Source organism: Echeneis naucrates, chromosome 12 (genome assembly GCF_900963305.1).
Source record: "Echeneis naucrates chromosome 12, fEcheNa1.1, whole genome shotgun sequence".
NCBI lineage: Eukaryota > Metazoa > Chordata > Actinopteri > Carangiformes > Echeneidae > Echeneis > Echeneis naucrates.
Window position 1 is genome coordinate 6,835,158 of NC_042522.1, and position 71,419 is coordinate 6,906,576.

A 71,419-nucleotide genomic window follows, 5' to 3' on the forward strand; every position below is an offset into this window, starting at 1 on the left:
GAATATAACCTGACAGACTTGAAGCTTTCTGTTGTATTGCTGCATTAATTGCATTTTATTTTATCTGAACTAGGATGACAGCTAGTGGCAAACTGCTGAGACAGCGTCAAAGTGACTGGGGTTTACAGTCTTACTGGTAAAGGTAAATGGATGGACGTCCTGCCATCTGCTGGACAGATACACAAAGTACAAAAAGAAATCAGAAAACTGTTTGGAACGCAAAAACAGTATCATTCTGGGATATGATTAAAATGTGCGTGTCATCAAAGGAGAGATGACACATATCTTTAAAAGGATCTATTTTGGTGTTAAAATGAAACAAAAGGTAGGAGAAAAAATTTATATGGCAAAATAAAGTGCAGTCAGAAAATTGAGCTGAATCTAAATAGCGATTAGATATCATATCAGTTATCATATACAATTTATAGAGTTATCATTTAAGAAACTAACATTTTTTTGTGCATTAGTTTGATATTTTAGGACATCTAGGAGTTTTTTTGCATGTTTTTGTGAATATTTATGGCAAGTTTGCCAAATATTGCTGTACACTTATTTTACTCAATTATTTTATTTCGTCAGATAGACTGCATCAGATATGAAAAGCTTCCCTCCTAACTTTTGAAGTGTCTTATTCTTTTTGTAAGATTAACCTGATCATGTGTGTGTCCAAATGAAATGAAAAGGAAAAGATAAAATGGAGTGAAAACAGCAAAGAAATAATAGTTATGTTGGTAGATATTTATTTAACAATCTTCAATTCTACATACAAACATATTAAACAACATATGATCATCAGTCATCCATATCAAATATTTGTCACTGTGATCAGTCCATGTGTTGAGCTTTGTCCTGCGTGCTGTTGTGTGTCTCTGTGCTGCTGCCTTCTGCGTGTGAACACACACTCTGCTGTGTTTCCTCCTCCAGGCTCCTCCTGATAGTCAGCTCTCTCTCAGCCTCCTCAGCACATGGAGCTCTGGCTGCCTGGATGTGGAGCTTCCCGTCTGGAGCCAGGCAGCAGGTGACGGCTTCAGGGTTCAGGCCCTCGGGCAGATCAAACTCCCGTCTGAACTCCTGCAGTCTGTAAGAGTAGGAGCCTTTCCCGTCCTCCTCCTTCTTTTCTGTCTTCCCGCTGACTCTCAGCTTCCTGCCCACCTGCCTGACAGACAGCTCGTCTGGAGAAAAGCCTTGAGTGTCCAGGATCAGGCCAAAGTGCTGTCCCTCTTTGTCCAGCTGGTAGGAGAGCGGCTGCAGAGCTGCTCTGCTTTGTAAAGGCTTGTTCTCCTCCGGGATGTTGTGTTGAAGTTTGTCCATCAGCTCCTGTAGGTCTCTGTACAGTAGATGCTGCTGGCAGACCAGAGGTCTGACCTCTGGCCACAGACTGCGTACAGGCCAGGAGATGTCCATGAAGGGACTGAGGCCAGAGGGGAGTCTATGAGAGCACAGCATCTTCAGTGTGTTCAGCGGAGAGTCCTCTAGTGGGAGATGAAACACTGTTCTCTTGTGTGTTGCTGGTGTAGTTTGTGTCTGAGCAGTGGGACTGTGTCAGCTTTTATATTGTACCTGGAGGAAGTCCAGAGTTTTCAGGAACTTTCCTGCTGTTTCCAGAGCTCTCCACTGGAGGGAGCTGTTACTCAGCTCTGCTGACGTTACTGGATCCTTCCTGTTTGTTCAGGAAGTTTCTTTTATGACTAAATATCCTGTAAACATTGAGTTGCTCAGCTGTAACGGTGATTTTCATAAGGTGACTTTTCATTTTCATGGTCCTTTTTCAAAAATTAATTGTTATTTTAAATGAATGTCCTCATAATTATATTTGTAGGTAGAGAAATAAACTCATAACTATCAGACAGAGATTACACAGAGATGAAACATAAATGAACTCTTAAATGGAGATGCTTCAAAACACTTCCAGTGTTTAAGAACGACTTCTGTTCATGTTGTAGTTTATTCTCAGTCTCATCTGCTCCTCATCATCCTTGCTGTATAAGAAGGAAGGAGACAGCTTGTTCAAATACAGCCAGTGAAGATGTGTGTCTGCTCAGAGAAAATATAATGCTACATTTTCATCACTACATATTTTCCTGTCTGTGGCCCAGAAATGGATAAGCGGTTGAAGATGAATGAATGACTGAATATTTATCCATGTTAAATTATGCTACTTTCTGGATGATTGCAGATAAACCGTTCAGGTAAATGTATAACTCCTTTACTTTTACATACAGCAGAGTTAACATGGACCTTCCTCGAAGCATCCAAGCAGAATAATATCTGTCACTGGTTAAACTGATTTAAAGTTCACAGTCATAAAATAAATATTAAATGAATTATTATGATTATTATTTTTTTTTTACTTGAAGTGAAACATTTCCATTTAAATCTTTTATGTAATGGCTTTATTTCTTTTTGATTTTCAGTGTTGTTGTTTTGTTTTTGTTTTTGTTTTTTTCACATATGTTTTACAATGTTTTGTTGGATACCTTAATACGACTTTAAGGGTTTTGAGTGCTTTTTGTCGATATTTTACAAATAACTTTGCAGTATTTTACTGAACTGTTTTTCGCTGAAGTTATTTATTTTTGGTCCATGTTGTTGTGATTCTTTTGGCAAATATTACTAATATGTTGAGTTATTTAACTGAGATTTCACAAGTGTTTTATAAATTCTAGATAGATATGTAAAATATATATTTTGAATATTTGACTCATTGAAAGTTTCCCTCCCATCTGGTTCGTATATTTTTTGTGAGATTAACCTGATAATGTCTGTGTCCAAATGAAATGAAAAGGAAAAGATAAAATGGAGTGAAAACAGCAAAGAAATAATAGTTACGTTGGTAGATATTTATTTAACAATCTTCAATTCTACATACAAACATATAAACAACACATGATCATCAGTCATCCATATCAAATATTTGTCACTGTGATCAGTCCATGTGTTGAGCTTTGTCCTGCGTGCTGTTGTGCGTCTCTGTGCTGCTGCCTTCTGCGTGTGAACACACACTCTGCTGTGTTTCCTCCTCCAGGCTCCTCCTGATAGTCAGCTCTCTCTCAGCCTCCTCAGCACATGGAGCTCTGGCTGCCTGGATGTGGAGCTTCCCGTCTGGAGCCAGGCAGCAGGTGACGGCTTCAGGGTTCAGGCCCTCGGGCAGATCAAACTCCCGTCTGAACTCCTGCAGTCTGTAAGAGTAGGAGCCTTTCCCGTCCTCCTCCTTCTTCTCTGTCTTCCCGCTGACTCTCAGCTTCCTGCCCACCTGCCTGACAGACAGCTCGTCTGGAGAAAAGCCTTGAGTGTCCAGGATCAGGCCAAAGTGCTGTCCCTCTTTGTCCAGCTGGTAGGAGAGCGGCTGCAGAGCTGCTCTGCTTTGTAAAGGCTTGTTCTCCTCCGGGATGTTGTGTTGAAGTTTGTCCATCAGCTCCTGTAGGTCTCTGTACAGTAGATGCTGCTGGCAGACCAGAGGTCTGACCTCTGGCCACAGACTGCGTACAGGCCAGGAGACGTCCATGAAGGGACTGAGGCCAGAGGGGAGTCTATGAGAGCACAGCATCTTCAGTGTGTTCAGCGGAGAGTCCTCTAGTGGGAGATGAAACACTGTTCTCTTGTGTGTTGCTGGTGTAGTTTGTGTCTGAGCAGTGGGACTGTGTCAGCTTTTATATTGTACCTGGAGGAAGTCCAGAGTTTTCAGGAACTTTCCTGCTGTTTCCAGAGCTCTCCACTGGAGGGAGCTGTTACTCAGCTCTGCTGACGTTACTGGATCCTTCTGTTTGTTCAGGAAGTTTCTTTTATGACTAAATATCCTGTAAAGACTTGAGTTGCTCAGCTGTAACGGTGATTTTCATAAGGTGACTTTTCATTTTCATGGTCCTTTTTCAAAAATTAATTGTTATTTTAAATGAATGTCCTCATAATTATATTTGTAGGTAGAGAAATAAACTAATAACTATCAGACAGAGATTACACAGAGATGAAACATAAATGAACTCTTAAATGGAGATGCTTCAAAACACTTCCAGTGTTTAAGAACGACTTCTGTTCATGTTGTAGTTTATTCTCAGTCTCATCTGCTCCTCATCATCCTTGCTGTATAAGAAGGAAGGAGACAGCTTGTTCAAATACAGCCAGTGAAGATGTGTGTCTGCTCAGAGAAAATATAATGCTACATTTTCATCACTACATATTTTCCTGTCTGTGGCCCAGAAATGGATAAGCGGTTGAAGATGAATGAATGACTGAATATTTATCCATGTTAAATTATGCTACTTTCTGGATGATTGCAGATAAACCGTTCAGGTAAATGTATAACTCCTTTACTTTTACATACAGCAGAGTTAACATGGACCTTCCTCGAAGCATCCAAGCAGAATAATATCTGTCACTGGTTAAACTGATTTAAAGTTCACAGTCATAAAATAAATATTAAATGAATTATTATGATTATTATTTTTTTTTTACTTGAAGTGAAACATTTCCATTTAAATCTTTTATGTAATGGCTTTATTTCTTTTTGATTTTCAATGTTGTTGTTTTGTTTTTGTTTTTGTTTTTTTCACATATGTTTTACAATGTTTTGTTGGATACCTTAATACGACTTTAAGGGTTTTGAGTGCTTTTTGTCGATATTTTACAAATAACTTTGCAGTATTTTACTGAACTGTTTTTCGCTGAAGTTATTTATTTTTGGTCCATGTTGTTGTGATTCTTTTGGCAAATATTACTAATATGTTGAGTTATTTAACTGAGATTTCACAAGTGTTTTATAAATTCTTGATAGATATGTAAAATATATATTTTGAATATTTGACTCATTGAAAGTTTCCCTCCCATCTGGTTCGTATATTTTTTGTGAGATTAACCTGATAATGTCTGTGTCCAAATGAAATGAAAAGGAAAAGATAAAATGGAGTGAAAACAGCAAAGAAATAATAGTTACGTTGGTAGATATTTATTTAACAATCTTCAATTCTACATACAAACATATAAACAACACATGATCATCAGTCATCCATATCAAATATTTGTCACTGTGATCAGTCCATGTGTTGAGCTTTGTCCTGCGTGCTGTTGTGCGTCTCTGTGCTGCTGCCTTCTGCGTGTGAACACACACTCTGCTGTGTTTCCTCCTCCAGGCTCCTCCTGATAGTCAGCTCTCTCTCAGCCTCCTCAGCACATGGAGCTCTGGCTGCCTGGATGTGGAGCTTCCCGTCTGGAGCCAGGCAGCAGGTGACGGCTTCAGGGTTCAGGCCCTCGGGCAGATCAAACTCCCGTCTGAACTCCTGCAGTCTGTAAAAGTAGGAGCCTTTCCCGTCCTCCTCCTTCTTCTCTGTCTTCCCGCTGACTCTCAGCTTCCTGCCCACCTGCCTGACAGACAGCTCGTCTGGAGAAAAGCCTTGAGTGTCCAGGATCAGGCCAAAGTGCTGTCCCTCTTTGTCCAGCTGGTAGGAGAGCGGCTGCAGAGCTGCTCTGCTTTGTAAAGGCTTGTTCTCCTCCGGGATGTTGTGTTGAAGTTTGTCCATCAGCTCCTGTAGGTCTCTGTACAGTAGATGCTGCTGGCAGACCAGAGGTCTGACCTCTGGCCACAGACTGCGTACAGGCCAGGAGACGTCCATGAAGGGACTGAGGCCAGAGGGGAGTCTATGAGAGCACAGCATCTTCAGTGTGTTCAGCGGAGAGTCCTCTAGTGGGAGATGAAACACTGTTCTCTTGTGTGTTGCTGGTGTAGTTTGTGTCTGAGCAGTGGGACTGTGTCAGCTTTTATATTGTACCTGGAGGAAGTCCAGAGTTTTCAGGAACTTTCCTGCTGTTTCCAGAGCTCTCCACTGGAGGGAGCTGTTACTCAGCTCTGCTGACGTTACTGGATCATTCTTTTGTTTTCAGGAATCATCCTGCAATTACAGAACTTCGACAGTAGATGTCACTCTAACTCATATCATTATGTTAGAGCATCATTTAATCTAAAATCCAAAAATCATGCTCACTTACCTCAGACGGCACAAAGTGAAATACTATCAGAAAAATTAACTAAATGAAAACACTCATTGTAGCCTCTACCAGTAGAAGCAATAGTAAAGTGTGTAATGGTCAAATTAAAACTGTTTAAAGAAGCATTGTCATATAATTTGTGAGTAAATTCAATTATAGCAACGTTAAAATTTTAATCCACCTCTTCCCCCAACTCTCCACTCCACCTCATTAGTGCTGAGCAGCTCACTAATCTTCCTGCTGCTATCCTCAAATCTAGCTTCTCTTCTTCTACAGCCACATTACTCTGAAGCCACTGTCTGCCTATTAGTACCAAAATCAATGGAGACCAGAGAAAATGATACTGAAATACAATTAAGAGACAAGCCCCTTTCACTGAAATATCAATATCATATTTTATCTGTTTTAGAATAGTTCACATTGGAAACAAGTGATCCTCAATGTTGTAGCTGTCCTTCCTTTTCTGTGACAACTCCTTCATTCTTCCTGTTGGATGTTCATTTCCCATCTCCTTCCTCTTCCTCTTCCTCCTCTGTTGTCATATAACCTTGTCTGACTGTATGTAGATGCAAATATACAAACTTTATTATGTTTACTAAATAGATACAACAATTGTCACTTTGCTTCCAAACACATATAAGTTGAATTTCATTGCCCAGCATAAATGGCTAAAACTCAGTATGTCACGATCCATATCTGTTGAAAAACCTAAATGGAAATTAGTTCCCTTCTACTGTTGAACTGACTGAAAGGAAACTATCAAACACATACACAACTATGTTTTGTTCAATAACTCAGCTCACCAAAGAAGTGACCTCATAAACCTTCCAAATATCCGACTATAAATACACTGAGTAAATATTCACTTACATTTAATCACTCAGCTGAGCTTTGCAAGGCTAGTGATTTATGAGCTGCCTAATGCTTCACCTCCACAAATCCCTTTCTGAGGAGATATTTGTGGTTGGTGGATCATCCTATTTTATATGTTCTTGCGACCAAAATCAAATTAAAGATACACACATTTGATAAATAAACAATGGTGTTTCAACAAAACTATGTTTTTAAAGACATTTATTTAAATTGTTGTAAATAACACTTCTTTTATACATTCTTGTTAGATATGATAATTATATATTTTGAATATTTAACTCATGGAAAGTTTCCCTCCTGACTTTTGGAGTGCCTTATTCTTTTTTGTAAGATTAACATGATCATGTGTGTGTCCAAATGAAATGAAAAGAAAAAGATAAAATGGATTGAAAACAGCAAAGAAATAATAGTTACGTTGGTAGATATTTATTTAACAATCTTCAATTCTACATACAAACATATAAACAACATATGATCATCAATCTTCCATATCAAATAGTTGTCACTGTGATCAGTCCATGTGTTGAGCTTTGTCCTGCGTGCTGTTGTGCGTCTCTGTGCTGCTGCCTTCTGCGTGTGAACACACACTCTGCTGTGTTTCCTCCTCCAGGCTCCTCCTGATAGTCAGCTCTCTCTCAGCCTCCTCAGCACATGGAGCTCTGGCTGCCTGGATGTGGAGCTTCCCGTCTGGAGCCAGGCAGCAGGTGACGGCTTCAGGGTTCAGGCCCTCGGGCAGATCAAACTCCCGTCTGAACTCCTGCAGTCTGTAAGAGTAGGAGCCTTTCCCGTCCTCCTCCTTCTTCTCTGTCTTCCCGCTGACTCTCAGCTTCCTGCCCACCTGCCTGACAGACAGCTCGTCTGGATAAAAGCCTTGAGTGTCCAGGATCAGGCCAAAGTGCTGTCCCTCTTTGTCCAGCTGGTAGGAGAGCGGCTGCAGAACTGCTCTGCTTTGTAAAGGCTTGTTCTCCTCCGGGATGTTGTGTTGAAGTTTGTCCATCAGCTCCTGTAGGTCTCTGTACAGTAGATGCTGCTGGCAGACCAGAGGTCTGACCTCTGGCCACAGACTGCGTACAGGCCAGGAGACGTCCATGAAGGGACTGAGGCCAGAGGGGAGTATATGAGAGCACAGCATCTTCAGTGTGTTCAGCGGAGAGTCCTCTAGTGGGAGATGAAACGCTGTTCTCTTGTGTGTTGCTGGTGTAGTTTGTGTCTGAGCAGTGGGACTGTGTCAGCTTTTATATTGTACCTGGAGGAAGTCCAGAGTTTTCAGGAACTTTCCTGCTGTTTCCAGAGCTCTCCACTGGAGGGAGCTGTTACTCAGCTCTGCTGACGTTACTGGATCCTTCTGTTTGTTCAGGAAGTTTCTTTTATGACTAAATATCCTTTTCAAAAGGTGACTTTTAATTTTCATGGTCCTTTTTCAAAAATGAATTGTTGTTAATTAATTGTTAATTTAAATGAATGTCTTCATAATTATATTTGTAGGTAGAGAAATAAACTCATAACTATCAGACAGAGATTATACAGAGATGAAACGTACATATGTATGTTACAATCCATATCTGTTAAAAAACCCACTTGGGAATTATTTCCCATCTACTGTTGAACTGACTGAAAGGAAACTATCAAACACATACACAACTATGTTTTGTTCAATACCTCAGCTCACCAAAGAAGTGACCTCATAAACCTTCCAAATATCAGACTATAAATCCACTGAGTAAATATTCACTTACATTTAATCACTCAGCTGAGCTTTGCAAGGCTAGTGATTTATGAGCTGCCTAATGCTTCACCTCCACAAATCCCTTTCTGAGGAGATATTTGTGGTTGGTGGATCATCCTATTTTATATGTTCTTGCGACCAAAATCAAATTAAAGATACACACATTTGATAAATAAACAATGGTGTTTCAACGAAACTATGTTTTTAAAGACATTTATTTACCTTTGTATAGAACTCCTCGAGGACATCAACAAATAACATTGTTTCTAATAATAACTCACCACTTCAAATTGGAAAACAGAATCATCCAATGAATAATAAACTGCATAACATGCCCTGATTCCTTCCTATTGACTTTTCATATCAATTGGGATTTTTGTCTTCAGTGACCATTAGTGACGACAGTTAGTAATATCTGAACTTCTTTCTTGTAATCAGAATCTGTAAAGGGAAAATATTCATTGATTTGATTTCGATGTAAAACTCAGACCTGTATCTTGCAGGATTAGGATTCAGTTGTGCGAGGAGAATCTGTCCAGACAGACATGCTATACCTCCAAAACGATCAAAAATGTCGTAGATATTTCTAGGATTACAATTTTAGTTTACGTCAGACATTGCTATACTTTATTACCAAATTTACTGAGCATGAAAATAATGAATTTTTTTGAGGATCAATTATATTTTCAAAGTGGATGTGGGGCATTTTTAATTGTCTCTCATAAATTTCTCAAAAGTAACTTAAATATTCTCTACAAACATTATGAAGCAATAGGAAAGGTTTAATATTTATCCTTTCTTTATATGTTAATAAAACATAAAACTTCAAATACATACCAGTATCAAATAAACTGAGAAATTGTCCAATGCCCTAAAAATAAAAGTACCCTTTGAGGTAGATCGGGGCTCCCCCTCAGTTTTGCGTGACCCTTTGGAGGAAAGTTTTTTTTTTTTTTTACATTACATGTAACCCTCATAGGGTACATGACACAGTCACTGTGTATGTCTGTCAGTTGAGTAGCATGGCATCCTGCACTGAATCCTATTTGGCAGGCAAATGAGCCTCAGCATTGCTTGTATAGATTCTGAAGTTGCTTCCATAGCGTCAGCATCTCCTTGGGACTCCGTCTATGAACCAGCAGAACTGATCTGTAAGCACAAGGATTACCCCTGTCTGACTCTGGGAGATCAAATGTTAAAAAACCTGGGTGATGGCTTGGTGATAGCCCGAGTCTATGCAGACACATTCCTAGATACACATCGTCTATTGGGAAAAGGCGCACCCACTCCGACACCTCTCTCAGTCGTAATGCGAGTGAGCCAGAATAAACGACCCCGCCTCCCCCTGCATATGATGGATAAACACCTTTATAGAAACGTTCTGGTATGTAGTATTTCGCCGACGGTTCACGGTTTGGCATTGCGTTAGTGATTACATCCCCAACAAACAAATTCATGCCTGTTTCATTTGTTTGGGCTCTCCAGAGGTTGTGCTCCTCCAACTGCTTGTTCAAATAATCCAAAAGGGCATCGGTTCGTACGAAAACATCGTCATCGCCTTTGAACACAAACATGGCAGTAGGGCAGTACTGCTGGAGCCAGTGCCAGAACAGCAGGTCCTTTAGAGTAAGGTTAAAGAACGTGTCTCTAAAATCCCACTGCAGGATATCCCCATATTTCTGGTTCTCAAGGTCCAGAAGGTTATTTAGATCTGGATGAGGACCTGTGCTAGAGTCCTGCCTTCCAAGTAGAAACACAGTGTGCACTAATCCGCCTCTCTTATTTAATTCCCCCTTCACCAGGCCGCTGCGTCCCCATGTTTCACGGATGGCCTGCCTGTTTTCGAAATTCCCCACTTGAGATTTTATAGCCATAAGGAGCATGGGTGTTTCCAGATCAAAGTTACTGCTGTTTCTCCTACATATCCCAGGCTGGTTGATCAGGAGTGGATATGCCCTGCAGTGCATTGACCTGATAAATGATCTCATTTGTTCAGGCAAGTTATTTAAATCTTGCATATGAGGGACTGAACACGTTCGTGATATGCAGTCAGAAAGGCATTCAACCTCGACCTCTGATACAAACTTTGCTGTTGACTTCCTCATTGGCTTAGTTGTGTTTCCCTGCAGTATTGGATTTTGCTGACGATCCCAAGCATGCTGCAACTGGTTCCACAGCGCGCTGTCCTCCAGACGCAGGTTCCAGAAAGGGCGAAGTGGGTGAGAGGCCAGAGTAGAAGAGTTAGAAGAAATCCCTGGGGCAATATAGTGGTTAGATATTTTTGGAGGTGCGTAGGAGATGGTGACAAATATTGTCACCATGATATAAATTAGGAGGTGGCCAGTCATCATGCATGGCAACAAGCACATGCACAACAGTCTCCTGTTGCATTTGCAGCATTTGCCCATTTCCTGTGGTGTACGAACCAGACATGCACCTGCACACAGATAAAAAATAACACACAAGAAGATATGATAAAAAGAAAAAAAAACTAAGCAATGGAACCCCACCCACCCATACTAGAGAAAACATTTAGATAATCTCCTTCCTTGTGGAATTCAGATGACAGTGACATGGATCTACCTTTTTCTCTATTGTAAACACTGCAGTCATCCCTCTGGAGTTTCTGTTTCCCTGGTGATGGTCCAGTGAGGGTTATTATCTGTTCTTGTCTACACGCTTAAAACATCACCCTGCATCTACCTGCTGCTTGGCACACAACCTCTGTAGACACTCTGTGGAACATGCAATATGCAGATTAACTCTCTCTGCCTTCCCTCAAACTGGCAAACACTGTCACATTCATTTGTTGATTTTTTTTTCTTTTTCATTTTTACTTAAAATGTTGAAATTGTTTAGTTGCAGTGTATGGACATTGTAACTCATAATAACGTAATAGATGGAAAGAGTCCAACAAGCCTCTATAGGCCATGTGGGTCATTTTATACACAGTCTACTGATATTCTTTCTAACTGCAGTCAACTTTTAAACACTTATAAATTTAAACTAAACTAATTTAGGACACGAATTGGAAGAAAAGTAAAAAATGACTCACAAATGAGTGAACTCTCGTTGATTAATCCGACTGAGAAATAAGACACACTGGCTTGTGGTGTCCACCTTTTGTTTTCGTTTTTTCATCCGGCTTGGCTACAGTCTAGATACAAAGTGACTGTTCCGTAGCTCTTCATCTGTTTCCATAATAATGACCAACAACCAGGAGTATCATTTCGCTGAGGAGCGGACGATTTCACATTAACATCTGCAGCTGAGCAACAGGTCTCAGGTGAGGCACACCTCTCACACAGCGCATGCGCGCGGGATCCTGGAAGGGATGGGGAGATGATGTGGGAAAGAGTCACAGGATGGACTCCTGCGAAATGATTTCTCTGAGGGAGGAGAGGCGTCTTGTTTGCATACAGGTGCTGCAGGTGCATGTCTGTGTATTTGCATGATATGGCCTGATCCAGGCTTTAAAGTGTTGGTTCATTTCTTGCAGTTATGAAAATCCGTGCAAATCCTATAAAAGTTAATTTGTTAACCTGATACTCTGATATCTCAAAGACCCGTACAATACACAATTTTGCTCTGATCTGCATTATTTGGATTCGGTATGCTTTAAATAACGTATTTGAAATTGTCTCATTCCATTCCATTTCCTAAACAATAACCAATACTTAATACTTCACCAAGCAGTGACCTTTGAGTAACCTATATTATTTAGGCTACTAAATTAAATAAAACAATGTTATTTTTAACGATATAATTTAAAATTATCTATGGTTTGTTACTAAGAGCTATATTTTTGCATTTATTATTCCCTTTCCCTGATAAATGAAATATATATAGTCTATCGTGTATATGTTAAATCATTGGAAACATTGTAAAAAAAAAAAACAAAAAAGCAAAAACAAGGACTGTGTCGAAAAAAGTTTTTGCTTTTACTATTGTCTTGATCATTATTCTATTCTATTTCATTGATCAGCTACTGTATTATGCAATTCTGAAAGGACAATCAAGGTACCCGCTGATAAACATCACCGACATACCTTGGTACGTAACAACATATGACGGGCACGACCTCTGGCCAATAGGAGAGCCGTCTGGCAACAGGTTATCGGCCGAATCCGGCATTTTAGCCAATAGGTGGAGAGAAAGGGGGCGGGGTGTCGGGGCGTCGCGTTGCCGTTTATGTTTTGCTCTGCATGTTTGGTTGAGCTTTGAATGAGGGGCCATCATCATCCCGGCGGCTCGGATGTGGAAAATACAGTTTAAAGTCTCTCCGGGTGCATTTATAATGAACAGGCAAGCTTTCCTGACAGGTATCCGAGTGGCCCTCCGGCGTCCTTTCACCTCCTCCTTCCGTAAGTGTGTCCTCAACATTACAGCCGATTCTGATATGCCAGCGTGAAAACATGCAACAGACCCATTTATTTGTCTGTGACACAAAGTAGCAAGCTTGCTAGCGGATTTTTATTTATTTATTTATTTAATATTTTTGGAGGCGAGAGAGCGAGAGAGGGGAGAGGATAGGATAGGATAGGAGAGGAGAGGAGAGGAGGAGGAGGAGGAGGAGGAGGTGGGGGGGACTATCAGTCATTTCGAGACAAAAGAAGCCTGAATATTTTCACTGTGCCTGTTTATCACAGCAAATGACATCCAGCGGTGAAACCAAGTCGCTTTTTGTGTGTCTTGTCAAAGTGTCCGTCCGCCGGCTGTGCGGTCTGAGCCGCAGTTGGTAGCGTTAGCTTATTCTTGAAACCGTGCGTTTGTTATGTGAACGCTTTCGGGAAAAGAAACTAACCCAAACAAGCCAGCTTCTCACAAAAAGAGACAAGACGCTTTAGACGTGACAAGGTTGCTTTTTTAAAACAGATAAATAAAAAATCATTTTGTTATTTTAATTATAAATTTTTTTTTGTCCACAAGGCCCCAGATAGCCGCGGTCAGCGTTTCGTTGAGATATGTGTTGTGGTCGTATCAGAGCGTTTTTGTGCTTTTTTTTTTTTTTTTTTTTTTCGTTACAATAAGACTTTTTGTTGACTTTGAAAGGCTCCCACATACCCCCCCCCCCAACTCCTCCTCCTGCTTCAGCAGCAACCCAGCAGCTTTGAGTAGTTTGTCCTTAATGTAAAGGGAACAACCACAACTCTGAGTTTATATTTTTCTTTATTCTTGTCTAAATACAAAAACAAAAGATCCAATTCGATGTACAGTATTTGACCCAGACATTGCCCCCCCCCCATTCTCAGACTGTGGGCTTCTCTCCAAAGTTATGAGATTTGTTTGGTGGGTGATGGGTGCAATGCACCGAGTATGTTTGGATGCTAAGACAACATCAAGGGAACTGCAGGGAGGAAGACTGTCGTTAATTATTTTCAGGAATGGTCTCACTCCCTCTGAAAGGCCTGATGCACTTGCACTAATAGTAAGCAGTCCAAGGGTTAAGCCCGTGAAATGAATTCTCAGAAGGAGCTTGGACTTTCAGGTGAACATACTGAGGACAGTTATCCCTTCCTCCCTGGCAGCCGCGTTGAAAAACCTGCATCACTGACCGAGTCTGTCTGCATTCATTTATGTCTCAGTGATCAATAATCTGCACCACAAAGAAGTTTGACTTTTGAGAGTACTTGTCTCAGGGAGGAAGATTAGTTTTCTAATTTGACTTAATATTCCAGAGTACTCTACTCGAATGTCCAAGTCTTTCTCTCAATTTGCTTTGTCTGAGTGTGTGTGTGTGTGTGTGTGTTCCCTAATTAGGCTGGGAAATGGATCCTGACAATAAGATCCAAGCGAAATTATAGCATCAGGTTTCACGTGCGAGTCGGAGCTCAATCAGCACTAACTGCTTCTGTTAAATTCTGCGTTTTGTTATTGCCAACATAAAATTAAAAATGATGAATAGATCACCTGTTGGAATGATTGATAGTCTAAAGCAATGATCTGTGAAAGTTAGAATATTTGCTGTTGGTCTGAAAGGGGCAGCATGTGTCCTCTGGTAAGGCTTTAAGCTCCCAACCAGGGTTTAACACAGTTTGACACTGCTCAGCTTTTCTAGAGGTTGAATAGTGATTTCAATAATAGAATAGGTTCACTATAGGATTAGTTCAGGATTAGTATTGATATTGACATAGATTTACCACCTTAGACATGAATTCCTCTCTTCTCAGTAAGGATTGTTGAACATGGCTGTGCATATTAACTTTTCGTCAAAGAATGTTTTAATAGTTGGTCAAATAAAGAAGGAAATCATCTAACCCTGACTGTTAAACTTGAGTAAAATTAAAAATGATTCAAATGCGCAAGGTTTGGAATTCATTTCTAGAGTGATAATGTTTATATGTGATTTGTGCAGAGCTGCAGCTGAACAGTATTTTTGAGGTTAAGTACCTTAAGTGACCTGAGACCCAAGAGGTATTTTTAGTGGAATGCTATTTGCCAATTTACTTTTGTGTCACATGATTGCATCTAGTAAAAACACTGTTTTGTAAGAATATATCCTTTTTTAAACATCTCTAAGCTTTTCAAACGTGCACAGCAAACTAGATTTATGGTCATTCAGCACTAGCATTTGTAACATTTCAGTACATTACCATGTTATACAAAATGTAAGCCGCTATTTCACAGTATCTTTGAGGTGAGTGAAGCAATCTACACCCACCAAAAATAAGCCCTTTGTGTTACAGAATCTGAAGTTGGTGTTTGCAAGCAGTTTTGCAAGATAACAAACCCACTTTTGCAAAGAGAAGAGCTTAATTTTTTAAGTACAGTTGAACTGCACATAAAGCACGCATGCATAATTGTAGTGACTCCAGCAACTACTCAATGTAAAATAAAATAATTGAATTATTACGAACTTTGCATGGGGTTTGTAGTTCATTGACTGCTACCTTGGGTGACTTTGAGTAAGGTACATGGTGGGAGCGTTATAAGCAGGGGGTTATGATAAATATCGTGCTCATGGCTTTGGACAAATAAACAGATCATGAATCTGGATGCGTGGGTGCAATTGGCCTCTCCATTACAGAAATCAATGGTACTCTTATGTTCTCTCTCTCACATGTTAACTTCTCTTTCCCTCATTTCTTAGGTTTCTTTGGATGTGCTTCTCTCTCCTCCCTATGTTTTGTGCTTTCCATCTGATATTTCTCAACACTTCAAACTTCTGGAAAGAGATCTATGCCTTAGTTCTAATTTGAAATCACTCAGAAATACATACATACATCCTTTATATACATATTTTGCTATTTTTAATCTCTGTTTGGAATTGAGTCTACATTCTAACACCTATATCACCCTCTTCCCTTGTCCCTTTTTATCACCACATTAGATTAAGAGTGGCATCAAAACACATTTAGGCTCACACACACATACACACATAGGCCACCATGTCCTCCATCCTTCCCTTCACTCCCCCAGTTGTGAAACGCCTCCTGGGATGGAAAAAGACACCAGCAGGTAGTGGGGGAGCAGGTGGAGGAATAGGAGGAGTAGGAGAGCAGAATGGAGGAGGACAGGAGGAAAAATGGTGTGAAAAAGCTGTGAAGAGCCTGGTGAAGAAACTGAAGAAGACGGGGCAGCTGGATGAGCTGGAGAAAGCCATCAGCACACAGAACAGCAACACAAAGTGTGTCACCATCCCAAGGTGAGATGAGGACACATCCACGCAACCCTCTCTTCTGTGTTTGTCTGGCTTTGGGCTGTACCACATATACACACTTGCCACTGTCACAGGTGTAGTAACAAATGTGTGAATTTAAGTAACACACCCACATGTAAACTTTCTAAAAGCAGTTTTATCATTATGCTTGGCTCAGATCAATAGATATGCTTTCACACACTTTCAGTTATTGCTTCCTAGTAACACTACAGTTAGAGCAGTTATTGGAAATACAAAAATAAAAAAAGTCTATCTATTCTAGCTCTCTGTCCCACCAACAGCCTAAAACCCAATTTTAAAACAGTTTAAAACTGGCGAAGGGATAAAGAATCTGAAAAATTGGGCAACATTTTTGCTTAGTAAATATCTTGATTTATTTAATGTTATGAACTATTCTGTTAATTTTTCTGTACCTATAGCACACAAAGTGTTGCGTATATTTATACAGCCGCAATTCATATATAATGGTATACCACAATACCAGCAATTGAGAGTAACACAACAAGGTGTGTCAACACATGAAAGTAAGAATGACGGCGACAGGCGCCCACAGGTTTGAAGTAAGATGGGTCTCTTTTGTGCAACATTGGGTCCACTTCCCCATTCTGTTGTGCCATAGGTTAACAGGGCTGCAGAAGTGAAACCTGATTGGAGGAAACAGATGTCCAATGCATGATGTTAACCAAACTTGTCTTGTGTTCACTATATGCAGAACATACATGCATTCACACTGTGTGCAGCACTGCTGACAATTCAGTTTTCTGAACAGTCAATGGAAGTGTGACATGTTCTATACCATTGTCTTTTGTAGCTACAAATATGTTCAGCATTTCCTTTGATTAGATTAGATAGAAGGTTAACAGAACTTGTCAGAAAGTACCAATAATATTAAGTTCAGTGTAATTACATTTGATCACTTTAGCGCTTGTAATAGACTGCAACACTGAGCGTACAAATTTAGCATTACAGTAGAGGTGCACCAATTCTCTGCAGCATCAGTGTCTGTGCCTCTCCGCAAATAACAATAACTTAGATACTGTGATTAAAAGAGCTTAATATCTACTGTTTACAGTCTTTGTCTTACTAATGTCATATATTTGTTTGACACAATTGTGCAGTTCCTTACAACAGAATGAGTGACTAATTCAGTGTTTGGATTGTTACTCACCATCGGCCACTCCATAAAAGGAAAACTGTGTTTTCACAGGAAAAAAGTGACCTCACAAACTTGAAAATCCACTTTTAAATCTTACTTAACTTTTGTGCTCCCAAAACTGCTACTTTTTGATATACTTGGCCTGGGTGTTTCATGTTTCTGTCAGTATAGGTTACTCCTGTGTCACATGTAAAGTTACATGAGCCAAGCTACCAGACCAGGCGAAACCTTATCATGACAAAAGCGGCAAAGACAAGGGAAGCCCATGAAGAGCATGTGATTAACATCAATCAATCACAGGGGATCAGCAGAACAGGCAGAACAGTAGGCTGCCCTGTAAAGATTTTATGAGCATCCCCTCTCCAATTTTCTATCTAATCTCCCCTTTCTGCTCTTTCTTTAGCGCTCTCTCTTTATCGCCTAGTCACTTTTAACTATAACTGATCACTAATGGAATTTGTCCTCTCAAAGAGAAAAGTCCCTCATATTCACATCAACCGCAAATCGGCTGCATTTGGTGCCTTCTTCAAAGCCACTTCAACCAAAATAGCTTGGTGTCTTGAACCCTGATCTGCATGTAAAGATGCTATCCCTCATCACTCTGCCATCGTTTTGCTCTGGCTAATTTTTGACAGAGGGGAACAAACAAACAATTTCTCATTATACCTGGAATTATAGTGCTTGCTGAGTAAATGTGGTATGCATCAGCTTTGTGACACAGCAAGAAGCTGTTGGGGTGACACGAAAAATAAACATGGCAGAGGCAGGTTTAGCAGAAGAGGTGTTAATGCGCTGCACATGTTTACTTTTCTTTAATCATGGTACAGTTGATCTCACATGACTATTAATAACAGACGATCACGTCCCTGGTTGATGGAAACTTTCTCAGAAATGCACTCTGCACTGAGGTCATACAGATTTAATCGCATTGCAGTCTTAATTCACGCTGTGTAGCTCTACAGTCTTTATCGACATGTTCCATAATATTTAAGTTATAGAATTGAACTGGTGAGTGGATTGAGGCTGGCTCACATCCTTAGAGTGCTTCAACAGAGGAGCTGGTTGCTCCCAATACATGCAAGTGTTGTGTGAATACAGTGTTGGAAAGCTGTATAAGTAAAATGTGTAGTGAGTATGTGATTGTGATTATGAGCTCTACCTGCTCAGATTGATAAAGACATATCAGGAAGTTGAAAAGGGTGGAAAGTTAGTATAAAAGTAACAAAAGAAAAAGGCAGAACTCAAACCATCTTAGATAAAAAAGACTGATGCCAGGTCTCTCTCTAACCCTACCCTAACCATTCATTCTGAGGGATGTAGAATAGTGTGATGTGATGGTGTTTCTTGTTTGACATTTGCTTGAATAGCGCTGCTGTCCTGAGACAAAAGTTTTTTTTTGTTTTTTGTTTTTATTTTTTTTTTTAACAAACCTCAGGATTTCAGAATTTTGACAAAACGTGATGTTTACTTGTAATACATGGATTCCATAGATCATCAAACAAAAAACAACGTTCATTACCTGTTCTGTGTTAATAACTTGACAATGACTGGGATTTAAATATCCGTATATTATATATAATATTTAGATATCCGTGTTGCTTTTTTTTTTTTTTTTGCAAAAAGCCCCCCAACTCCAAGGACTGGTGGTAGTTTATCGTAAATAGGCCATGTGGCATGAAGTTTTTGGTCTAGATATATTACAAGACATTACTCAGTAGTTTTTGGTAAATATCGTGCCAGCCGTTTTGGTCTATATCTTGTTTCCCTTCAAATACAGAGCAAGGTTGATGAAAACTGATAAATTGCTTTCTCTCATAGTTGTTGGGTTGTGGAGGATGTCAAAATGGTGTCTGATTGTGAGGAGATAGCAGGTGGAGGTCTTTGTCGATTTCTGCCCGGGCAGAGGTAGGAAGTGTGACAGTGGAAGACTGCAACAGCTCATCTGTATCTAGAGATAATATGCAAAGGGTGACTTCAAAGGCAGTTTGAACACTGTACTTTACAGTTTACAGCTCCAGCATAATAATAGCCAACTGATATTTTGCAAATAATCCAGTTTACCTGATGTAATTTACATTTCAAGCTTCATAGCTTTCATCCAGAGTGATTTACAAGTAACAGCATAAATATAGGAGTTTCTTCTCAGGGAGAGCTTTTGACCAACAGACACTGTTGTGATTGTTCTAGTGACCTTTTAAGTGAGGAGGGGAAGGCATTAGCTGTGTAGGATTCTTGGAGCTTGTATTTGTTGAATTCTTCAAGTAAAATGATGATAATACTTGAGACGGCAGGTTTTGTACATGCAGGTCTGGCAATAACTTCACTTTTATCAGACAGCAGACGTGCTTCATCTTAAGCAGAGGCAATATAAATACCAAGAGCTTCAGAGATCAGTTAGCAACAGCCAGGATGTGTGATTTCCACAATCGTATACACACATTTGTTTAGTACCTGTTTTTTCTGTTGTCATGTCTTGACATCTCTCTTTTTTTTTTTTTCCTCATTCACATAATGTTGTTTAGATACAAATATTGTGTGACCCTGCGTGACTTGTTGCCTCACATTACACCTCTCCTCATGGTTTAGCTATAATGTGCAGAAATTTGAATCATATTTATGTGTAGTTCAAATATGGGCAGTCAGGTAGTGCTGTCTGGAGCTCTTTGAACCTCCAAGCCTCTAAAACTAGCAAAAGGCTTTGTGGTATTCTTCATATCGCTCTCCAGTGTGAGTAAGATCACATGTGTGCTGGAAAGTGGAAATCAAAGTTGATTTCATCCTGGTATCATCTTTCATCTAAAAGTTTAAAAGGCAATTTAATCCTGTCTAGCTCTCAGCATCACCTGATTGCACCCCATCACTGTCAGATTTGCAGTTGTCATATGATCACCTAACATCCAGTTGGAGTCTCTTATTGAGGAAAGGTAGAGGGCCTTCCTAAGGCCTCTCATCAATAAGAGACCAGCTATAAATATTTGTGATTTCATCCTACTAATTTGAAATAAGACATCTCGTGTTTACCATCTATTTGCTTTTATTTTTATTCTTTTTTGCACTTGTCCTGTGTCTGTTTGTGTACATGTGTATGCATATCTTTTGTCCGTGTGTGTGTGTGTGTGTGTGTCTGTCTGTAGCAATTGCTCAGATCTATGGGGTCTAGGCTCAGGCCACACGATAGAGCAGTGGGACTCTGCAGGCATGTACGGATACCATGACCACAGCAGGTGAATATACTCACATTTACACAAATACACAATGACTCACAAGCCATCGTACCTTAGCTTCACAAAGGAAGAGAAAAGATTGTGTTTTTGTGTAATTAGTTTTGGCTCACTCAGGTCATGCAGTGGTTCTTTTCAACTTTGCCGAATGAATCAAGGTTTAGCCATAAAACACCATCAGCGTTCTGCACCTTACTGGGTGGCAAGTTTGCTATTTACTTCTATTTGTTTTTATTTGGATATTCCCTGCCTGTTACATTTCCCAAACTGTGTACTAAAGGAAGCAAAATCATCTCTGGGTGGTCTTACAAGCTTACTATCTGCAGTCAAGAGCCAGGGGAGACCACTAAGCTCTATGCCATCCTCTCTCCATAACCTCTTAGGTCACTAGATGGGCGTCTTCAGGTGTCCCATCGTAAGGGCCTGCCCCACGTCATTTACTGCCGCCTGTGGCGATGGCCTGACCTTCACAGCCACCATGAGCTAAGGGCCATTGACACCTGCCAGTACGCTTTCAACCTCAAGAAAGATGAAGTGTGTGTCAATCCTTACCATTACCAGAGAGTGGAGACACCAGGTAATTTCCTTTGTGTATTAAATTTACTCTTGAGTACTGCTGGCCTGTGATCTTCAAAGTGCCATCTGACAAATTATGTGGATTTTGGCAAGTTTTGCAAGTTTTATTACCCGCTTCATTCAGTAAGTTCTATAGAAAATTGTCATCTTTCCTGTATTTTCCTGCATGTGTGAGAACCACTTCTGCACACTTTTGTTTAAAAAAAAAAACCAAAACAAAACAAAACTTAACTTAACTTACGCATTTTTTTCATTGTATTTGCTTATGTCAATGACAATTTCTTTTTTCTCTAGTGCTGCCTCCAGTGTTGGTGCCACGCCATACAGAAATTCTGACAGAGCTTCCGCCTCTAGATGACTTTACTAATTCCATCCCTGAAAATACGAACTTCCCTGCTGGCATAGACCCTCCAAATAACTATATACCAGGTCAGTATGCAGGGCAGCACGTTAAACTTTTTTCTTTGTTATACATCCATCAGATTATCTGTCATAGAAACTCACTAGACTTTTTTTTTTTTTTTTTAAATAGAAGGTGTAAATCAAATGTGACATCACCAGCTCTGGGGCTGTTTGATAACAACCCTCAAATACACAGAGAGTGTACTTTTTCTCATACACAACAATGTGATCTCATTTCATGGTTGTGTACAGAGACTCCTCCGCCTGGCTACATCAGTGAAGATGGAGAGACCAGTGACCAGCAGATGAATCAAAGTATGGAATCAGGTAGCTAGTTGTGGAACTGCACATGATGTTGTGTATCTTACTAACTGGAGAGATAGAGCCATAACTAGTTAAAACTCCAGTTCACACACTCATGGACTATTTCTTGTTATTTGCAAATCTACAGCAATACAGCAGTGAACATATTAGCTACGCTTTGCACATTCTATATCAAATGTAATACAGATTATAAAGAGATGTTATTTCTTATTTGCAGGCTCACCAGCAGAAATGTCACCAAGCACTCTGTCACCTGTCAGTCATGGCCTTGGTAAGGCTATACTCTATGTTTGTTGTTCATGTATCTTTTTTGGTTTTTGTTAATATCATTGAAAGCCACTATGCAGCTCCAAAGATTTGAATTAAGTCTTCTTTATTTTTCTCAGACCTTCAACCGGTTACCTACAGTGAACCAGCTTTCTGGTGCTCTATAGCCTACTATGAGCTAAACCAGCGGGTTGGAGAAACCTTCCATGCCTCACAGCCATCTCTGACAGTTGATGGCTTCACCGACCCCTCCAATTCTGAACGCTTCTGTTTAGGGCTTCTCAGTAATGTTAATAGGAATGCAACTGTTGAAATGACAAGGAGACATATAGGTACAAACACATGCATTTACAGTTTATCAGTTATTAACAGTACAAAGGGTTACATGATTTTTAACTGTTTCAGTTCCTCCTTTTCAGTTCTTATCAATTGCTGATTAGTTTGGGCAAACATACACATTTAGACCCTGCTAGTAACCCCTCCTTGTGATTTCCTCTATTTCTTTTGGTCCCTTTATCTTCACACATTGTCCTGTCTCACACTCTGCAGGTCGTGGTGTGAGGTTGTATTACATCGGAGGGGAGGTGTTCGCAGAATGCCTCAGTGACAGTGCCATTTTTGTCCAGAGCCCCAACTGCAATCAGCGATACGGATGGCATCCTGCCACCGTCTGCAAGATACCACCAGGTTAACACACGCAAATGTTTCATTCTTTTTTTTTTTTTCTTGAGCAAGATGAATATTATCCATCTCAAAAAACCTCAACACCACATATGTTTGTCCGTTGTTATAGTTCCTTCTGAAACTTGAAGCATATGCCGAAAAAGGTTCAGAACTGTAGATGGGAAAATGCAGTTTTATTGGGTGTCACAATAAAAAAAAAAAAAAAAAAAAAAGCACAACAATAAAAATAAGCTCATCCTGGTCAATTTCCCTCATTGGGATAGCCATGGTTTGACATATTCTGTTTTCAAGACTAGCACTAGCTCTCTGATGTCCACAATTTGTTTTTTGTTAAAGGGGCAAATACAGGAAATGGTGTCTGAGAAAGAACAGACTCCTTGTTTTCATTTATAGTTATAGATGTTAGATATTTATTTTACTTTATTTCTGCAGGGAGGAGTATGGTTTATAATGAACATGGTTCAAGTGGTTTAAATATCTTTCATTAAAAGGGGTACTCACAAACAAATAATTTACTATTTGTTGTGCAATTTCCTGCCTTGATTTTAGTAAGGTTCTGCATATTTTGGCAATTACTTCGATGACATAGTGACACAATGATGATTGTGACGGAAATATTTGGTCCTTGTAAAAACATAATGGCTTACCTTGTGATGAAAATAGTCCTTAATGAGGACTACATAGTGGAGCACCAATGCCCTCTACAATGTGACAGTTTTTCTCAGACTCTCACCCACACACTCTGACTCATCTGTACCCAAGTAACTTTGAACATTTCATTTCTGGCCAAATGAGGAATGAGAACAGTATCATTACTAAGCCACAGAAGCGCACTGAAAGGAAGCACCAGGATCTTGTAGACATTTAGGGGTTTGATTCTCTGCCATGTGTGGACAATAGTCATCAACATATAATACACCCACACCTCAAGAGCCAGAATGCCTATGGTCGATGTTTTTAAGTTTCTTCAAAGACACAGTGTAGAGAACGTATCAGTTAATTTTTAAAAATATACATTGCTGTTAGTAAAACTTGGTTCACTTTTGTTTTTAGTGTTTGATGCATTTCCATCATTGTTCTTGGTGTCGTCTCCATCTTCCTCTCTCAAGAGGATGAGGAATGTACATCTAAATTAACTCTTTCTGATGATAATCAGTTAATGCTTCCTATCGCCATTGCATCTTCAACACAGAAAGGGTTTAACCCATATTCCAACTTGGTGGATATATTTTACAGAGAAGTATCATGTTTCTGGGTTGTCTCTGTCCATCTATTCATCTGTATATGTGGCATTTCCATTCTTGTAAATCATATCCCACTAAGGCAAGCTTGGCACAAACATTCACTTGGACTGAATACATTTTTGTTGTTGGATGTCAACAAAAGTGTGACCTCACAGAATAGGTTTTTGGCCACAAATAATCACTTCATTCATGAATTCATGCAGTGATTATGATACAATTTAACAAAAATGTCTGCGATGATACAGTGGAGAAGTGATGACAGTATGAAGCCCAATGATCAAAGATTGAACTCGACAAAAACAGTCCTAGCTGCTATCCAGTGCTTTAGCTCAGGAACAAAAGGGCAGATTGTGACCATATGTCCTGCAACTTGGCTGGTTGGCGGAGGCATAGGCAGTTATTCTAGTTTGACATTTTCCCCTTTCATCAATCTGATGTATGAAGCATGAATACAGCAGTGCCAAAAACTCTGCTTCTCCTAGTTACTACTCCAAAAGTGAGTCAATCCCCATGGATATTCATGTTAAAAGTCTCAACTTTACAGCAGAAATAAATATTTTATAGCTCAGTACAAAAAATGATTTTAGTCTGTTTTGTTGTCGCGACCATAAGGTGGCCATATGTACATAAATACATCAGTGTAGTTTAATAAGGGATTTTTTCTCCAAGTTTGCAATATAAAATGTAAAAAACAAAAAAATGACAAGAATTTGAACACTGATTGAATCATATGCTCTTTTTTAGGTTGTAATCTGAAGATTTTTAACAACCAGGAATTTGCTGCACTGCTGGCCCAGTCAGTCAATCAGGGGTTTGAGGCAGTCTACCAGCTAACCAGAATGTGCACCATCAGGATGAGCTTCGTCAAGGGCTGGGGAGCAGAATACAGGTGCGTTGCACTCCATGCATATAATTCTATCCTTTACTAGCATGCATGATGAATGGAGGTTTGTAGGAGTGTGGTTAGACCAGAGTGTGGTGCAGAGACATTCATTTGTGTGTCCTTGTAAACAAGGGTCACGCGACGAGCTTGATGACATAATTATTGCTTACTGTCTGGGCAGTGGCTATTGTTGGTTGTTTGCAGTTGTTTGTGACAAAATTGATATGAAGGGGGCAGCTTTAACCCTAAATTAGCGTTATCTAAAATTGAACGACGTAAAGCCACTAAGCCGCCTCCTCCTTGAATGCACTCGATGAAATTTAGTGGCCTAACTACAAGTGATCATAGTGATTTCTTAATTAACTTAAATTGATTGGCTTAATATTACATTTTTATATATATATTACATATATTACATTTTTTTCTGTTCAAAGTCCAGGTATGGTTGGGCGTTACTAGCATTTATCAGTTTCTGATTAGTGTGACTTTCTTGTGGTATGTTGACTGTAATCAATCTGCAACATATTTGTCAACAGCTACAATATCCCGAAGGCCACCTTGGGCAGGTTTGCAAGCTGCTCGAAATGTCAGCAAAAAGCAACTTTTTAATCATAGTATTTAAGCCTGGACAAGCTAAGCCAAAATCACTATGGGTAGATCACAGTGAAGCTTGGAGACTTTCCAAATGTTGATTGGTGCATCGAGCATCTGCATCATCTGCTCTGAAACCTCACAGCCTGATGTCATATGGCTTCAGCTTATTGAATTCAAGTAAAACTACAATCATAGAAGCAGAATCTTTTAAGAAAAGAGAAAAGCTTCAACCCAAACAAGTTCATGTGTTAAACTGTATTTGTCATTAGCTTTACTGCCTTTTAAGAGAAGGGGATCAAGCTGACATGAGTTCACCAGGATTTGGTGTAGATAACACGGTGTGTGATGCTTAAGAAATAATTTACACTTCATCCTCCAGATCATTTATTTTGTTCAGCTGAAATGTATGCTAATCTCTATTATATTTCTCCTTTTATTACAAAATGTGAGAGATTGCAGGCTATTTGCATCTCTGCCTCTGTAACTGTGCAGACATCCATCCTGAAAACATCTGTTCTCCTGGCTCGGGTTTGTGTTGTACCCTCAAAGGAGCCAGACAGCAGTGTTTGTGGGGGTGTTTTGGCTTGTCCTCACTGGCTGGGGTTAAGCTCCTGTGTAGCCTGTCTGGTTAACAGTCAGTGTCTCTGCTGTTTGTAGAGCCTTGGCCAATCCTGGCAGGGTTGTAGAGCAGTCAGCTGTGTTTGTCTGGTCTGACCTGGGTAATTCAAGCCCCTTTCTACTATTGATTTATTTGAGTACATTATCTTTAAAGATACAAGCTCTCCTACACACTTGAATGTATTACTTGTATAAGTTTGTGACTGTTTCCTGTCATCTCTAATGAATGTAACTAGTCTTTTGATTAATTTTGCTATTAATAATAGTTTATTAAGTTCAACCAGCGGGAAGCTTGTCTTTACCTTTTTATGATTGTATTTTACCCTCACAGACGTCAGACAGTAACCAGCACCCCCTGTTGGATTGAACTTCATCTCAATGGCCCCCTCCAGTGGTTGGATAAGGTGCTGACCCAGATGGGATCACCCTCAGTGCGCTGTTCCAGTATGTCATAAACAGGGTCCTGCGAAGGCACACGCAAAAGTCTAACTGACATCTTTCGAACAGTATGTCCTGAAGGAGACCACCATGCGGTCTGAAATGATGTAATAACAGCTTTTTGAAGACAAAACAAAGAAAAATCAAACATTGGACCTGGATGATGAGAGAATAAAATGACTGAGGGAAAATGGTGAAATGTTAACAGTGATGTCACATTGGACCTGATTACTTTTGGCTGAGTTGGATCAACATTAGGCTGACATTCCAGTAATCATGGACCTAACAATAACAGAAATCACCCTGCAATATTAAAACGACAAGAGAGTGATGTCATTGTGGACCAGACTACATTCATGTTTTTGGTATTTTACAGAGGCTGTGATCCAGGGACACAAAGCAGGATGGAGCTGTGGTGTCTTTCTTAGTGACAAAGCAATGGCTGTTGGGATTCTGGAATTAAATTTGCGTCATTTTTAGTTTCAGGACAGTCCCTCCAACACTAGACCATCTTGGCTCTCCGCTACCTACCTGCCACAGCACAAGCTTATACTCAGTATCAGTATTTGCATTTACTCAAGGTTGACTATCGGTAGTACTGACCACTCTAGGCTTGTGTCCAACCAAAGTCAACTTCATGCCTGAACATGAATCTCTTAACATTTCTTGGTTTGGGTGACCAAATTTCCAGTTCTTTTGATCTCCACTTACTTGTTTCTCTCCCCATCAGTTTTGTGTTGTTGTGACCACAGACCCAATGACCAATGACCAATGACCCCACGACAGGCTGCATGGTCTTCAGCTCTGAGAAGGGGGACCACTGGGAGAACAAGTTGATGTCTGTAATTAATATCGGGTACCCCATTTTCACATACCCACACCTAACCTATAACAGAGACACACACTTAACCAGCTATTTTAACACACTTGTTTAGACATTGCAAAAAACAATTTCATCTCTGTGTTTAATGTAAATTGGTCTTGTTAAACAATGAGTGTGCAGTGGGCAGATGTGGGGCAGAGCTGAATGTGTTTCATTATTCTATGAGGAGTTTTTAATTTAAAATGCGGTCAGTTGCTAAACAGCACAGATAACTGGAATTAGTCTCTCAGCAATGACTGAAAGCAGTGTCCACTGTTCTCTATATCGTTCTTGAGGCCTCAACAAGATGTACCCTTACTGTTTCCCTCCTGCATGCGTTTGCTCTCTCTGATGCTCACATTCTCTCCAGTTTTAAAGTTATAGCATCTTGTATATTGAGGCCAAGTCCTGTGTTTAGCCCTAGGCAGGATCAGGACTCGACGTAAACCTAAGATTCTAAGTTTCACCATCTCCCCCTGCTGTTAAACAGACAAAGAGATGAACATTCAATCCTTCAAAGATGTAGAAACTGCAAGCCTGTCTTGATTACATGGTTGGGCTAATACATGGTTTCTTGATTATTGCCATTTTTATATAAATAGGAAAAGTCCTGCAGTGTGAGACTTTAAAAACTGCCCTGATACTGAACTTGTAATGCCCCAAACCATGCACCCATAAGAAAGATGCCTTTTGATGTAAAATGAAGCAAAAAATGTTTTGAAATGTACACATAGGAATGTTGCAAATCCCATTTGAAATTAAGAGAATTAAAATAAAATCCTACCTATTTTTTAGAGCATTATGAAGGTTTTGTCCTTGTATTGTCTGAATTGGCTTCTGGTAAGTGTGTGGAACATTCATTGGATCTTAATGAGATTTCTTGCCCTGATATGGAAGCCAGCTGGTACCTACATTTGTATTTTTAGAGTCTAAATCATTTTAATTCAAAGTATTTAAGCTTTAAGTATTTGACAAGCTAGTTATACAACAGTTATTTTCTTTACACATTCTTTTAACTACATTTTTGTATTTTCCTGTATTTGATTTATATATATATATATATATATATATATATATATAATGTTCAAAGCGCTCTTCCTTTTTATTAGAATTCAATATTTTTTTAGAATATGACCTCTGTTTGAAATGATCACAGCTTGATGATTTGTGAAGTATGTAGCGTAGGATATCACATTTACCACTGCACAGTTGCGTGCTGAGAGATAGTCATCATGATTACAATCTTCTTTTATTATTATTGTTTTGAACCAGCTGTTATACCTTTTTGCAAAAGACATTTTCTGCCTTACTGTTACTGTTACTGTTATTAATTTTCAGCTACAGGGATGTGACCCAAATTATGATATTGTTGTCCCAAAGACTGAATGCATACATGCTCAATGTGATCTGTGCACTACAAGGCACTCCATTCCATCAAAAAGTGCTGATGAAAACCCAGTGACTCCAGTTTTTTAGGAATTGTATTTTATCGGCTTCGTGCTATTATTTAAACTTGCCAATGTCCTTTTGAGGTTTGGTTAACTGCTCTGCTCTAAAAGCAACGATTAAGGTGTGCTTATATTGATTACACCAGTTATTAGTAAATGAAGCTGTTTAAATAACTAAAATTATGACTTTTTAGAGATATTGGGACTTGAGCCAGCAGCTGAGGAATAAAGTATTCATTTTCAGTATTACAGCAGTTGGCATTGAATTTTAAAGCTCTGACTCTGGATGGTGAATTTGTTGAATTTTATCTTATTTTCAGAACTTATGACATTCCAGTACGTAGTATAAAAGCTGCTGCCAATTTCAGAAATGCAGCTGTTTCATTCTCAGTATAGTTGTACACTGTTAATTTACAGTGAGTGTGTTTACATGCACACAGTTGTTATATTATATCCCAGTTGAGGCCACTTTACTGTAAGTGTATTTCCTCGTGTATCCCTGCACTGAATACGAAAACAGAATGTTTCCACAGAAAATGGGATTGTAAATCGTACATGTAAATATATGTAAATGGGACTAGGTGTATACTTGCACCACCATCTTGACTCATACTGCCACATTCCTGATATCGCCATTGTTTTTTTTCCAGACTGTGACAAAAACCTGAGAAGGATCTTAACTTGGTGCACAGTGATGCTGGTGCATGTAAACACTTTCTCATTACCTGTCTTCATTGCTCACTACTGCAATACATGGAGAAATGTACATTTAGAAATTTGTTGTAGAAGACAAAATGTAGGCATGATGAAGGCTTAGTTTATCAAAGAAGGGCTTAGACAAGGCGTCCAAAAGTCTTGATGTTTAGTTACACATACTGTTAATCCTGCAAAAAAAACAAAGAAACACAATTTGATGTATGACATTGTCTCCAACAGGGCAGTGAACTCTGACCAAAGTGAAATATTACAACTTTTTAAAGATCTCAAAAGATGGCCCTGCAAGACAAGCGGTTTTAATGTTGGCTTGACCCATGCAATGTACTGTATGTACTGTACTGTTTAAGGGAAACCAGAACATATACATTCTAACCAAACACCAGCCAAAATGCAGTGATGTGGTCTCTCTGTATGTGCATCTGTCTGTCCTGTCTTTTTGCTGGTCTTTTTTTCTTATTAAGGAAAAAGTTGACTTTAATGTGTGTAGGTCAGTAAACAAATGCTAAATCATTGCTTACCCACAAATGTTTTCTTCTATGCAGCGGTATCAGATTGTTTGGATTGTATACTCAGACATATTTGCCAGTTAAGAATTATAGATGGCGTACTTTCTGATGGCCGAATATACTGTATTAAATGTATTGCAAGGGTCCAGTAAAAGCCTTGGTATCTATTTTTAATTTTTTATTTTCTAACGAGTGCCACCTAACACCATACCCTAAAACCAACCTCACTTCACAGAGATCCTGTGTTTTGGAGATGGAACATGAGCGCAAACAAAGTTTTGTTTTGGCTACATCTACAGTCCGATAGTCCACATTCCTATTTACAGGTCACAGAAATATTTTTTTCTTTTCTTATTGTGATGACAATTGTGCAATCCCATAAAAAGCCTCTTTTCAATGAATTTTAAAGAGGGTGGCTTTTTGGAGAAAGTGAAGTTTCTACATATCACTTGTGGTGTTATTGTATAGTTTTTTTTTTTTTTTTTTTTTTTTTTTTTTTAAACACCATACATGCTTTTTCTTGCTATCAGTGGAGCATATTCCATTAGATGACAAGCTGTCTTCTTCAAACACTGATGATCTTCATATTTTAAGATCTTCATCTTCCAACTATTCTACATATACATACGACTTCTTACAGTGTACACTAATAAAGCTGTTTTAATTCAACTGAAAATCATGTCTCTTGCAAAATTCTCTTGCAGTTGCTAGGTTGAGTGGTTGGCACTTGATTTCCAGTGTCTGAAATCGTGGAAAGGACAGAAATTCTTTTATTTAGTCTCCATTCTGAGTGGTGGTAAACACTTGTTACAAAACAATTTGTGGCAGATTCATTTGTCTTTCCAAGAGAACAGACACATTACCTTTGTATAAATGGGACACCCCACCCACTATAAATGTCACAGATATATCTGATATCTTTTTTTCGTTGGTTCATCAAGTTGGCTTTTTTCCCCCAGTGAAATTTCATACTGGCTGCACAGTGCTAAACGCGCACGCAACGTTTTTGCTTGTCAGCCCGGGGGATCCAAGAAGTACACGTCATTTCCTTCTATTGCCCCACTTCCTGTTGGCGAAATAAAAGCATATCGCCCCACCCCAATAAAAAATATATGTATATATTGAAAAAAATATTAATACTTGAAAGAATTTAAATACCACCCAAAAACATTTTATTTCTCTCTTTTTTTATTTAATGTTTTTTAAACAGCAGCGGCGCACAGGTAGAGGGCGGGGCTTAACTCGGCCGATACCAGGTGGAGACGGAAATAGTTAGTAGGTTTTGGCGGGCTTTTTGAACCGGCGTTTTGGCAGGCTTGTCCAGAACAATAGCTGTGCTCCTGCCATTTGTGAGTTAGTGTCAGTGGAGTTATTACCTTAAGTTCGGTTCAACAGTAAAACCTCAGGGACGCCACAGCGGGTCATTGGAAGTTTGTTGGGGAGGCGACATTGTCAAATGAAGGTAAACCCCAAACAAACTCTCTTTTCCCTTCAAACACACACCGGTCAAAAAACATACAAACAAAAAACCCCAACATAATCCCACTAATGTGAAAGTAACAGAGAATTGAACATCTATCAAGCAAAATCCACTACTATTGTATTTGTTGAGCTTCAGAAACCCCAGTTTATGCATTTTGTTCATCAAAGCTGGGCAGTCATTTCTCAAACCTCATGGGTTTCACTTTAAATTACATTCGCTTGGAGTTCTCAAGCTTTATACGCAGTACATTATAAGTGTGCCGAGCTTTGGTAGATATAAATCTCTACTGGGTCACAGGCCCCCCATTCCTCAAAGCTCTTTTTCATTTTTCTTTCTTTAAAGCGTGTTGCTTGTAAAAGGTGCATGAGGCAAACCTCCTCTCCTAATTCCACAACAGTGCAGCAGGAATATTAAATTGTAGGAGAATATTTATTGACATACATAAATAATTTGGCCACATATACATGAACATTCCCACCGTGTTTATCAAAAAAAAAAAATGAAAGGCATACACTGTACATGCAAATTTCTAAGAACTGAGAGAAAACCTTGTTGCAGATTACGTTGTTTTAGATATCACACAATGATAATAAATCTGTTGTCCCTGCCGGGACAAAACATTTACTGATGTCCATCTACAGGAGCCAATAGTGTTTCAGTCAAAATAACGTCATAAGTAGATTATCATTTAGTTCATTACTCAAGCTTTGCTATGACTTCAATTCTGCTGACTGCTGAACTTCTGTGTGTGGCACCTTGCAGTGATCAGTTGAAAGACCATGGAGAAGATTATTGGTTTTTAGTCCATATAGCTTTTTTTTTTTTTTAATTAACTACCCACACAGGCAAAGCACATTTATAATGAGCAGTGACGCCCAGATAACTATTTAATTACATAAATAAACAAATAGTGTATGAATTATCATCACAGCTTGTCCTTTCATTTTAAACCAGAAGTTATACAGTTTAATTCAATTTGTACTGAGTGACGGGCTGTAGCAGGAAGTGTGTCGTTTTTTGGTGTTGTTGTTGTACTGGATGTAATGGATTTTAATAGTCAGTAGATGGAGGTAAAAGCACACTAAAGGGGCAGTCCTGTATTCATCAAGTTGAGAGCTGAACATTTTTCGGAATCTATTTCAAGTGGTTAACATGATTATCATTCTGTATGTGTTGACTGAGCATTTTCATGAGGTGCAATGTAAACGGACAATCTAACTGCACTTTCATTTGAATTCGCCCACAAGCCAGATTTATAAGATTTGTAGCACTGTAGCATGCATTATTTATCCTGTATCATACTTTTCAGGTGTTGCTGCAAACATTCCCTTAAAGCCTGTGGGGAATTAATTGATGCATTCTGTTTATTTCATTTTGTCAGTGTAATCTAATAAAGGTTATTGTTTATTCTATTCCAACAAAATCTTTTCGGCCCTCCATAAAATATGGACACGCTAGACACCATAACCTGAATTTCTCTTCTTTATAAGGTTTGGTTGGTCACATACCTAGTCCCTTTTTGGTTTGGTTGCTTTATCTTTCTGTCTTTTTTTTTTTTTTTTTTGAGGGGAGTAAAAAGCAGAAATCCTATTTAAAAGATGATTTGGCAAAGTAAGTCATACTGTTCTGATTACAATGCTGTAATTCAACTTTTAATCAAAGCAGATTTGTCAGTTAATGCTGCTTCATTTTTCCCCTTTATATATATGCACCCTCAAGTGTGCATGCATACAGTGACATGGGATCACAACACTGAAACAATAATTGATAAATAACAAATAAATAAAATCTTAATTTCTACTGAATTATTTAGATTTGCTTACTGTCAGTAAGTGAAACATTTAACCCCTCCCTTCTATACAGTGCAGCAGGCTACTTAGCAAAATGATGGACTCACAGTTAAACTTCTCAGACATTAAAACACATTAAAAGCCATTGCAGTTAAAAGGTTTGGTGTACTTAGAGTGAAGAGTCAGAGAGTGAAGAAGCTGTATGTGCATGTGTTTGGTTGTTTTTCATTCACGTTATTTATCAGGGACAAGCCCATTAATTGATATCTTTTTGATGTCTGTGCCAAATTTAGGGAAACTGCATTTTTTTCCCGCTGCAGATTGTCTGGACTCACTCCTGCATGCACAAAGCTTTGTTGCATGGTTAGGTAGAAAAAAAAAGTCTTTGGTGCAGGCTCTGGGTGTTTTTGCCTGCCAGAGTGAGTACGCTTTCTAAGTGACTCACTTGTGCTCCATTACCAGTGCATCATTAAGTTGTTGTTGTTGATGTTTGTCCTGCTTCCTTATGGTTTGGCCTTGGAACTCATCCGCTCCCCTGAGCCCTATTACGGTACAGAGCAGTAAGCATTTCCCAAACAAATTAATACCATATCCTGAGTGTACCTAAACTTTCTGGAAGTGTAATATAGACTAGTAATGGTGGCAGTCATTTTTATCTCTTGTGGTTGCTGAACAGATTTCAGTTTATGTTTCTGGATGGTTTATAGACACAAGCATGTTCATTCCTGTGACCATGGCGTCTGCTTTATGGGCTGGATATTGATTGGACCTCGTGCTGTAACCATTCCGTCTCGTGCAATGGCTGCAAATGCAAAATGCTTTCCAATAACTATGAGAGTAATTCAGGTTGGTAAATTACAGTCAACAGCATTGCATACATGACTCTGATAGGCTACAGCGTATTATGGATTTTACATGAAGATAAGGTTGTCTGATCCAGAAGAGTGATGGCAGATTCAAATCTCTTTACTGGTAAGTACCCTCTACTGAAGAAGTGAATTTTTCTGTCAATACCATATCGCATTAAGAGTAGATGAGTGCAGTGTAATTATGGGATTTCATTGGTTTCTGTGTTGAAGAGGCCACCAATTTCAGGAGATACATTCTTAGGAAGAGTGTTGGCAACAAATTTCTGTTATCTACGTCATTATTATTAATTTTACACATTTTTTGACAGTTTTTTCTAACTTTTGCAAAGCTTTACTGCTCATCTCAAATAATGCAGTTGATTAGACATAGATTTAAATGTTTGTTGTTGTAATCTGTTCCTGCAAAATGTTTAAATGTAGCAATCCAATAAGAATATTTAACTTTCTCTGTCTGGCATCTTTGATTTCTGATGAAATGGCAAGGCAGGTCCTGACACCTGAGTGTTGACCCTGACTGTCATCTATCACTAATATGACTTTTGTTTCTGATGTTTTTGTGCTGACTGACGTCTTGGGGTAAGGTTCCTTGTGGGGTTCCTTACATTTCACCTACCTGCAGTCTCGAGCATGTCTGAATCTTCGACATGCTGGTGTGTGTAGTGCGTTCCTTTCAGGATGGTGGGTCATTCTCAGGGGAGAGGAGACGTGTGCGCACATAACCTCTTTAGTACTTGACTTGAGGTCTTGGAAAAGTTAGTGTGTGTGTGTTTGGGCTTGAAGAGGGGTAATCATGTATTAGTTATGGAAGCTAATTAAGACTGGCCCCTAACCTATGGCTGACCCCAAAGAAATAACAATGGAGCATCAAAAAGCCTTTGTATGTGTGTACCTGTGGCCTCTTGGCCACATTAGAGTGTTGGATGTCATGTGTGTGTGTGTTCTGGCTGGCTGATAGTGCAGGACTACCTTGATCTGGTAACTGGAGCACAAGGAGAGAAGAAATGAGAGAGCAAAGAGAAAAGGACTCTAAGAGTGTGAAGGAGAAAAGAGAAGGGGTGAAAGAAAGAAAGTGCCTCTTGAGTGAAAGAAAGTAAAAGAACGGCAGAAGCCTGGCCCATGTAATTAGGTCTAAATGAGTTTTCCACTGAGCCAGTGGGTCATGGTGATGCAGCACAGGGGCAAAGATAGACTGGAGGTCAGGGAGTCAGGGCAAACTGTGGTCATATGAACAGAGGAAGCACACTTAGTTTTTCTGCGGTAATGCACAATACCAGTTCTGTGCAATAATACCAGCTTTACAATAAATGTAATGTGAGTGAGCATTGCATCTGTGCAGCTTTATTTCATGTGGTGCTCCGGAGAAAAGCATCCCATTACTCTTAATTAAAGACTGCACACCCATGGTCCACGCAGAGGTGCTTTCACTTAGTGTAGCTGATGAGAAATCAGTCTTTATTCCAAATTTAGCTTTTTCATGATACCCTTCTCACAGCAGGAAAAGCACACAAGTAATCAATCAGATTAATGATGGCTGAGTTAACTCTTTTTGTTTAAGGGCACTGGTAATGTGGATGGTGGGACAACATTTCAGATCTCTGACCCTGTCTGAAGGGATTTACCTCCAGTCACAATTGCATCACAAGATTTGTTGGCTCATTTGGCCTGACCGATCTAAAAGTTGCTGGAAAGGGCAGAGATCAAGATAAATTGCTGAACACCAAACCTAGACTGTGTTAATATTAACTGTGTTTAAGGTGCAAGTCAACTGAAATGCCACATAGTTTGTCCAACTTTATTGTCAATGTCCACAAGGTGACTAATGCCTATGGCCAACACCCGAAGGACTCCTTAAGATTATTTTATAGACCTCTTTTTTTTGTCATTTGTTTATTTATTATTTTTCTTCGAAGCACATGGGTTTATGTCTACAGAATACAGGAGGGAATACAGAATACCTCCACTTGGGTATTAAGCTTGTTACAAGAAGCTTTACAGGAAAGCAAGTGTTAAATATCTGTAGTGTTACCTTTGGATACAACCACCTTTGTCAGACCTAGTTCACAGACTGCCCAATAATATTATCAGCTCCTCTCACTGATCTGGTGTTTAAAATGTTGCCAAGCATGTGAGGAGGTTGTGCCTTTTGCTTTGACACCAAAACCTGTGTTATCCTGTTGATCAACTCTGCCTGGGTCATGTGATGCGAGCAGCAGCAGAGCAGCATCCCAGAGTAACGTAAAGCAGACACTTTCCCTTTATATCACCACAAGTGTTTGTAATTAGTAGTTTACTGGAATATTTTAACATGCAAAAACGAACCAAATGCATCGTAAATGTATGTGTATGGGTATATGTGTAATAAAAAACAAAAACAAAGGCCAGAGGGGCAAGCTATATCAGTGTACCTGAGTAGCGACAACTGCAAAAACCCTGATGTAGAGTATGTTCCAACTGTGGCAATTATACTGATCAAGCAGATTATTGCAGTTGCTAATGAGGTTTGCTCCACAGCACGAAACAACATAGTGTTAACATCACTGTTATTCAGTTAAATCTGTCAATAACCATTTGCGAAATTTCAGTGCAACAGCAGCCAGCTTCAGTGGATTTTATTTCTCTAACTGACAGATATTAAGAGGAGAATGGTGAAAATACCAAAAGATATTGGGGGGGTTGTCTCTCTCTTTCCTTTGCTTCGAAATAATATGGTGCTTGTTGGACAAGCATCGTAATAGAGTTTTGGGAATTGGAAACTATTGAACTTTGGGCTATCTTTTGGGTGTTTACTTAAAAATTATGCCTTTTGAGTTTAATGGTAAAAGGATCACACCGAATAGCTCAGGCCTGGAGGTGTCAGTGCTACAGCTAATAAATGAACCACAACTAGTCCACTTCCAAGCCATTATGTCTTACTGTTCCAAATAGGCGACTCATTAGATTGAGATGCGTTTGCCACCAATCAATTTGGGAGGTGGAGTGAAACACTTTTTTTTTTTATTTTAGTGGTCACATGTGACTACGACATTTTAGTGAAAGTCATTCAACCAACCACAGCTATCAAGCTGAACCAGCAGGAAGTGTTTGTGTTTAAAGTGACATTACAGTCACCTGCTTGTGACCTGCACTTAAGTTGGGTTCAAAAGGTCACTGGATAATAGCTGGGGTCTTTAGGGAGACGTTTTACAGGAGTAGGAAGTTTGTGCTCTGTCAGCTCACCGTGTGGATGGGAGATTTAGCTAAAACCTTGAAAGACTCATAGCAGACATTTTGACTGCTTGTAGTTTGAAAAGCAGGTGCATATAAAATCCTTAATGACTGCTCTTCTTCTTAGTTTTCACATAGGCCATGTGAGGCAGCCAGCAAGCACAACATGAGTGCCATTGAACTCAGACAGCTTCATTGTATTCGACCACCTTTAATGTCAGGTGTTTTCTTTTCCTGCAATGAAATGCCAAAATGTCATGTTAAAAAAAGAAGCTTCATAGCAATAATACTCTCAACAGTTGCGGCACCGCTGAACTGAAGTAATCTGATAATAATAAAGTTAATCTGATATTTTTGAGAGGAATTCTGTCAACCATCTGCCAATCAGGAGAGGGGAATTAGATGTAACTGCAATACATTTTCCTGGCTACACACTAATCCTCATTAAGTAATTACTGTAAATCCCCAAAAAAGCACTATCCAGTGTCTAATGAGAAGGAAATTCAACTAATTCTTGTCAGTATTTTGCAGAATATTTGCCAGAGGGGCTTCCCCTGAGGACTCAGGCAGATCTGGTGCAGAAAAGGTTGAACGCTTTCACACCTAAAGGACATTTCTCACAATTTCAGTTTGGTTTTGTGTCTTTTCTTTACCTGGCTGCCAAGAGCATCTTACCAGCACAATTAGCAGTCGCTGTTTAAGGTAGAGTAGTGTCCTCAACAATGTGTTGTCCCAATAACTTTTCGTTGTCTCTTCTGTTGTCTTTCATGGTTCTTCATTTCTCTCCCTGACATTAGCTGATTCAATATGAATGAGTCAAATGAAGTTGCATATGTCCATGCATGTGCCACTTGTGCATACATTTGAATAAATTATCCAGTTTTTCATCGTATTGTATGTTCCATTGTATAACTCCTCTTGGCTACATTCTGAGATGCTGTTGCAGACACACATTCACACCTGTCCCTTTTTTTTTTTTTTTTTTTTTTAATCATTGCGCACACACCTCCACCTCCCTGTTTTTCCTATCCTCCCCCTGCATGTGCTACATAGTGGGGTGTGTGTGTAGGGTTATGAAAACAGTTAGGCTTAATAATTGATGTTCTGCATTTCAATCAATTTCACCACAGTGTTAGGCTAATTAAGGTTAGCTTCATCCTCCCAGGGGCAGTGCTGTGTGTGTGTGTGTGTGTGTGTGTGTGTGTGTGTGTGTGTGTGTGTGTGCGTGCGCGTGCGTGTGTGTGTGTGTGTCTGTGCGTGCGTGCGTGCGTGTGTGCGTGCACGTGCACATGCGCGAGTGTATGCATGTGTGTTTTCCTGCTCCTGAGGGCTCCACGCTCCATTTTATCTCAGAATACATGGGAATTCTCTATTTCAGGAACAAGAGATGAGAGATACTCACTCTCTCTCACACTTTCTCTTCTGCTCTCTCTCCCTCGTTCTCTCTTTTTTCTTGCTCTTTTACTCCCCTCTCCCTCTCCCCAGGCAGGATCCTGAATGCAATTAACATAGCCGCTTTACTGCCTGCTAATTATTAACACATACACACCTACACACATACATACACACCCACACACACACACACACACACACAGTGCAAATGATTATTTTATGCTGGACTAATTTAAAGTTCATTGACGATTGTTTTAATTAATTAAATAAGAAAAGTACACACTTTAAAAAACGTCAGGCTGCCAGGCGGGCACTGCAGGCGTTTGCATATGAAGGTAATAATTATCCTGTGTGTGTTTGTGTGTGTGTGTGTGTGTGTGTGTGTGTAGGTAGTAGTAGCTCACCTGGAACATTGTATTAGTGTGTGTGTCTGTGTGCATAGTTCATCCAACCATAAAACCTTTAGGTGTGTGTGTAACTGCAAGTCTTTGTGTGTTTGTGTGTTAATGAGTCTTTAAACCCTCTCTGCCAGTATTTAACATTAACAGGAATAACTAAAGAGTCCAATTAAGAAGCAGAGACAGCTTTATGTTTAGCAAATTTCTTTCTATTATTAAATAGTCATGAGTGGGCCATGCTTCCCAGAGGAGACTATGCCTCCCCTCCTATAGATCAGTTTAATTTGTTTCTGTATCGGTGATAAATTTGTGAAATGCCATGTACAAATAGTTGTATGCACATTCTGTTTGGAAATAGCACTTGGTCAATCTCTGCATACACTTCAAAGTAGTTTGAACATATGCCGAAATCACTATCTGATCTTTCAGTTAAGTCTGATAATCACAGTAAGGGGAAAAAAACATCAAAAATAAAACTGATAACTGAATTAAAGTTAGCTGCTCTTGTCTCTGGATCCTGAATTCCTGTAATAGAAAACAACAATTGTAAACGTTACTTGTATCATCGGTGCTTTCTTCCCTGCAGGAGGATAAATGTGAAAAGATTTTATTCAGAGCAGACTAATAATAGATAATGAGCCTTCAAAACATTCATTCATCTTTCCCATTTCTGGGTGGCAGGGGGTGCTGAAGCTGATCCCAGCTCACTTTGGGGAGGGCAGGGTCACCCTGGACAGGTAGTCCATCACAGGGCCGACACATAGAACAAAGACGAACAACCACTCACGCAATTTACAGTAACGAGTTAACCTAAACATGCATGTCTTTGGATGGTGGGAGGAAACCCATGCAGGCACAGGGAGAACCTGCAGACTCCACACAGAAAGGCCCCAGGCCCAAGAACTGAACCCACAACCTTTTTATGGTGGGGCAACAGCGCTAACCTCTATGCTGCAGTGCTGCCCCTTCAAACATCTGTAGTGAATTCGGACGAGCCTGTCCGGCAGTCATGGTGTTGTGTGTGTTTTCTCAGTCAGAGACACTTGAGAGAACAATGCAAATGGTGTGAAAAGTTGGTTTCGTCTGGGCTTTTCTAAAACAGGTCAAAATGTTCATCATGCTCAAAAACCGTGGCCTCCATCTAGAAGCAGATCGATTGACAAATGTGTGGGTTGTATCTATGGGACTGTTTTATGCAGTTTGAGATTAGAGAAGAGATGGTTAGGTGACGTTTAAACTGACTGATGCAACTCTTGAGTGCAAATGTGGCCATATTTTTTTTATAGTCCCCCCCCCACCCCACCCCAAATTTCCAACTTCCACTCACATTGCCACTTTTAGGTCAGACAGCTTCAGAACTAATGAAAATGAGTGATGCCAACTAATTACTAGCCCAAAAATAAAATCTGTGTTAAAACAGAATATTGAAAGGAGGTAAAAAAAAAAAAACAAAAAACACACACACACAACTCAACCAACAAATATTGATTTACGTTTGACAACCAAGAAAGTTTTCATGTGGTTTGAGTGGACGTGCCGAACAGCTTAAGAGTGACTTTGGAATGCAGTAAGTAGCCAGTAATATTTTTCACTTGAGAAAAGTACATTTTTTCAGTTGTTGTGTTTAACTATATAACACATTGATTCAAAAACCTTTCAATACAAGATTATTTCCCCAAATAAATTTTGGATCAGCTGAAGTTCCCGTGGTCATTGTCATTCACTTTGACACACATGCTTACCACAGCATCTGCTTACAGAGTCAGAGCTGACCCTGTAACCTTTGCTTCTCTTCTTTATACTCGCTTTGATTCTACAGCATTCTGCACAACGGCGTTAGTTGGAAGTGAAGTGGACATGGAGAAAGGCTGGGCAAAGAGACATATACAGAGATAAGAAGGGAGAGATGATTGGATGTGTACTGTGCAGAATTGATCTAGGGCTGTTCTTGTGTTTGAAGAGTTCACAGAACACATGCGAGCTCAAGTAACTAGACATCAGGTGTGTTTGTTTAATAATGTGAAAGGAATCAGGAGGAAGGATAACCGAACAAAAGACAGAAAGACTGTAATATAACTAAAAGATGAAAGAGCGAATGAAAAGCCTCATACAAACGTGCGCTTGCATGTGTTGGTCTCAGGTGTTAAAGTACACTCCCATTATACATAGAGATGCAGAGTCACCATCTTCCCACCTTTAACCCATCTGTTCTGTAGATCTCATGTCATGCTTTTTTATTAACTTTGATTTTAATCCCCACTTCACCTTAAACTTCGCCATGCTCATTTTTATTCTCCATCCATCCTTTCAATATCTCATAATAAATGGCCAAAATAAACTCTACATAGTACATAGACAGACAAGAATATGTCTGTCACGGTCACTGTGGCTTCAACAGCATTTGGAAAGCAGAAAACACCATCTTATAAATGGGCATTAATCGGCAGATTGGGTGGACAGAATTAGGTGTAGGCCTTTTTTAAAGTTTTAAACTGGACTTTAAAGTTTTAAAGTCCAGTTAAATGAGATAATAGGCCAGTAACAGGAACAAACGAGTACCTCACTCGTCCAGTCAAGTATAGTTGAGGTTCATGGGATCATCATCTCTCAGTTGAGGCCTGTGTGTGAGGACCACTTCAGTCTCTTGTAAAGTAATTTTAGCCACCGCTGATATAGCTAACAATTCAGTAATTGCTGTCAAATCTTGGCCAAACACAGCATTTGCTGAGTGTATTCATTCAGATATGGAGAAATCAATAGAAAAGAAAGAATGCAATTTTTCTCACATCATCTTCATAAGAATTCTACATGAACGGATTGCATAGCAAGAATAAATTTTATGTTTTGGGTTTTTTTTTTTATGTATTGTGGACAGACTCTTGCTTTTCTTGCATCTTAATTGTCAGTGCCAGTGATCCAAAAATAACCCACAGCTGATGGCAACAAGTTCCCAGTCTTTCTCTGGAAACTGAACAATGAATTCATTTTGTGAATGAATGAAAACAAACCTTAAGCAGATGTTTTCCTGTGTGTTACTCAGTCTTATTCAAATATTTAGTTAAATGAAAAAAGGAAAATATCACGACAGTGCTGACAGGAACAGTTCTAGCACCGTTAGAAAGCTAAAAATCACTATGCAGATGCTGCTGCTAAAATGACAGATGTTCCACATGATGAAGCAAGCCATAGAAAGATGTTGTTTGCCACTTCTGTGTTTCTGTTTCATAGAAAAATATGTCACCCATCCAGGCTGTTGACAGAGCCTCACGGCAATTAATGTTAAGTGGCAATAAAGTTATTGCCAGATAACAATAAAGTTAAAACTAGAAAATGTTCTAATTTACTCTACTTCTAATCTTATCTAAATTGGAAGTGGAGTAGTTATTTTGCATTTAAATTATATTGTAGTGAAATGGTGATGGCCAAAATTATGCAACATGATGTAACCTTACTGTCTCATATTCAATATATACTATAGCTAGCATTTAAGAATCCCTCTGTCGAAAGAATAACATTTGGCACTTGAGTTAATGATCGTCATTGCTTCTTAGACATGCAGTTTATTCATCCATAATTTGTAATTCTTTTTAGTGGTGGCTTTTGTTCTTCAAATTCAGAACTTGTACTTCAGCTTCTGATTTTACAGTTTTTCTAAAATTTCAAATAACATACTCAACATGCCTCTGTGTTATGCTCCCTCTTTCTCCTGTTTTGTGACGCGCCTCATCTTCCTTCCCTTTCACCTTTATCTTCATACAACTTTTGTTGTATGAATATTACTTATTTATTCACCGCTTATCTCATCATTTTGGTGTCCACAAAACACAGAGACTCTATAGCAGGGCAGCAGGAAGAGACAGGGTTCAGGGGGTGGGGGTAGGACCCAAGGCCTGAGGGCACAGAGCCATATTGTGGGGTTATTGTGTTCTCCTCCAGCCTGACCACCTTTTGTGTGCATGTGTGCATCAGTGTGCTTTCAAATGAATGCATGAATATGTGTCACATATGGGAGTGTATTTGTGCACGTTTCTGTGCATTTGTATGAATGAATGTGTGCGTCTGTGTGTGTGTATGTGTGTGTTTGTATGTGCGTGCCTGTATGTGTGCGATTGGAGACCCCCGGCCAGGCCATGCGTTATTGATGCTCCTGCCTCAGGGTACGTCGGGGGAAATGGATGTGTGCGTGTGTATGAGAGCGTACTTGTGCATGTTTGTGTGTGTGTACAAGGGTCACGTTGTGTCGTCAAACGGCGGCTGGTGAAAGATGGCCAGTGCTGATATGATCAGTCATCTGTTGATCAAGATGTACTGCTGCCGCCTCGTCACAGTTTCTCTCTGAGAATTTCACTGCTTAACTCGCTCTTGCACTTTTCTCGCTCTCTGTTGCTCTGACCATATCTTTCTATTTGCTTCTGTATTTCACTTCTGGCTTTTCTCTTCATTTTCAGTGTCTGTTTTTGTGATTATATTCACTTTTTTGAAGCTGTAATAAAGAAATAAGGTTTAAATAAGGAAACAACTGAATGAATAAAACTGAAAAGAAAAACAAAATAAGCTAAGAAGCTAAGAAATACTCCTAATAATTGTAAAAAGAAAAGTGCTATTAAAATGTGAAAGTTAAATTATTTATCAAATATGGTTATAGTTTTTGGGTGTTTTTTGTGTCGCGCTCTCTGTTTTCCACTCATTTGATTTAGCAGTTCTTTTCACCACTTTTTGCTCTTTCTTTCTTTGTTTAATCGTCATTTCCTCTCTTTGTCAGCATCTTGCCCTCTACCTTTCTCTTTTTTGATCCGTCTGTCACTCACTGTAACATAGTCTGGGTCTGGGTGTGGGTGTGGCCTGATGTGTCTTTCTACGGTGACGGTTCTACAGTATTGATGTCCACGTGTTGTGTGTCTACATAATCTGCAGTTTTTCCCTCTTATATCGCTCGCTCAATATTGTTCTCTTCTGTCATCTCTCTGCACTCATGCCTCTGTCTCTTTTACTCTAGTCTTTTTCTCCCTTCATTAAAGTGTCATATTACTCACACACACACACACACACACACACACACACACACACAGCCTGCAAACAGCAGCACACAATTACACTTACACTTACATACTCAGTATCTCATGCACATTTTTTCAAATGCACATACACCTAACCAGCATGAGACAGCCATACATGCTCAAGAGACACACACAAATTCTCACACTGCGGTAAGTAGGTAATGTGCTGCAGAAACAGTGGTTAACTGTAAAACACCAGTCTAAAGTGCTGTGCTCTGCGGTGAATAGCTAATGGGCTTCAGAGAGTTTGGTTTTTTTAATGTTAGGTGCTGTTGTTTTCTGTGGTTAAAAGATAATGGGGTTGTACTGTGTGGTTCAGAGTTTTGTGTGTGTGTGTTTGTGCGAAGGGATGGGATTTCAGTGATTATATTTGAATTGCAGAAATAAAAAATGTGCATGCTTTAAAAATATTGAGCAAAGACTCAAAATCACTTTAGTTTTCACTAGTTTTTCAGTTTTTGTTTTTGTTTTGTTTTTTTTTTTTTTAGAAAATATTGATGCAGTGCAAATAATGCAAATAATTTGACCATGACACATAGTATTATTAAATAAACTAGGCAGAAGCCATTTGTAATTTAATGATTTATTTGGTCATTGTTATTTGGTCACACACACCACACAAATATGTATAAACAGTATATTCTGCTGTGCAGAATAATTGTGTTCAACCATCTTGGTTATTTCTTCACTTCCAAAGAAAGCATCATGTAGATAAGGCAGATAAGTTTGGTGCACTGTCGCCTTCAGCTGGTGTAGTTGCATTATTTCCCTTTTGAAGTTGTGCACCATAGTGAAAATCCAAATGGGAGGAGATGCTTGTATACTGTACTCTCCACGGCTGGTTTACAGTATTTTCCCTAACATTACTATGATATGATCTGTAAGTCTGTCAGTCATAGCAGGGATAAAATCTACAGGATATCCAGTAATTCTCTTACCCCCTCTCTTTTTGGGTCCACATACAGGTGCACAATACCTTCTCAGCTCCCTTTGTGGCATCAAGATATGCGATTAATATCTTGGGAAGGCGCTGAGCTGAAAATATACTTCTTATGTTGTTCTGTTAAAAACATCAGGCTCATTGTTATTCTTGTGATCTGACTTAAGAGCTTAGGCTGGACATAAATTATTACACAAGCAGACCACATGAACCAAAAATACGAAAGGATGGCTTCGGCCTGAGTAGGTTAATACTTAACATATTATTAAGAACAGTTAAGTAATTTTGTGTGATTGCACTATGCCATTGGTATCTTCCAATACTAGTTGGAGTGATCATTGATCGAAGCACCCTTAATGTTGGCACATCTGTGCGTATGTCTTCTTAAATCACTCAGCATTGTGTTGGTGTTGTTTTCTGTGGGAAGCAGATAATGTCTTTACAATGTGTGGTTAGAGTCAAGACCAGCACAGTTCAATGTGCACTGACCCCAACAGATGCATAATGTAACAGCACTGACCACACTGATGTGTTAGTGGACTAAATGACTGTATTAATGGTTCTCAAAGCACAGAAGGAGGGAGGCACTAAGAGCCATGAAAAGTGCTTTAAGTGAATGTTTGGAACAGTGATTGGATGTGTGTGTCTGTGTGAGTTTTTTGATTCTATTCTTGTGAGTGATCAGGGAATTGATCTCAAATGAGTAATTTTTTTTTTAGGATAGCTAATCCAATCATAGGTATTTTATATTTTCATCTGTTGGAGGCAAATTGGTAGGTTTAACATATCCAGTTGTCGTACTATATTTCTTAACCTGATTTGGTTGTGAGCTTGCCAAGGCATTAAGGAATAACTGGGAAAGTTAAATAAAAGTTAAAGGGAATCTAGCAAATTTCATTACCAAATTGCTATGCTAGGACGTCGTAGTGGCTGGTTGGAAGTTGTTAATACAGAAAGGTAGAAGAGCTCTACTGTGTTGATCAATTTCCATATGTGTTGCATTAATAATAGGAGCACATTGCATGTATTGGAATATGGTTTCTATTTTATATATTTGTACTCTTGCACATGGGATGGTTTGTGTGTCTATGTGCATTTCCGTGTCTGTTATCCTGACATCTTCTTCTAGACAAGTAATATTATCTACAAGCTCCCCCTCCCCCCACCACCTTGTTTCTTTCTTTTTTCCCTGATTGTCTAACAGTCACCTATCTGTCATCCTGCTCTCTCATCAGCTCTCCTTACCTCCTGTAGTTTTTCAGTGTCTGGCCCAAGTTGTAAACAACTGTCATATCTGGGCTTCTTAAATAGCCTTCACAGTTGCACCAGGCAAACACAGATGCTCACACACACAAGTAAATCTCATCAATGTTTCAGAGGGAGGGCTGGATATCAGCTAGCTATACCTCATACCTAGTCCTCACTTATTTACATCCGGCTGCCCCAGCGCCACTGAAACCTCAACAGCAACATCAATGATTCATCAGCCAATGTTTTAGCAAAATGCATGCCTCCTTTGTCGATACAGAGGAAGAGAGGAGGGAAAGTAGAGGAGGAAGGAAAGATGGTTATGAGACATGACTAAGGAAGGAGAGAAGAGGGGAAAAATATTGTATGAGAGGAGAAAGGTAAGAAGAGCCATGTGGATAAGTTGGAGAGGATAGAGTGGGTAACCTTGTTCCCTGTAAAATACATTTATACAACTACACCAAAGCTAGAATCTTTTTGTAATGACTCCGTTTCCACGCAGTGTGTGTCAGCGAGAGGTGGTCAAAGTGGCAGGCATATATATAAAACACATCAGAGACCAGGATTCATGCCAAGTCCTCTCTGTGGGTGCATTCGTGCAGCAAAAATATTTTGTTTATGATTAAGGGAATTAATGTGGTTTTGGTAAAATGTAAACACTTTATGAAGTCACTTAAAAAAGAAAAAAAAAAAAAAATAACCAGACAGTTTTGTGATTAATGTAAATACTGGTAGACAGGATATTTAGGAAATATATCTGCAAATATCTAAGATAATATTATATCCTCATCATTTGATTAGAGCATTTAAAGGCGTGGTTGTGCCTTACTATGTTTATATGACACCTAAAAAAGCAAATTATTGCATTAGTCTGACTAAAATTGGACTTTTAAAGTAAATGTAAACATGTTAGCTCGACTTAAATTGACTTTATAATGAATACTCAGACTAACACACCCAAGATAATGCAATCGAAAGTCGAGCTACTGCTGCATGTATACGGACAGTCAGACTGGAGCTGGAGGAGGTGATCTGTACATATGCTTGAATTTCACGACAAGCTATGACCCAGAAGTTGAACGGCATTTAAAATGTAGGAGGTCGGACAAAAGAAGCCGGCTAACTGCTAGGCGTCAAACATGGCAAAGTCTGCAGCAAAAGCTCATTTTTGGACGGCTACAGAGGCTAACTTGCTAGCTCATATCTTTTTTTCTTTGCACCCCTGTTGTGGTCTGTGATGTCATAGGTCAATTGGTAGTTGCCCATCACCCACAAGCTGAAAGAGTGCATATTACCACCTATCGTAGCGGAGACGACATGAATTCAATAATTTCGCTCCACTGCATGGGCACTGGGAGAAAGACAGAAGTCCGATTAGATGGCTTTATTGAGCTATAACTATATCGAGCTCGGCTGAATTGTGCATATAAACGTTCTGAGTTTTATAAAAAAAATATGGTTTCTAGAAGATGGCATTGAATTCTCTGAATCCTCCAACCTTAATGACTACAACCAGGAATGTCACGTCCCTTCCTTCAGCTTGGCCCAACAGAGGCAGAACTTCATTCTCATGATACAGTTTTAAGAATTGTAGGGTGTTCAGCAGCCATGTATAAAGAACAGCCATTCAGTGTTTTCACAAAAAAATAATGATGTCCTGCGTTAAATTCTAATGTTTTATTGACACCCTGATCTCAAACCTCCTCTCAGCATGGCCTTGGTCATGTAACAATGACACTTAGCTTCCCCTGTATTCAACTTCAGTTTCCAGAGGTCCCCTAATTCTATCACGTTTTAATGATATACAAGATTGCTTGTACAGGGCAGTCCGGCAAAAGTGAAGTAGTTATGGAATGGAGGTAGAGAGGGGTGAGAGGAGAGAAGGAGTAAAGGGAAAGTGAAGAATGAAAAGGGGGATAATTGGATTGGAGAAAAGAAGTCAGAGAGATGGCAGTGACAGGATGAAGGGAATGGGGAAAGGGAGAAGAGGAGAGGGAGGAATGTGACAGAAAAGAGGAAGCCAGAGAAAAATGACGAGAGAAAAAGGAGAGTGATGAGGGCAATGAGGAAGCAAAGCTCGGAGAATCGGTAGACAAAAAAAAGAAGTGGCGCAAACAGAAGATACCAATGCATCCTCCGATGCCGCCACCTCCTCCTCCTGTTTTCCCCTGCTTTTCTTTCTTTTGTGTCCATCACTTGATCCCTCTTTTACGGATGAAACATGGTCTTTTTCATCTTATTTTTGTCAGAAATCAATGACATTCTGCAGACACACACAGACACGGGAGTCCGATATGTCTTTTACTCTTTAGATTTCAGTAGAATATGACCCCACTATCCTCAAGGGGCTTTGTTGGAGTTCACGGACATTTTTGCATTGATTTTAAAAATGCACCTGCGTTTTGAGATTGTGGTATGCGTGGTTTTGTGGTGTACAGTTTCGTTTGTCAAGAAAAAGCCTAAAGGCAAATGGGCATGGAAGGACTCCACCACTCCTTTACTGCATAATAAAGATGCAATGCAACCATTTACTTTTGATTGTATCTCCAGTTCACTTCCTTTTTTTTATTTTGAAAAACAAGTGGTGTTCGTTACACATAGTGAGGATGATTAAATTGCTTCTCTTTAATAGGAGAGAAGTTGTTTTGAACATCAATCAACAAATGCTGAACGTCACACTGATGCGTTCTATTTCGGCATTAGAAATGTAACACCAAATAATGCTTAAAAAGTTTTAAATCAGTTTTAGACAGGGCGTGTCAGATTTTATATGTAGTAAGAACAACAAATGTTGATTTGAAAGGGGTTTCCCTAACTAATCAGTATCATATGAAGAAGATTTGATGACTTTTATTGGTCATTAAATGAGCCTGATCCTGCGAAGATACCATAATAATACAAATTTTATATTCATTATGTTTATTTAGCCTTTAATCATACTTGGAAACTATAAGACCGTGAGTTTTTGTTTTTCATAAAATGCAGAGTATTGTCTGATACAACACACGCTGAAACATGGGTCATTGCTCCTAACCTAACAGAGTTATGAAAACCGTATCACCCAGCCTTACTCTGAATACCCATATTAAAATGAGAAAGTGTCATCAATAAGAAACAGACAAATGTGGAACAGAGACAATCGGACAGAAATGGATGAAGACAGAGGAGTAGCCGGCCTTGACTTTGAGGAAGAGTTGTTTCAGGGTACCAAGGACGAGACGCCGCTGGTGTGTTTCTCACTCTCCCTCTCTCGCTTTCTCTGTCTCTTTTTTTTCTGTCATTTGGCGCCCAGGGTGAAATTATGATAATAAGAGAAAGGAAAAGCTATTACTGTGGCTGCTCTCTCATTATGTAAATGATATTAAACAGGCCCTCTGTGTGTGCGTATGTCTGTTTTTCTGGTGTGTATGCAAGCCTAAGCAGCTGAGCAGTCAGGTGCACGTGCATGCTTACATGTTTGTATATGCTGTCATGTTTGTGTGTGTGTGTGTGTCTTTTGCATGTGTGGACGTCTTAAAATGTTCTCCAAATGCTTGCATCTGTGCGTATGTGTGTGTCCTGGGGCTATGGGTGCTAATCTCCACACAGTGATTACAAGTTGTCAAACATCCCCACATTGATTATGACATGTTAATTACACCCTATGTTTCCACCTGTTTAGATGGCACAACGCACACATTAAAAGGTTGTACTGAGTTTGTTTATTAACCGTGTGTATCATGTTAATAGATGTCTGATATTTTGATAGTTGGGATTAACTGCTTCAGTCTAATTAACTGTAGGTGAATGGAATTTTAGTTGCAATCATGGAAAACTGCATTTGATATTTTGATATAGTTTTGGTGGCACTGATGTTTACATGATTATCTTTCATTTGTGTTTAAAGGTGGCCTTATTTTTCGCTTGGTAATTCACGCATGTACAATATGAAAGACTAAAACTCTAAAGATTGATGGCCTGCGATGTCCTTTGCGCCCCATAACAGTAATGATAATTGTACTTTGTAGCAGCAGCTAATTTTAATGTCGAGGACTGTAGATTGATTTAAAAGCAAAAGAAATTGCATTATTAAATGCTTTCTTCTGATATTTCTTTAAAACAAACAAACAAAATTAAAAAACATTATCGATTGTTTAATACAGTTCATACTGAAACTCAACAGTGGAAAAATAGCCAGTATGTTGATAACAAATTTTGATAACCCTTCTGAAGTAAAAGAAAAGAGTTAACTAAAGAGGTAAGGTTAACTCTGATATGGAAACAGTTTTGCCAATAATTTATTCAACAGCTAAATTGTTATTAAGCAAAACAGAACGATAATAGATAGCACACTGGTATTAAAACATAGGTAATCATGTGCAAACAGGTGTAATTGTCAATTTTATGTTCTGACAACCTCTTTCACATCATTGAGCCAGCAATAAAATGCAGAAATGCAGTGATAATCAATAGTCATTGTTTCACCTGATTTCACATACAATAAATTGTCTTTAAGCAAATCACACTGGGAGGGATTCTGAGAAACTAATTACAATGTTCTTTATGTGATTATGAACTTTTCTGCCAATTTGACCCTCTAGTTTCTCTGTTGCGCTCTGTGCCACCTCTCTCTCTTTCTTCTCTGATATATATATATTTTTTTGACTTAATTGCATGTTGCTGCTTTTATTTGTGTGTGTGTGTGTGTCTGTGTCTGTGCGTGTCTATTTGCTTGGTGGTCCGTCTCTCTTCTCCATTGCTTGTTTATATGCTTCATACCACAGGTCCTTGGGGGTTTATAAATATTGATTGATCCAGAGGATGGATAGATGCTTGATAGTCTGTCCAGGCCATGAGAATATACACACACAAACACACACACACACACTTAAATCCCTCTTCCCAAGTAGCCACAGCCCAATACAATCTCTTAAGGTGTTACTTTCATTCAGCAAACAACGCCAGTATTTTTAAATGGAATATGCACATCATCCCACAAAGAAGCAGCTACGTTGTGTGATGATATGATGTGATCTGGACAATAATTGAATCACTAAATAATTTTCTGTCATTATGAATGTTTTACTAAAGGCACAGGATGCCTTTAGCCCTTCTATGTGTTGAGGCATACTCTGGTTCCTGTTCATGTTATTTTAGTCATTATGTCTATTCTTTCCAACAGTAGTACATCGTTACTAAAGTGACTAAGTGTCAGAAGGTCTGTATGACTGCATGATGTCTGTTACCTCTGAGTGCCTGATCCAAGTTTTTATTACTTCCAGTAAAATTCATGTAGTGTGTTGTTGATAGAATATGTGTATGCCTGATGGACTGAGTACTGTGTTGTGCATCGTATGCTCTTATTGGGCACTTAAGATACTGCGTTGCGTGAATCGGAGAGCACTTTGATGGATCATGAGGGGCTTTGTTCCAACTGTTTATGGACATGATTAAAAACTACTTTTACAACAAGGCTGAGAGTCAAAAATAAAACCAATGGTCATTATCAGAGAAGTTAATAACAGAGATACTCAATCTAAATCATGAACTCCTAATATACTCAAGGACTAACAGAGTATTGAGGGAAATCTTTTAGATGCATCAGAAATCCATTAATATGGATTTAGCCAGTTGTTTTTGTTTTTTTTTTTAACAAGACTGAAGAAGTGAAGTGGAAAAAAAATTGATAAATCTGGTGTGCCCGTGAGAGAATAGTCACACCCAGGATTTTAATGTGTCTACTAAACCATGTTCAATTTAATACTGTGGTGGTCAAAAGTGAAAATACCAAATAACGTTTGAAACTTCAACTGAAGCCGACTCCCTGGTTCAGAGTGAAAATTACTGTATTGTTGAGAAATATAGAGTGAAAGTGAAGATTACTCTTCACAAGTAGGCCTGTGGGCGATGCAGCATGTGGCTGATACAGCAGATTAGAAGTGGAGAAAAGAACCCAAATAATTTTTGATTTCTTATTTGCTTTCTGCTGAAATTTAAATGAAAATGTCTGACATACAGATGTCCAGCCAATGGTACAATTTAGTAACATTCCTGACATGCCACACAGACTATTGGTGCGGCTGTGGCTCAGGTACAACATCAGGTTGTCAACTAATCAGAAGGTCGGTGGTTTGATCCCCAGCTCCCAAAGACACTAAAGCCCAAATTACCTCTGCTTTCCATCAGTATGCAGAGGGTGCTCTAGACTGGAAAACCACTTTTAAAAAAGTGCAGTCCATTTATAAGAAAGGGAAATAAGATGTTTTAACTGAGCTGAAAGTGAATGGACTGCCCTAATCTACTCATGCGGGCCACTCAAGCAGGGCCTGCATGTATAAAGTTGTTGTAGGTGGCTTCGACCAAACCCTGTGGCCAGAACTATGCAGATGAAGTGAAAACCCCTATTAGCTTCAAGTAGCATAACCTCAACTTGTTCACCATGACTGTTTCTGTCTGTCTGTCTGTGTGTGTGTGTGTGTTTGTGTGTGTGTGTGTGTGTGTGTTTGTGTGTGTGTGTGTGTGCGTGTGCGTGTGCGTGTGTGCGTGCGTGTGCGTGTGTGCGTGCGTGGACTCGGTGGCCTTGCCCCAGTCCCATAAGAGCAATGAAAGCTGTTTAAAACTGTTTTCTAATGTCCTGTTGGTGAAAATGTAGCAACATTCTTTGGTAAACAAACACGCGAGTAAGCACAGCAGATTTCAGTTAAAAATGCCCAAGGTCATATATGTAGTATAACAATGACAATTACACAATTATTGTGCCAGGCCTACAAGTGACTAATAAATTACTTTCAACAGTCCAGGAAGCAACACCAGTATCCGTGATCGAAATGCTGCCATTTTGCCTTTCTGTTTTTGTAATCTCATTCACTCGGCACAAACATCCAATATTCTTTTATATCATTTTGGAAACTCTTCAGTTTCCCATCCTTACATTGCAGAGAGCTCTGAAGCATCCAGCAGAGACTTCTGTAGATGTAATTTATATTCTCCATCAGCGCCTGGCCTACCGTGGATGGTGTTGCTCATGTTCAAAGCCTCAGAGAGAGTGACAGGATGGCCCCTCTGAGCACACAATAGATTGAGATGATTGGATTGAGGCTTGGCTAAAAGTGCAGCAAGACCACTTGAAGAGGCCGAGTGTCTGAACCTGAATAATGAGACAGTGAGATCAGACGCTGTATTACCACAATCCCATCTGCACTGCCAGATACTTCTGGCAGTGCAGATGGGATCCATAAACCATCTTTCTTACACACTTTTTAAAAGATCCCCTGTGTGAGTGAGGGAGTGAAAGAAGGAATAATGACACGGAAAAATAAGAAGACAAGCTGTATTTCCTGCTACCCAACTGGTTTACCAGACACTTGTAAACACTTCACAGTTCACACAGCCCCCCCACCCCCCCACCCCCCATGGCCACTAATTCAAGGCTGTCTGTGGTGCTCATAAAAGTGTGCAAATTTTCCTCCTAAATTTAGGCAAAGATCCTTCCCTGTGTGGATTTGTGTGTAGTGTCCGGCACCTTTATCTCTGAGTGTACTGAGTTTATTGCTGCGACAATGGCGCTCTCTTGGACAGGTCGCAGTTTTAATCTCACTGATACTTGAATATAATCAATGTTGAAAATCCATCATAGTCAATTAAGGGTTATCTCCTTTTAGCATTGCATCTTTACACTGAGCTTTCAAAACTGAATCATGCATCTACTATAAAGTGTAATAATAATGTGGGAGAAAATAATAATCTACTCCAGTGTGATGATTACTAAGCCTTCCATGAATTGGACTGATACTATTTTTCTGCAATCAATAATTTGCATAACAGGGGAGATGTTCGAGTGGAAAGGCGTCCCAAGTTGCCATGCTTGGCAATTGTCAAGCATGGTCATGTAGTTGTATAGTTTCTGAGCTTCATGTGGCCACATACTGTTGGTGCATAGGTGGTTATTTTTCTTGGTTTTTGCTTGGACCTCAGTGACAAGCCTCACTGATGCGCTTGCAATCAAGGTGTAGTGTCTTGTTCTCGCAGGGTGTTAATTTGATTTTTGATGATTTTGATGATTCCACCTACACGTGTGTTATTGTTATTGTTTGTTTGTATTATCCCCTGAATGCTTCAGTTTGATGTACAACTTTGCATGGGCACAATATGTAAGGCAGACAGAAACGCTCTTGCAGTGTGTGTGTGTGTGTGTGTGTGTGTGTGTATGTGTGTCCATGTCCATGTGTGCGTGTGAGCCCATGTTCATCTCTCAGGGTGTGTGTTAGTGTCTAATTCCCAGTGACAGATAACTGGTTGAGGCAGCACTGTGTCAGCTCTGGTTAGCCGGGACAGGCCTCCTGGAAATTAGACTTAACTCATAACCACAGACACCAATTGTCCTCTTACTCACACACTCTCACAAAGACACACAGACACAGACACACACACACATGCACACAAATGCTTTTTTGTGTGGGCAGAATTTATCACATGGTTTCAACTGTAGCGCACAAATGAATGTGAACGTGCAACCTCATACAAATTTCTACACAGGTAGATGCTGCTGCACAGAAACATTTGATGGAGTTCACAAAGAATTTACAAACATTCCTAGACATACAAATACACACAAACACACACACACAGATGCACACATTTGGAGAACATTTTAAGATGTCCACAAATGCAAAACACACACACACAGTTCCAGAAAACAACTTATTCAGTACCTGTCACCTCTGCTTAATAAATAAGAATCTTGTTTTGTCTGTGTGTGTGTGTGTGTGTTTGTGTGTGTGCTTCTGTGCATCTGTGTGTGTGTGTGTGTGTGTGTGAAGAGATAGGGATAGGGATGAGCAGAGAAACGTAGCTGTCTAGATTAACCATCTAGTCGGTGTGGTCAGGCCCCTTAATGAAAACCAATACGGATTCACTCTGCTTTAATGAACAACACACACACCTCACAGCCTCAATTTACACCTGCAATAAGGCCCTGTCACTCACCTGGCATCTGTGTGTGTAATGAAGAGAGAGAGAAACAGAGGGTGGAGTATTTTCTCAGTTTTCTTTCAGTTTTTTCTTTCCTCTTTTTTGTATCTTTGTTTCAGCTTCTATTTTTCCATTTGTATATTTCTACGAAGTCTACCCCCCCCCTCCACTTCTCTCACTATTACAGGTGTCTGTTTATGTATTTTTGGATGTTGTGTGCTTTAACTTGCGGACTTTGCAGAGTCAATCTGGCAGGTGACACCCTTGAGCTGGCTTTCACAACTAGTAAGCAACCCTGGCAATCAGATGCCACCAAATCACTACGTGTGTGTTTGTCATTGAACATTACAGATTGAACACAAACTTAAACTTGAGTGTTCCGTAGTAAACTCTTTAAATGCAGGTAGACTCTATGACTTCTGATTTGGTTTCTTATTCTTCTTATTCTTCTTTCCATTTTTTCTTTCCCATTCCCTCATTCCATTGGTTTTAAGGTCAAATATACATCACACAATGCACTGACCCATTTAACAGCTTTAAAAATTTGTATATATATACATATACACCTCCCATGTGCCAACTTTATCTCGGATTGACTTAGCTGTTTTCTGAGTGATTGAGGTAAAGTAATTAGTGAAGCTTGTTGCATCCCTTTTCCATTTTGTTACAGTGTGATATGAAACATAAAGCCTCTTTACCAAGAAAACAATTACTCAAACATTCATCCAAGCCCAATGATCTTGTCGTTTTTATGAGTTACACTGATTCCTGCTTGGAGCTCTGGTTATAATGCAAAAGATTACATTTGGAGATAATGTTAGTAATGCAAAAACAGCTTTTCTTTGTAATTTGTGTATGTGCATTTGTGTTTGTGTATGTGTATGTATGTGTGTCTGAATGATGTAGACCATTGTGTGATTGAATGAGCTGAGTTTGACTTCATTGAGTCAACACAAGTCTTAACATGCCAAATCCTCTTTGGAATAGCAGTCAGGACCTCAACAGATGTTACTTATTAGATAATCAGACTGATGCATTTGTATTGTAGTTGAGATATACATATAAGCAAATATATGTACATCTCTCTAACACACACACACACACACACACACATGGGTCTGATGACTGGGTGAGAATCATAGTATCTCCAAAACTGCAGCTCTTATGGGATGTTCCTGGTCTGCAGGGATCAGTACCCATCATAAGTAGTCCAAGTGAGTGAAGGATGGCTCGTGTGGTCTGATGCTACAGAGGAGCTGTAGTAGCTCAAACCGCTCAAAAAAGTTCATGCTGGTTCTGATTTCAAAAAAAAAAAAAAAAGAAGAAAAAAAGTGCGAGAACGCACATATCACATATTGCTGTGTATTGTAGTCGTGTCGCCACAGATCAGTCAGGCTCTCTGCACTGACCCCTGTCACATGGTTTGGCTGCAAAAGGGGGGATCTGCACGTCATTAAACACGTGTTTATAATTATATGGCTGACTAGTGTGTATAATGTCTTTCATTTCTGACTTTTTTCCTGTTTAATTATCCTAAATATGTTACAATATGTTCATGTACACAAAAAAAGTGGAGTAGAAGTTACAGAAAAACAAAAGCATGGTGAATGATGGAGAGCATGGACTCACAGAACTCATTTAAACCAAATCACTTTCATAACACCAAAAAACACCCCAATGAAACAAGTCACCAGTATTGCAGTTGCAAGCTGCATGCTCTTTTTTTGCAACAGAACGCGACGAGATTTGTGATGAGTATGTTCTATATTTTGTGTATACCACTACTTGTCTTCTATATCACAACAGTAAATTCATTTCGACAAACACTACAAAAAGTCAAATATACTGCAGATTTAGTGTTCAGATACAGAGAGGTGAGTGATACCCTTGTCTGTAACCTGAGGTAAAATAACAGTAACAGGTCAGTGTGTTATCTGAACAGGTATTTGACCTGTCTGATCTGACTGCATTACGACTAGACGGGCAACATGATCTTGTCCTGAGCAGGGCTGAGTGCTGTCACTAATTGAACAGGCAGACTCATAAGGTAAGAGGCAGCTTCCCGAGTGCATGTGTGAATCTGTGTGTGACGGCTAAAGGTAAAGTTAGATGGGCACGTGGCACTTTATTTTTCCAATATGGCATTCTGTATATAGTCATATCTGAGTGAGTGGAAAAAACAAACCAAAGCATGAGTGAGTGCATTTGATTGATGGAGATGGATTGGACTGAGCATCAACGCAGAGACGAGAAAGATGTTCAGTGGCACTAATGACTTTGAAATGTGACTACAACATCTTGCGTTCAGTATCGCTTTTACACAAACAACACAGGCAGTACTTCTGCTGCGTTGCAACAAGAGTCCTACAGTACCTGTGATTCTCCTATCGATTTTAAGTGTACATGTAGCATGGGACCAAACCGTTGTCACATGTGCCACTACTACAGTAAAAATCAATGTAATTCACTCCGGACAGAATTCCACGACTACTGCTTCCTTAGTCTACCACTGCTAATATTTATTTTTGCTTTTTGCACTATTAGCTTGGCATCAGCCTGCAACGTTCTATTCAAGCTTAGTTACATAGTTGTTTTGAATAAATTCACCGTTTTATTCAGGAATTTTGCATATATTTGAACCACAGTCTTGCTTACTTGTATTCAGTTTCAGCATGTCAAAGCAACAGAGAGTAAGGCCTTTGTCTCTGCAATTGTTAAAGAGTTGTGATCTTGCTGTAAAAACATTTTCAAAACATATCTGGACTAGATGGTAGATGAGATTTTGGACTTTGCCGGGCTGTGAGCAGTTGACATCCCTAAAATCAATAAAGTCTACACACAACTGTTTTCATTTGGTTAGTGTGAAATCAATCCATTCAAAGCAGCTTCATTGTTCAATTTTCAAACAGTTATAGTCAGTGATTGTGGTCTAATGGACTGAGCTATTATTTCATTTATTTCATTTAACTGTCACTGAAACAACCGACACAAAAGCTGTATTAGTTCCTTTTTTTCCTCTAGATGAAATTAATCTTGTATCAGATGTCATCTGGGTTTGATTTAAAGCAAGAAAAATATGTATAAGCTCTCTCACACACATATACACACACACACCACTTGCTTCTGACTTTCACTTGCTCCTTCAGACAGCTGAAACACATACCAGAAATCACAGCACATGAGTCACCTCAGGTACACACTATTACCTTCCACTCTGTTACCTTACCTTCACACAGTGTATTCTTTCTTAATAATTACCTGAGAGCTCCGATGACAATTACCTATGCGGTAGGCAGTAGTCTTATTTGAATTCAAACCTTTTGTGCTCATTGTGAGCATCAGCTGACAAAAGTCCACAAAGGATTTTCTAAAATCCCGTAAAGTCTTAGTAATTCATTCTTTCCTAAGTCTCACAAGCTTTTGTGTCAGTTTCGGACCCTGAAAGCTTCATTGCCCTGCTGTGACAGTCGCCTACAGAGTAAAAACAACCGACACAAATTCAAAATGTCAAGGTGTCCCTTTTTAACGAGGCTGGCACACTTATTGTGACATACCCACTAGGAAATGCAACTAATGCCATCAAGGTCTAATTATGAGCCAGCTCTGACTGCGCTCCAGGCATCATCCATCATACTCTGTGCTGATACTGTCTCTGCACGTATAAACGCTGGTAATCATGCTCTGTCTCAGGTGCCATTTGTCACCTTCAAAGCCTGGCTGCATTTGTACTAATCAGTATTATTATAGCCATATCAGTACAACTAAGCAGCCCCTCATGGCCTCATCCTGTATAGCATGGAAATACTGACACCCCCTGTATGGGTTTTGAAATAAAATATTGAAATGAGTTTGTGCTCAACTCAAAAATATATATTTCTGCTAATTAAATACAAATTTCAGACTATTGATACTCACAACTAACCCATTTTCCCAGAGGGTGAAAGCAAAGTAGTCACTCTGTTGGAATTACCAGAGCAACTATCTTATCTGTTAAAGACAGTTACATTATGTGGAGTCATCCTGCAATTTTTGCAATGAACGGCTCAAATGTTGTTGACTTTGGTCTACATATATTCTGAGGAACTGCCTTTTGTAGATGCATACAAAGAAAAGTTGTCTTTGTACTACTCTTTTGATAAGCTTTGCTCAAATATTCCACAGACTAAAAATGGTTCTAAACTGTTTTAAAAATGTTTATGGTCATGACCCTTGATTTGGACTTTGGTAGAGCTCTTTTATCCTATAAAAATCTATGATGACTGGAACATTTTTTTTAATAAGTTATGGCCATGTGGTTTGATCTATTGATCAAACCTTAAAAAATAAATAATTTGCCATTAAGCGATATATATATCTTGTATTTAGCTTTGCTTAATGATAAACTACAGAAGCTTTGCAATTAGACCTACAGTTTTAGCAGAAATGTAAAAAACTCTTATTTGCCCACTTTTCTCTCATCTGTTTTCCAGCTTTCATCACTGTACATCACTCTGTCATCTGAACCTTTCTTTTCTTGGTACCTAGATGTGTTAAGCTTGTCCTTTGGTCTCATGGCTCTCATCAGGAGAAAGCACTCATGGATGCAGGTTTACGGGAAACACGCAACATTCTAAAGAACATGAGGGTGCAGTTACAGGACTGGTCTGTGAAACAAATACTTTCCATTAATCATAATTATGTTTATTTAAAATTGTGTTTTACGTTTGATAGTCCAAGTGAATCTAAGCTAACTAAAAGGACAATACCAATTCAACATTTCCGTCATATTAACGCAGTCTTTATAAAAAGGCCAAGGCCTGCAGTGCTGCAATTACTGATCCAGAGTACCATTGTGGAGCTGAGTCTTGAAAAAGGAAAGTAGATGCAATCACCAAAGAAAATGGGAAACCTATATAATACATATTAGCATGTCCGTCTTGTTATGGCCAGCTAGTATTCCTATTCACTATTAGAGCAGTAGTTTGTCAATTTACAGTTAAAATAAAATGATAGGATTAAATATTAATATTCTTAATATCAATTGTCAGCGTCTCTTCATTGCACATCTTGATTGAATCATTTGAACCATGTGTGTGTCTCTGGATGAGTGTATGCGTATACCATTAGTTGTTTATCATATTGGTGGTCTCGGCATCGACTGAGGTTTTTTGCGCACATTGCAAATCAGTTTGCTTTCACTGGTTGTGAACATCGGCTGCCTTAAATGACTCAAATATAAAATGAATGTGTGTGTGTCTACGTACAAAGAGCACTTGTGTGTTTAACTCATCTCTTCAGTCCCAGGCCTGGTCTGTTCTGCATAGTAATAAAGCAGTGCGTAGTTTTCATGGAGAGCTAGTAATTATGGGAGCCCTGTGATGAGAAGGTTTTCTCTAGATAGACTAGATTGGCCATTCATTACCAGCCTTACACACACTCAAACACACACCAGCTGCAGAGAGACAATGGAGTGGAGGCTGATTCAATTTGGGCTTGTACTTACAGACAACAATGAGATAATCAAGTAGAGCATTACACCACACAGCGCAAGCCTAGCTGTGTGTGTGTGTGTGTGTGTGTGTGTGTCTGTGTCTGTCTCATACCTGCCCTCCTGCCATTTTGTTATACTCCCTCTGTCATATAGTGCTTGTTAGGTGAATTATTGTTGCACACTAAACAAGCACACTGCGGTTCCAGCGAGGAGAAAGAGAGATGGAATAAAACAGTTTCTCCATCAGTGTTCTGTGTAACAAACTCTGCTTTACATCTCTCTGGGGAAAGCAAGTTAAAGAAAATATCTGCAGTGGAAGACAGGAGGGTACAGAGTAGGAGACCAAGGAATGATGAGAGAGGAGGAGGAGAAGTACAAAAATAAGAAGAGAAAATATGTAATTTATAGTTGCCAGAGAGGCAGAATTCATCATAGCGTTTCTGCTGTCTCTATTTCTTTTACCATCTTTCTCTCACCAGTACTTGGTCTTTTTGCTTCTCAATTGATATGTACTTGATTCCCAACAACCCCCTCCGGCGCCCACTGGGGAGCCTTTTTAGATTTTACGCTTGGATATATCTGCTTAACTCCCCGTTTACCCCTCTGACAACATGACAACACATACGCACACACACACAGATGTGTAGAATGGCTGGGAGAGAATGTGAGGGAGAGGGATGTTACCCCATGTTCCTGTGGGAATTGGATATAATACAATACAATAAAAGAAAGACAGACGAGAGGAGGGGCGATGTTTATTGTGGTGTGAGACACCTCTCATCCTTGTGTGTGTGTGTGTGTGTGTGCGCGTCTGTGTGTATCTGGCTGATATTTGTGGATGTTGTTAAATGGATGGAGCACACACTCAGTAAGACCCGTTTATCAGTCCAGTGTCTGAAGGAGCAGAAGCTCAGGCCTAAAAAGTACAACTTTCTCTGAGCATTAGTTGTGACAGTCGGGGTAATTTATGGATGAATGGTGTTTTTTTTTTTTTTTTTTTTTTTGTGTAATTAACTTATCCTTCTCATCTTTCCTTTACTCAGTCAAATATTCTTTTAAGAAACACAGTCTATTTCAGCCTTTCAATGGTTTATTCCCTTCTCTTTTAGTCTGCTACATAGGCTCATTTATTTATGAGTGTCCTGAGGTGTCTGTGTGTCAGGGGTGGTGTTATGCTAATGAGTCTTTGGATGGATAACATGATGCCCCAGGGGTAGGGGGTAGGGGTGGTGAGCAGCCACATGTCTGTGACTGACAGCGAGCAGCATGACCGATAAATGGATAGAGTGTGTCCAATGCTACACTTCCAATGTTGTTTGGAAAATTAGTGACGCAAACTGTGACAACACCAGCACTGAGGAACAAGGAATGGGGATAACGAAAGGTCATAAAATAAAATAGAAACGCTGACTTCAGTGATTATAATCCATCCATAGTTACAGTGTGTGAATTGGAAATGGAGCCATAAAATATAAAAGGACATTTGTATAAAAGCCATATTTTCTTCACAGAGCTTTACAACTTAAAAAAACAAAACAAAACCCAAACTTGATTTCACACCTCTTTGGCTTGAGTTTAATTCTGGCTCCTTGTTTCAGTAACTCTTTCTTTTGACACCCTACATATATTTTGTGTGTCTTATTTTTCCACTCTGACATGTTTTCTTGTACCATACACACAAAGCTCTAAATAAATTACTTCCTAAATTTTATATTGTTATTACTGCATCATTTAATTTTTACAGTCTGCTGAAGTCGTTCTGCTGGATTCGGTATTGTTTGTTCCCTGATCATTTCCCAGAAGTGCTTCGGTAGAAATAAAAATGAATAAATAAGCAAGCAACAAAATAGCTGAACAGATGTCAAGCCTAATTGTTGTATAATACCTCATATTCTCCTAAAGCAGGCGTGACCAACAGAACATATCTATTGAATGTCCCTTCTCCCCACCCTTCCCTCCTCTTAAACCCCTTGACCACGGCCTAAAGGTTAGAGGTCAAGGTTGGGGTTCAGATCAGTGACGCTGAAGAGTTGTGAGACACGCCTGCCTCTTTTTCTCCGTTTAACCAGGTGGAAAGAATGTGATTGTGGCATTAGATTGATTGGTGGCGCATACCAGAGAGTTTAGGGTATCTCTGTGTGTGTGCGGGTGTGTGTGTGTTGTTGCATTTCAGTTGGTCTAATGTGAAAGCTGTCAATACTGCTGATCCAAACCACGGCCCTTCATAGGAGGTTATTGCCCCTTGGCTGGTGTAGTCAGGGTGTGTACTGATTGTTTGCACCTGAACTTTTATGTATGGATATGTTATATTTTGACAGGTGTGTGTGTGTGTGTGTTAACTGACAGATGTTGGCTCAAACACAGCAGCCAGAGGGAAGTGGAAGTATTGATCAGTCCATTCATGATTGTCACCTGCTTCCTCCCACATTTGTTATTACATTGCTCCCCATTTATTGCATCTTTGTTTTCCTGGCTTAGAGACTTTAAATGGAATAATTTTTTTGGTCTTGTATCACTGTAAATGTGTTCAATATTCATAGCGACAGAAGACAAGAAAATTGTCCACCTGTGAGAAATCTTAATATTTGCGACTGCTCTCTAAAGACAGCTGAGATAGCGGCTGAACTTCTGCGAATGTAAATGCAGATGAATTGTAATTTATTCTCAATCATGTATTCTGAGCATCAGCTTATTTGTTTTCGTCCACACTTTCGTTTAAATGTGATTTTCAGGAACGATTTATTTAATGTTTGTGTCATTACTTTGCCCCAGTTGTGTTTTTACCTTGATAAATTGTCCTTGTTGCTGCTCAGTAATGGGAGGTTTCATATTCATGGTTTGATCAAAAAAATAAATAAATAAATAAAAATCACCTCTTTATATTACTGGGACATTACACAGTTATTACAGGGCGATAGGACCCTGGTGGTTGTATGATGGTGTGTTTTTACATGTCTACAATCATTTCTGTTGTATGTGTGCATGTGTCATGAAATTAGGTGTTATTGAGCTCCTCTGACTGGAGTGTCCCTGTGGTGCCTCCCCTCACTGCTGGAGATCACACACACACACACACACATATATACACAAAGCCTCATGGAAATAATCAGATCTCCTCAGATCCTCTGCAAGCTTTAGACTGAAGTGGAATTCACTTTGCCTTTTATTTACTGGCTCTGGATGGCCTCACACAGGCATATGTACAGAGACACACAGACATAAACACTGGGAGGATTTCACACACAAGACCCAATGTGCAAATCTCTCATACTACATAGCATTTTTTTACAGATCATTTTTAGTTTAATTAGCTTGAAGAATGAATGGTTTAGGTGATCAGACTTTTTTTTTTTTTTTTCAAAACCAAAATAAAGATTAACCAAAAGTAACTTTTTGTTCTTTATGAGACAACTCTTCATACATGCAACTGTACAAATGTGATAAGCTAATATGGGGCTGATATCTAGAGCTCACAAAACAGTTTGGCCAAAGCCAAGTTGTCTTGATTTATATCTCACATCAATACTAACAGAGGTCAGTGTGTCGTTCTGCATACAGGCTTTCAATACTCTCATACCTCTAACAATTCTAAAAGCTTCTTACCTTTGTGTGCACGTGTATGTGTGTAAATGAATGTGAGTTCATGCTTGTGTTCCTACTGTACGTGTGTGTTTGTTTGCCAGCCCATTCGCATCTGTGTGTGTCTCTGAATGTGTCTCTAACTGATCATATTTGTCCTCTGAATGTAAACCGGGTTTACGTGATTCCCTGCAGACAGGCAGGTATAGAGATATTATGGGATTTGTGCTGAACCCTCTTTCTTTCTGAGTGTGTGAGTGTGTGTGTTGTTGATGGGGGGGGGGGGGGGGATTATGGAGATCAGAAGCAGGTTGGGAGCCTCCGAGGCTATTAGCTCATCTGTATTGTATTGAGACGAGGGTATGTACACATCTGCTGATGACACCAGAGACTTGTGTGTGCTTGATCTCAGACACACACTTTTTTATTTTTTATTTTTTTGCCATGTCTCAGTGTGCATAACTGTGTGTTGATATATACATATTTGTGTATGACTGAAATTTTATAATAATTTGATAGCTATGTTCTTTCAGGAAAATTGCTCAGCTGTGGTAAAACAGCCGATATAAATATATATCCATAATATATATATGTGTGTGTGTGTTTGTATGTATATACTTCACTGAGAAGGAAGGTTTGATCTATCAAGGGAGTTATTGCTATCAATATGTAAAACGTTTGAATATGTGAAATGAACAGCAAATATGTGATGTGCAACTTCAAGTGGCGAGAAAGGGGCCAGTGTTTGTCAAATCACTCCATTTGTGTCCGAGTGTGATGCTGCTCATTTTTTTCCAAACAGGCCACCTTTGTATTATCAAATCAGAGCATCCTTGTGCCTGTGAGAATTAGCAGTAAAATCGTCTTCTGACGTTTCATTACATCTTCTTTTTATCCAGAAACTGGCTCAGTTCAAGTGTCTGGTAGGTTAACCTGCATTGGCTTAGTTGAAACCTATCGTCAATTTCATTTTCCGATATACAATGTGTCTTGATAAGACCTTTTTTTTTTTTTTTTAAGTATTAACATGAGCTGCATTGCACCAGAAAGATTTCTTTTTTTTCCTCTCTCTTTGTCTCTCTCTCTTTCTTTCTCTTACTCCTGCCTGTCTCTCCCTGTCGGCCCAGTGGATCAAGGTCAATTGATGAATTCAAATGTCACCTAATGTCCCATCAACTAGACAAAAAAGTGGTAAAGAGAGCAACAGAGAATTCCGCTTGTCCTCGTTTCTGCCGACGTTAGCAGCTTTTAACCCGCTTTGATTGATACAGCATTAGAAGTTACTCGATTAAATGTTTCACACTGCATGGATTCCTACTTAAAAGTCTCAAGACCTCTAAATTATTTATTGATGTCTGTTCCAATCTACATCTGGCAGAGGAGGACTGTGCTGTGTGTGTGTGTGTGTGTGTGTGTGTGTGTGTGTGTGTGTGTGTGTGTGTGTGTGGGAGGGGGGGGGGGGTTGACTGGTGCTTCTGCAGCGCCTCGAGGAACTTGTTTTCCATGTGCACTTGTTCACCTACCCGTCTTCTCTAATGGAGCTCAGTGGGGAGGGATGAATAGGCCTGAAAGTGGCAGTGCGGCGCTGAAATTGCATCGCGGCAGCTCAGCGTGCACAGGCCTCAGCACTCTCAAGTAAAATCCCAGCGCTGCCTTTCCTTTTCCAACTCGCGCGCGCACTTTTCCTCATAGAAAAACGAGAGAAGCACGTGCGGGCACACATACAGTAATTCACATCAACTAAGGAAGAGGCGGAAACACGCATATGCTCACATGTGCGATCAAGTAAAACAACGGGCTAAGTAAGTGAGAAGATATTGGGTAATATCCTTGGCTAGCAGCTCAAGAATCTTTTTAAAGTTCACCGGCAAAACAAAGCAGTTTCTGTTTGTCTCTGTCCCTGGTGTCTGCTGTGGAAGTGGATGGGGAAATATACATGTCTGATTTAAGACAAACCTATTTGGAGGCATTTAAGTCTCCCAGTGTCCCAAAGATGTAGGTTCAATAGTAAAGTATTGGTCGAGAAGTGGTGGAGTGATTGAAATTTTATGAAATGAGCATTATTTCTTTATAGGCCCAAAACACAGCGGACATGGAGTGCTAAAACAACAGCTACCACTTCACTCAGGGATCCATAAGTGACGCTGCAGCAAAGGCAGAAGTTTAGTGCCTTTAGATGGACTTCCCTCTCAACACTTCTAATTCAAATGTACCAATGTGCGGCAGAACATAACAACAGACAGCTTCCATTGAGTTTTCCTTTACTAAAAAAAGTCCAGGACCTTTTCCTAACCTTAAACAAGTTATGTGCTTTTAAGTGAATAGTTAAACATAACTAAAAAAGGTCTGTCGATAGTGTATCAGAAGATCAAATGTTTTGGTAGAAAGCAAAGAAAGTATGAACATTTTATTGATGCGTACAGTAGCAGTGCTCTTGCAACTTCCCAGATGCTTTGATAAAAACGGCAGGGGGATGGCAGGGGGCAGGGGGTCTGATTCATCTTTTTGTATTTTACAAATGAGTTGATGCTGGTAGCCCACAATAAAGTGAATTAATAAAGTGTCCTTTTGGTTAAAATCATCTCTCATTGTTTTCTCATTTGTGCTTATTTATGTTCTGTGTTTCTGTGTTTCATTTTCTTAGTACAGCACTCGCTCGGTGAAAATTATTTCACTGTGAGGCAAAGATTGGACAGGATAACAGGCAAAGTCTGATATTGGCACAAGGCCAGAGAGTAAAATCTCTTGTTTTAATGTGAAGACTTTCTAATTTTATCTTATCTTACTCGCTTGGCTATAATCTCTTTGATGGATCTTTGATGGTTTTAACTTTATTATCAGTTTGTTAAATCTAAACAAAAGCGGGATTGTAACCTCTTTTTGAGTGTATGGCTTAGATGATAAATCCATTATCAGAATTGTCAAGTAATTGAGTATTGATTTTTGTGAGCACAACAGCTGCATCACCCAAAATTTTGGATATTTGACTCAAGAATGGGTAAAAAGAAGAGGAAAGCTTCTGCAGATGACACGGAGCATGTATTGCTGGTGTGTGCCTCATTGCATCCCTAAATCGATTCTCCATTTGTAACAATGCTCCGGCGCACATTTATACCTGCAGCTGTCAGCCTGCGAACTCTTTCACTCGACTGCGCCTTCATATTCATATATCACAGCTGCGAGTGAAACATCACTGCAACCTTGGGGGCTGAAACATTAGATGGAGGTCTCTTCTGTTGGTTGGATGAAGTTGGAGGAAAAGTAGTGAGTTCATTTACTTTGTGTTGTGTGGAGATTGGGGGTGAGAGGGGGCAGCTTTAGCTCCAGAGGCTGGCCCATGTTTCTCTCTGTACTGTTTATTGAGGCCTGTCTCAGGGGCCAGGTATTGATTTCTGCCTGGATGAGATGGGATAGCCCTGGAAGACTCGGTGACGGATGGATGGGAGAAACGGAGGTATACGGGGCAGAGCACAGCTCCGATCGCAGCACAGGGCTGTCTTCCATTGTCAAGAAATGTCAACTTTACCTTGACTTCCACCTCATTGTTCTTATTTTAAGAAAAATTAGTATGGATTTCCATTCAGGATTAGTGTCTTTAGTTTTACTTGTTGAAAAGTTCCAGAACCTGACACAACTCCCAGCTTTAAGTCTGACCAAAATCTACTTCATGCATCCAAATAAAGACACAAAATTATACAAATTCACCAGCAAAAGTAAAAAATTAAGAGAGAACCAGTTGCATTTCTGACTTCTAACATGATCGAGACAAATTAGAAGAAACTGGTGTGTCACTTTTACTGTGTCAAGTAAGCTTTTAAAAAAATTCCATTAATTTAAAAGCATTACGCAAATATTTATTTCTATCCATTTTAGGCTTCTGTTTTGGCTTGTCGGGTTCTACCTTATATTAGAATTAAAGGATTTTTTTCCCTCAAAAATAACAGAAGAGTTTACTGTGACTTGGTACCTACCTCTGTGTTACACTGTGAATCAAGATGGTTTCGTTCATAAGACGTTGTCGACTTAATTTTGGTGTTGCTGTTTGCTCTCTGTTGTGAACAAACTGTAACTCAGTATAATAAGTAGAGATGAGTGAATGAGCTGGTACTGTGGAGGAGCTACTGCAACTCCTGACAAAGCGCCCTTGAGCAAAACCTTTCAACCCACTGGTACTGCTCAGCAGTCTGGAGAAGAGCCGGTGGACAACTTGCTGAATGAGAATGTGTGGAAGTCAGTTAACTTTAAGAAGTGTTTTGTGGGAAAAGAATGGATTGTTTGCAGATGCTTTTGAGGATACATACGAAGCTTAAATTGACACCCAGATGCTTTTATTTTCAGGCAAAAGTAAACTGCTGGATACTCTTGTCAGTTTTATTTGGCTTCTTTTTCATATTTCTCTGCCTTTTTCCTCATTTCTTTTTGGCTCTTCTCCTCCTCTCCCTCCCTCTCCTCAGATTCATGACCTGTAATATTGTGTCAAAGTCAGACTGTGTTTCATTTCAACAGGACAGAAATTATACTCTTTTCGCGGCCTCTTATCACAAACATACCGTCTTCACTCTGTCAAGGTTGTATAGTTGATCGTTCCCTGGTTAAATGCCTAGTGAGAGTCACATTGCACGCACACACACAAATGTTGAAACACACACAGACACCTTCCAGGCCCTCTGTCAACTTAACGGTTGCCGATCAATGGCAGGAGGTCAGCCTGGTTATAGGGAAGCTTGGAGTTGCATGTGTGTCTTCACATGTTCCTATGTGTTCATTTGTGTGCTTTCATGTGAGTGTTTGTATGTGTTCGTCTGTCTGATAGAGAGCAGGGCTTAGGACTGCGGAGCAATTGAGCGGGGGAGGGGGGGGGGGGGGGGGGGGGGTGAAAAAAAAAGTGTCCAAGATTCATTTTTTCTCATCTGGTACAGAGGGAGAGGAGGGGAGACTGGTGCGTTATTTTTCTTGGCTTTAGCCCTCACGGCTCTAAGTGGGTATTGATCAGGTGCCCTAATGCAAACCTGTCAAATTAATTTTGCAAGGAGAGAAGGCTGTGACTGCTGCAAGATTGCTTCAACGTTGAAGGGGGGGTTGTGGTGTCGATGGATGAATGGTTGGATGGTTGGATAGTGGGACGGTTGAAGGGTTAAAAGATGTTCGAGGTGGGGAGCGTATGAATTCCAACAAAAATCTAAATAAGAAACTAATGTTTCATTTTGGATTACACTTTTTTCTAAACACTTTTATGTCCCTATTTCTTATGAATATTTCTTTACTTTATTTGATTGAAAGCCATGAGAATTTTGTGCCTATCATCATCCAATAGAAAGGTAATTAGAGCAAGGTGGAAGAAACTTAATGTCTTGATAAATTCTTGATATACAGTGTTGGATTGGAAATTGTCTGCTTGGTTCCTGTACTCATTGCTTTGGAGCTACTCGTGCAGACTGCCTTCTGACGCAACATCAGCGACATGTTGACTTGTCGTAGTAGGAAAAAGTTCAGGTTTTACCAATCGGTGAAGATTGATCGTGTTCTGTTCAAGTGTCCCACGGTGAGGGGAGCCATTGTGAGCAACACCAGAACTTTAAACCTGAAGCTGCAATTTGTTTTTCTCTCCAACTGTGCTTCTCCTACTTGTACATGAAAACACATTGTCTGAAAGTGGCTGATTTTCATTCTGTTGATTGATTGCACACGAGACATTTTTCCACACTGTCTATAGCACTGCTGCGGCCTTGTTTTATAATGCTGCCATGAGTATCTGTCTTATGCGTGGTCCACATTGGATCAGGCTAATCTCCGGCCTGCCCCTCTATCCCGTTAGTTAGTTAACTGTCGGCCAGGGTCTTTTCAGCCCATGAAAAATTAAAAACAGCCATAAGTAACTTTTACGACAAGGGATTGGAGGGATAGAGCAGTGTTAGAATGAGAGTATCTGCATGTGATCTACAGCGGAGTGTTTACTCCGCTTCTCTCTCTCTTAGTTTATCAGAGAGCTGTAAGTTTTACACAGAGGACTGTAGCCCCTTCACATCGACCTTCTCTGCCTTTTAGGTGTGCTTTATGACCCATAGAGTACAAAATGGAGATGTGCAATCTCTTACACACAGACACACACATGTAAACGCACATGCATGAATGCAGTCCTATTCGTATTTGACACACCGGTGGCTGTACATGCAAAAGTGCATGTACCAGACACACAAAGGTCTTCGATACGCGTGCAGGTACAGACAAACACATCATCTGCAGTCAGAGTGCATCAATACTGGCAGCTGCATCGCAAGCAAATCACTGTAATAACTTTCTCTCTGGAAACAGAGCAGTATGACAGAATTATAGTGCTAAGTATTATGCTGATTCAGGCTGAGCTTCACAGTGGATATTTTAAAATATTTCATATTCTCCATGACATATTAACTATGTTGATATTTGCACAGATGAGATTGTTGAAAGCACAAGTCAACATCTCTCCCAAGTTCCTCGTCCATCTTTCTATCTGGCCTTCTGTCTGCATTTTGCTTTCTTTTTTTTGGGGGTTAATGGGTTAGGGTTAGTGGCATACAACAGCAAGTTTGCTAGCAGTTGCTGTGGATGCTGGTTTTAGTTAGTAGTGTTTGGTTGATTAATATGACTTTGAAACTCTTAAGAGCTTTGATTTTTGTATCTTTGAATGAGCAGCGGTAGTTGTGGTGAAGTAGCCCATAGCATTCTGAGTGACTGAAGGACACACAAACACCATATGGAGATCTTGGGATCATTGGCTGCTGACCATGTAGGCATGAGGGTACTGTTGCCGAAGGCTGACCTGCTCTGCTACCAATACTAAGCTTAACTACCAATGGCTTTAGCTCCACGAACATACTGTATC

At 39.6% G+C, this 71,419-nt stretch overlaps 6 protein-coding genes across 8 annotated transcripts; 1 reads left to right on the plus strand and 5 right to left on the minus strand.

Annotated features, from left to right (window-relative positions):
- Positions 1-748: 748 nt before the first annotated feature.
- On the minus strand, positions 749-1,495 carry LOC115051939 (heat shock protein 30-like). The gene has a single exon (XM_029515744.1). It carries the CDS (start codon positions 1,444-1,446, stop codon positions 826-828), a length of 621 nt encoding a protein of 206 aa, XP_029371604.1. The 5' UTR covers positions 1,447-1,495; the 3' UTR covers positions 749-825.
- Positions 1,496-2,844: 1,349 nt separating this feature from the next.
- Positions 2,845-3,606, minus strand: LOC115051937 (heat shock protein 30-like). The gene has a single exon (XM_029515741.1). It carries the CDS (start codon positions 3,545-3,547, stop codon positions 2,927-2,929), a length of 621 nt encoding a protein of 206 aa, XP_029371601.1. The 5' UTR covers positions 3,548-3,606; the 3' UTR covers positions 2,845-2,926.
- A 1,339-nt stretch (positions 3,607-4,945) lies between these two features.
- LOC115051938 (heat shock protein 30-like) lies at positions 4,946-5,707 on the minus strand. The gene has a single exon (XM_029515742.1). The coding sequence runs from the start codon at positions 5,646-5,648 to the stop codon at positions 5,028-5,030; it is 621 nt and encodes a 206-aa protein (XP_029371602.1). The 5' UTR covers positions 5,649-5,707; the 3' UTR covers positions 4,946-5,027.
- Positions 5,708-7,363: 1,656 nt separating this feature from the next.
- LOC115051940 (heat shock protein 30-like) lies at positions 7,364-8,021 on the minus strand. Its single transcript, XM_029515745.1, has one exon. It carries the CDS (start codon positions 7,982-7,984, stop codon positions 7,364-7,366), a length of 621 nt encoding a protein of 206 aa, XP_029371605.1. The 5' UTR covers positions 7,985-8,021.
- A 1,457-nt stretch (positions 8,022-9,478) lies between these two features.
- Positions 9,479-11,814, minus strand: LOC115051936 (N-acetyllactosaminide beta-1,3-N-acetylglucosaminyltransferase 2). Its single transcript, XM_029515740.1, has 2 exons — positions 11,634-11,814; positions 9,479-11,015 (listed from the first exon to the last, which is right to left on the minus strand). Exon 2 carries the CDS (start codon positions 10,984-10,986, stop codon positions 9,643-9,645), a length of 1,344 nt encoding a protein of 447 aa, XP_029371600.1. The 5' UTR covers positions 10,987-11,015; positions 11,634-11,814; the 3' UTR covers positions 9,479-9,642.
- A 983-nt stretch (positions 11,815-12,797) lies between these two features.
- Positions 12,798-30,770, plus strand: smad2 (SMAD family member 2). 3 transcript variants are annotated; one of them, XM_029515289.1, is made up of 12 exons: positions 12,798-12,942; positions 15,669-16,223; positions 20,529-20,618; positions 20,999-21,192; positions 21,486-21,620; positions 21,846-21,908; positions 22,135-22,188; positions 22,304-22,516; positions 22,734-22,871; positions 24,857-25,001; positions 26,539-26,651; positions 27,022-30,770. In XM_029515289.1, the coding sequence occupies exons 2-12, from the start codon at positions 15,967-15,969 to the stop codon at positions 27,123-27,125; spliced, it is 1,506 nt and encodes a 501-aa protein (XP_029371149.1). In that variant the 5' UTR covers positions 12,798-12,942; positions 15,669-15,966; the 3' UTR covers positions 27,126-30,770. The 3 variants fall into 3 exon arrangements, with proteins under 3 accessions (XP_029371149.1, XP_029371148.1, XP_029371151.1); XM_029515288.1 differs by having other exon boundaries at positions 21,846-21,920; positions 27,022-30,769; XM_029515291.1 differs by having other exon boundaries at positions 21,846-21,920; positions 26,539-30,768.
- The last annotated feature ends 40,649 nt before the right edge of the window (positions 30,771-71,419 follow it).

Excerpts from the sequence above, each read along its gene's own strand:
- LOC115051940 (XM_029515745.1), bottom strand. The coding sequence starts at position 7,984 with ATGCTGTGCTCTCATATACTCCCCTCTGGCCTCAGTCCCTTCATGGAC.
- LOC115051936 (XM_029515740.1), bottom strand. The coding sequence starts at position 10,986 with ATGGGCAAATGCTGCAAATGCAACAGGAGACTGTTGTGCATGTGCTTG.
- LOC115051938 (XM_029515742.1), bottom strand. The coding sequence starts at position 5,648 with ATGCTGTGCTCTCATAGACTCCCCTCTGGCCTCAGTCCCTTCATGGAC.
- LOC115051939 (XM_029515744.1), bottom strand. The coding sequence starts at position 1,446 with ATGCTGTGCTCTCATAGACTCCCCTCTGGCCTCAGTCCCTTCATGGAC.
- LOC115051937 (XM_029515741.1), bottom strand. The coding sequence starts at position 3,547 with ATGCTGTGCTCTCATAGACTCCCCTCTGGCCTCAGTCCCTTCATGGAC.
- smad2 (XM_029515288.1), top strand. The coding sequence starts at position 15,967 with ATGTCCTCCATCCTTCCCTTCACTCCCCCAGTTGTGAAACGCCTCCTG. Across the intron at positions 20,619-20,998 it reads GGATACCATGACCACAGCAG|GTCACTAGATGGGCGTCTTC; the intron begins GTGAATATACTC and ends ATAACCTCTTAG. Across the intron at positions 22,189-22,303 it reads ACCTGTCAGTCATGGCCTTG|ACCTTCAACCGGTTACCTAC; the intron begins GTAAGGCTATAC and ends TATTTTTCTCAG.